Source organism: Onychostoma macrolepis, chromosome 25, assembly GCF_012432095.1.
Source record: "Onychostoma macrolepis isolate SWU-2019 chromosome 25, ASM1243209v1, whole genome shotgun sequence".
Lineage (NCBI taxonomy): Eukaryota > Metazoa > Chordata > Actinopteri > Cypriniformes > Cyprinidae > Onychostoma > Onychostoma macrolepis.
Window position 1 is genome coordinate 13208535 of NC_081179.1, and position 60948 is coordinate 13269482.

The window sequence follows — 60948 nt, forward strand, 5'->3', positions numbered from 1 at the left end:
CTGCATTTAACCCATCCAAGTGCACACACACAGCAGTGAGTAGTGAACAAGTGCACACACACACACCCGGAGCAGTGGGCAGCCTTGCTCCCGGGGAGCAATTAGGGGTTCGGTGCCTTGCTCAAGGGCACCTTAGTCATGGTATTGAAGGTGGAGAGAGTGCTGTTTATTCACAATCCCCACCTTCAATTCCTGCCGGCCCGACTCCCTAACCATTAGGCCACGACTACCCCTGTTACTACCATCCCCAAGTCATTTTATGAGCAGCACCTCCCTGAATACCCCATTAACTCCATCAATGACATCTTGGAAGTAGAAGGAGCCAATGGTCTTTTAGTTCCATATGAGGGGTACATAGAAGTAGACATTACCTTTCCTGAAGAATTCCTGGGTGTGAGTGTTCAGGTGCCTACCATAGCATTAGTAGTCTCTAATGTGAAACCCCACAATCAGTCTATGGTTTTAATAGGTACAAACACTTTGGATGTTCTCTATGAGCAGAGTTTGAAATCAAATTCCCCAACCTACCAACCATCTTCGTTCAGTTACAGAGTGGTTCTGAGCACACTGGAGACAAGGTGGAGACAAAACACAAGTGGTGTTCTTGGCTATGTACGATTGAAAGGCAAAGTACCTGAGGTCATGGCTGCAGGACAGACTGTAGTTGTGGAAGGTTCTGTCGCAGTGCCCCCTGGAGTTGACAAGTGTGTGGTGGTGGAGCATCCATCTAACTCGTCTTTGCCTGGGGTGTTTGTTAAACGATGCCTACTCACTCTTCCAAAAAAAACGCCTTATCATTTACCAGTGGTGCTTACAAACGAAATTGAAAACAATATAGCTATCCCACCAAGGTGTACAGTAGCAGAGCTACATGTGGTGGGGTCTTTGCTCCCTCCACCAAACTCCCCTTCAGACGATGAGCCTTTACCCGTGAAGGGACTTGATTTCACCCTAAATTTTGGTGAGTCCCAATTACCTCAAGAGTGGAAGGACTGTATCACTAAAACACTCAGAGAAATGCCAGAAGTTTTCAGCCAGCACGACTTACACTTTGGTCACACTCAAAAGGTGAAACATCGCATACAGTTTAATGATGAAACTCCTTTTAAGCGCAGAGCACGGCCAATCCACCCACAAGATGATGAGGCCGTCCGCAAGCATCTGCGAGATCTTCTTGCCAGTGGAGTCATTCGAGAGTCCCAGTCACCCTTCTCCTCACCAATAGTGGTGGTGAGAACGAAGAATGGAGATGTACGGCTGTGTATAGATTATAGAAAGTTAAATCTCCAGACGGTGAAGGATGCGTATGCACCAGAGATGGAAACTCGAGTCTGCGACTTGGACACGAGTCGCACTTAAGTCGCATAAATAAAGACTTGGGACTTGACTTGGACTCGTGAACAGCTGACACGAGACTTGACTTGGACTCGTGACTCGTGAGACTCGTAAAAAACGCAAGTCATTTGGTATAGGAGTTTATATGAATGCATCTCTGAGGGAAACTGGCTGTCTTAAAAAAAAGTTTAGATGGTATTTTCTTTTCATCTTGCCTCCGTATAATGCATATTAAAGTAGTGTTCATAAACGCAGCGCTGCTTTGTTTACAGCGGCAACCAAGGATATGATGTTTAATTGCTGTTCAAGCGCCACCTGCTGGCAGAGAGTGAATCTGCATTAATTCAGCCTGTCTGCTGTTTTGTTTCGTACAGATGTTTTATGTAGAATAGTTTCACAAAACTAAAGTCAGACCATTTTGTTTTTGCTTCATATTTCGAAATTATACAATCCAATTTAGATTAAAAACTGCTCATGCTGGATGTATGCAGCCTCTTTGTTTGGATTGCGTTGTGTTTAAAACACAGTAGTTGCCTCTAATTTTAAATTGAAAAAGAGCACAGACAAAGCCTTAGTTTGTTTATATGAGATTTATTTCATTTGTGTAATTCATTTGATTAATTGGGGTTTGTTTTAAAATTTAGTTTTGTTGTTTGACATATTTCAATTTTACAAAGAAATGTGCAGCATTTTATCTGACAATAAATGGACACCTTTTCATATCTAATTTGTCTCAAATTTTATTAAAGTTTTTTGTTGTCGTTGTTGTTGAGAAAATCATATTGTGAAATCAGTATTTCAAAACGGATTTAGCCTCAATTACTAGCTGAAAGAACTGTTGCTAATAAATCGAACAAAGTCTTGAGACGTAACTTGGACTCCACCTCAAAGACTTAAGACTTGACTTGGACTCCGCTTTAAAGACTTGAGACTTGACTTGGACCTCAGAGACTTGTGAACATGTCTGGTATGCACTACCAAATCTTGAGGAGACTTTCTCAGCTCTTACAGGATCCAGATGGTTTTCTGTGCTTGATTTGAAATCTGGATACTACCAGATCGAAGTTGAGGAGTCAGACAAACCCAAAATCGCCTTTGTCTGCCCAATGGGGTTTTGGGAATTCAATCGTATGCCCCAAGGTGTGACCAATGCACCCAGTGCTTTTCAAAGATTGATGGAGAAGTGTATGGGAAACATTAATCTGAAAGAAGTACTGGTCTTTTTGGATGACCTGATAATATTCTTGGACACTCTAGAGGAGCATGAGAGACGTTTGTTGAACATTCTATCTCGCCTCAAAGAGTACGGACTGAAACTGTCTCTGGAGAAATGTAAATTCTGTCAAACCTCCGTTCGCTATCTAGGATATATTGTGTCAGAGCGGGGAGTGGAGACCGACCCCCAAAAAATTCAAGCCTTAAAAACCTGGCTGAGTCCTAAGAACCTAAGAATATTTTTGGGCTTCTCCGGCTACTATCGCCGGTTTATTAAGGATTATTCAAGGGTCGTGAAGCCGCTCAATGACCTTACCTCAGGTTATCCACCATTAAGGAAAGGTGGTAAAAAGACAGACAAAAAGGGTCCATACTACCATCCTAAGGATCCCTTTGGAGACCGTTGGACTCCTCTTTGTGAAGAAGCTTTTCAGTCCATTATCGAAAAGTTAACTACCGCACCAGTCTTGGGCTTTGCTGACCCCAAACTCCCCTACTTCCTCTATACAGATTGCAGCACCAAGGGATTAGGAGCTGCATTGTATCAGAACCAAGATGGACAGATGTGTGCTATTGCATTTGCGAGTAGAGGGCTGTCACACAGTGAGTCTAGGTATCCTGCTCACAAACTTGAGTTTCTTGCCCTTAAATGGGCAGTAACTGAAAAGTTTAGTTATTATCTTTATGGCAGCCAATTTACAGTCGTCACTGATAGCAACCCTCTCACTCATGTTCTTACCACTGCAAGATTGGATGCTACTAGTTATCGTTGGCTTGCAGCCCTTTCCACTTTTTCATTTAAGTTGCAGTACAGGGCAGGCAAGTTGAACACTGATGCTGATAGCCTTTCAAGGCGACCTCAAGAGCCGTTTCCAGAGAACCCCATGTGCCAAAAAGAACGTGGAAGGATTGAACAGTTCATACAGCATCATTAGCAAAAGCAGAGGATTCTGTCATTGCCACCGATGAAGCTGTCCAAGCTATCTGTGAGAAGCACCTCGTTAGGCAATCAGCTGATTTTGGGCCGGGAATTGCTCTTATAAGCTCCCTCTCGCTCTGTTCTGACTCTGTACCTGACTGTTATGAACAAGAAGGTAGTTCTGAAGGGTCATCTGTTCTGTCTCACCTTTCAAAAGACCTTGGTGAAACACAAAGAGCCGATCCGGTTCTTTGAGAGGTGATGTCACACTTGGAGTTGGGAGAAAAACCCCCACCAACAGTAAGGAAGGAACTTCCTGGTCTTCCGTACTTCTTAAAGGAGTGGAACCGCCTTGAGTTAAAGGATGGAGTACTTTACAGGAGACGGAAAGATAAAGATTCCATTACTTACCAGCTAGTGCTCCCGGAAGAACTAAGATCCTCTGTGATGAGCAGTTTACATGATAGTATGGGTCACATGGGGATGGAGAGGACTTTTTCACTAAGTATGCTGTGGCAGTCCCTACACCCAATCAAAAGGCAAGAACAGTAGCAAAGTGTCTTTGGGAGAACTTCATTGTGCATTATGGGTTTCCTGAACGCCTTCATAGTGGCCAGGGCCCTGACTTGGAGTCACACACAATCAAAGAGCTTTGTGAAGTATCAGGCATTCAGAAAATCCGAACAACGCCTTATCATCCAAGGGGGAATCCGGTTGAATGCTTCAACAGGACTCTGCTGGACATGCTTGGCACATTAGAAGAGAAAGACAAAAGTCGGTGGAGAGATTTTGTCAAGCCTGTTCATGCCTATAACTGTAAAAAGCATGAAGTCACAGGATTCACCCCCTATTAATTAATGTTCGGGCGCCAGCCTCGGCTGCCCGTCGACCTTGCCGTTGGGTTGCCATATCAGGACACTCCGCAGGTATCCCATTCCGAATATGTCAAACATCTAAAATCTCATCTGGAAGAAAGCTATTCGCTTGCCTCCCATAGAGCATTAAAGAGTGCCGAGAGGAACAAAATCAGGTTTGACAAGCTTGTGACAAACTCCTCCTTGGAAGTCAATGATCGTGTGTTGGTGAGAAATGTTCGGCTGCGTGGTAAGCACAAGTTAGCAGACAAGTGGGAGTCCAAGGTGTATGTAGTAGTAAAGAGAGCTGGTGACTTGCCTGTTTACACAGTTCGTCCTGAAACAAGGGATGGTCCTCTTCGTACACTTCACAGGGACCTTTTGCTTCCTTGTGGATTCTTACCAGCATCTGAAGTTTCAAGTCCGACCTTGACTAAACCTACTTCTAAACCTAGAACACGGAGGAGTCCTGGTATTGAACCATCTGATGATGACAGCTCTTTCTCTGATCCAGAGGATGAATATCCTGATGGTCAGTATGATGCCCTTCCAGTCATCGAAACAGTACGGTTCTCTACTGTTCATGACATCTGTAGATCAAAGGGAGCTTCGGATGTTTCTTTGAATACAGACTCAACTAATCCAAAACTTCCAGATGAGTACTTATCTGTTGACGCTCCAGTTGACGACTCACCTGTCGAAGCTCCAGATACATACTTACCTGTTGGCACTCCAGCGGACAACTCACCTGTCGATGCTCCAGGAGTCCCTGAAACAAGTAAGATACCCAGCAGAGGTTGTACTTCCTTCGTCAGCTGAAAAGTTCAACCTGCCACAGGAGCTGCTGAAACAGTTTTATTCAGCTGTTATTGAGTCGGTTCTGTGCTCCTCCATAACTGTCTGGTTTGGGTCAGCCAGCAAATCAGATTTAAGAAGACTTCAACGGACTGTTAGGACAGCAGAAAAGATCATTGGTGTGCACCTGCCCAGCCTTCAGGACTTGTACAACTCCAGAGTGAAGAAACGGGCAGGTAACATCATCAAAGACCCCTCTCACCCCGGACACAACTTGTTTGCACTTCTCCCTTCAGGCAGACGCTACAGATCTCTGTGCACTAGAACATCTAGGCATAAAAACAGTTTTTTCCCCCATGCCATCTCCAGCTTAAATAGCTAACACGTGGATCATTACCTGTGTTCTGTAATTCATTCTGGAATTCATTCTCCATCTTTAATTATTGCCTCCTCTCAAGTATAATGTAAATACACATACATATGTTCTATACAGCTGTATATAGAGTAAATAATGCACAAATCTGTACATAAATCTACTGTTCCAGATTCATACTTATTATTATTATGATTATCATCCATTGTTAAGTCTTACTATTTAAATGTTTTTTTTTTCTGTTCTCATGTCAGATGTGTATTTATGTATGTATGTATGTATGTATGTATGTATGTACCAGGAGCACCTTAAAACCACAACAAATTCCTCGTGTGTTTGCGCACACCTGGCGAATAAAGCTAATTCTGATTCTGAATTCTGATTCTGATTCTGATTCTGATTCTGATTCTGAGAAAATCATATTGTGAAATCAGTATTTCAAAACGGATTTAGCCTCAATTACTAGCTGAAAGAACTGTTGCTAATAAATCGAACAAAGTCTTGAGACGTAACTTGGACTCCACCTCAAAGACTTAAGACTTGACTTGGACTCCGCTTTAAAGACTTGAGACTTGACTTGGACCTCAGAGACTTGTGAACATGTCTGGTATGCACTACCAAATCTTGAGGAGACTTTCTCAGCTCTTACAGGATCCAGATGGTTTTCTGTGCTTGATTTGAAATCTGGATACTACCAGATCGAAGTTGAGGAGTCAGACAAACCCAAAATCGCCTTTGTCTGCCCAATGGGGTTTTGGGAATTCAATCGTATGCCCCAAGGTGTGACCAATGCACCCAGTGCTTTTCAAAGATTGATGGAGAAGTGTATGGGAAACATTAATCTGAAAGAAGTACTGGTCTTTTTGGATGACCTGATAATATTCTTGGACACTCTAGAGGAGCATGAGAGACGTTTGTTGAACATTCTATCTCGCCTCAAAGAGTACGGACTGAAACTGTCTCTGGAGAAATGTAAATTCTGTCAAACCTCCGTTCGCTATCTAGGATATATTGTGTCAGAGCGGGAGTGGAGACCGACCCCAAAAATTCAAGCCTTAAAAACCTGGCTGAGTCCTAAGAACCTAAGAATATTTTGGGCTTCTCCGGCTACTATCGCCGGTTTATTAAGGATTATTCAAGGGTCGTGAAGCCGCTCAATGACCTTACCTCAGGTTATCCACCATTAAGGAAAGGTGGTAAAAAGACAGACAAAAAGGGTCCATACTACCATCCTAAGGATCCCTTTGGAGACCGTTGGACTCCTCTTTGTGAAGAAGCTTTTCAGTCCATTATCGAAAAGTTAACTACCGCACCAGTCTTGGGCTTTGCTGACCCCAAACTCCCCTACTTCCTCTATACAGATTGCAGCACCAAGGGATTAGGAGCTGCATTGTATCAGAACCAAGATGGACAGATGTGTGCTATTGCATTTGCGAGTAGAGGGCTGTCACACAGTGAGTCTAGGTATCCTGCTCACAAACTTGAGTTTCTTGCCCTTAAATGGGCAGTAACTGAAAAGTTTAGTTATTATCTTTATGGCAGCCAATTTACAGTCGTCACTGATAGCAACCCTCTCACTCATGTTCTTACCACTGCAAGATTGGATGCTACTAGTTATCGTTGGCTTGCAGCCCTTTCCACTTTTTCATTTAAGTTGCAGTACAGGGCAGGCAAGTTGAACACTGATGCTGATAGCCTTTCAAGGCGACCTCAAGAGCCGTTTCCAGAGAACCCCATGTGCCAAAAAGAACGTGGAAGGATTGAACAGTTCATACAGCATCATTAGCAAAAGCAGAGGATTCTGTCATTGCCACCGATGAAGCTGTCCAAGCTATCTGTGAGAAGCACCTCGTTAGGCAATCAGCTGATTTTGGGCCGGAATTGCTCTTATAAGCTCCCTCTCGCTCTGTTCTGACTCTGTACCTGACTGTTATGAACAAGAAGGTAGTTCTGAAGGGTCATCTGTTCTGTCTCACCTTTCAAAAGACCTTGGTGAAACACAAAGAGCCGATCCGGTTCTTTGAGAGGTGATGTCACACTTGGAGTTGGGAGAAAAACCCCACCAACAGTAAGGAAGGAACTTCCTGGTCTTCCGTACTTCTTAAAGGAGTGGAACCGCCTTGAGTTAAAGGATGGAGTACTTTACAGGAGACGGAAAGATAAAGATTCCATTACTTACCAGCTAGTGCTCCCGGAAGAACTAAGATCCTCTGTGATGAGCAGTTTACATGATAGTATGGGTCACATGGGGATGGAGAGGACTTTTTCACTAAGTATGCTGTGGCAGTCCCTACACCCAATCAAAAGGCAAGAACAGTAGCAAAGTGTCTTTGGGAGAACTTCATTGTGCATTATGGGTTTCCTGAACGCCTTCATAGTGGCCAGGGCCCTGACTTGGAGTCACACACAATCAAAGAGCTTTGTGAAGTATCAGGCATTCAGAAAATCCGAACAACGCCTTATCATCCAAGGGGAATCGGTTGAATGCTTCAACAGGACTCTGCTGGACATGCTTGGCACATTAGAAGAGAAAGACAAAAGTCGGTGGAGAGATTTTGTCAAGCCTGTTCATGCCTATAACTGTAAAAAGCATGAAGTCACAGGATTCACCCCCTATTAATTAATGTTCGGGCGCCAGCCTCGGCTGCCCGTCGACCTTGCCGTTGGGTTGCCATATCAGGACACTCCGCAGGTATCCCATTCGAATATGTCAAACATCTAAAATCTCATCTGGAAGAAAGCTATTCGCTTGCCTCCCATAGAGCATTAAAGAGTGCCGAGAGGAACAAAATCAGGTTTGACAAGCTTGTGACAAACTCCTCCTTGAAGTCAATGATCGTGTGTTGGTGAGAAATGTTCGGCTGCGTGGTAAGCACAAGTTAGCAGACAAGTGGGAGTCCAAGGTGTATGTAGTAGTAAAGAGAGCTGGTGACTTGCCTGTTTACACAGTTCGTCCTGAAACAAGGGATGGTCCTCTTCGTACACTTCACAGGGACCTTTTGCTTCCTTGTGGATTCTTACCAGCATCTGAAGTTTCAAGTCCGACCTTGACTAAACCTACTTCTAAACCTAGAACACGGAGGAGTCCTGGTATTGAACCATCTGATGATGACAGCTCTTTCTCTGATCCAGAGGATGAATATCCTGATGGTCAGTATGATGCCCTTCCAGTCATCGAAACAGTACGGTTCTCTACTGTTCATGACATCTGTAGATCAAAGGGAGCTTCGGATGTTTCTTTGAATACAGACTCAACTAATCCAAAACTTCCAGATGAGTACTTATCTGTTGACGCTCCAGTTGACGACTCACCTGTCGAAGCTCCAGATACATACTTACCTGTTGGCACTCCAGCGGACAACTCACCTGTCGATGCTCCAGGAGTCCCTGAAACAAGTAAGATACCCAACAAAGACCATACTGAATCAGAACAGAACTTAACCGTTCAAAGAGATGAAGTGACAAATGTAGCTGAAATCCGGGATGCTCCTGTCAAAGGGAGAGAGCAACAGCCAAAAATTGAGGAAGAGCAGAATTTGAGTATTCCGCTCAGACGTTCTAGTAGGCAGAGAGGTGAACCTGAAAGACTTGCCTACTTCCAGCGTGGAAACCCCTTGTCTTATGTTGTTCTGTCTTTGTTCCAGGGGTTAAGCGCTGCCTTTGTCAATTCCCTCAGTGGTGTTGAAAATCCAGGTGTCCTTTCCAATTTACCTGATGCCTCACCAAATGTAGTGACTAATCAGCCACGCAGAGCATGCAAAGGGGTTTGCATGATTTCAGGGGGGGAAACTGTAACCCTGGTTAAATAATTGTTCATATTGTTTATAAGATTGCTTGACTAGAATATTATGCCCATCCATATGTCGTAAATTCTTCGTACATCAATAAATATGTATATCTGAAATTTGTTTTAAGAAATGAGTAACAACCAATCAGAGCAATGCATTGTTAGCTCCACCTCTCTTGCTTATGGATAGCGTCGCGCAGTGAGAAGACAGATGCAAGGCGACAGAGAAACATGTTCTTGTGTGAGAGTGTTAAAATGAAAAAATATAACCCATAAACTGTTCAAAATACATATAAATTGAATGAATCAGATATATAACGGACCTGGAGTAAAGGACACGTCTTCTCACTTTATCATTTCTCTTCAGACAAGTAAGAGAGTTCGTTCACAGAGACTGATTCTTTGACTTTATGGGACTGAAACATTTCAGGAACACAACTAAAGGAGTTAAGACTGATCCATTTTCTTATTGAAAAGGATTTTTGAACATGAAAACTGAATTCAGTGTGGGTAACATACAACATTGATTTAACCCCTTAACTGTCACTCACAGTTTTGAACATAGACATTATAGTGCACTATCCAAACTTAAATTTTTATAATTCATGAACGAAAACATTTTGTAAGAGGGTTTTGATGTACCATTTCCATGGTAATGCAATGTCTGATTTTAAAATGGGTTTCAAAGGATGAATTTTGAGATTTTAAGTTTTCAATTGATATATAATTTCTTATGATTTCTAAAGCGTGAAAACTCCTGTTATGATGTAGATTTTTCAGGTGCACTCTTGTCATAAATTAATCTATAAATTTTCCTACATAATTTTTTTACAAAAAAAGTGGTAAAATACCTATTTAGGAGTCTTAGACCTTTCCAACGATATATAGTTTGTCATAATTAGATTAGGATTTAATTGTAAAATAATGAAGTAAACGTAGGTGTCCTGTATACGGGACGGTGACAGTTAAGAGGTTAAATGTTTTTTTTTCCCATTTCTGTTCACTTGATTTCAGTGATTGCGATTGTAATTACTGCTAAATGAAGGAAGATTTAGAGGGTGCACCCAGGGTATGTATGTATGTATATATATATATATAGTTATTGTGTTTTCTTTGGTCATTGTTGTTGTTATGGTTATGTGAAAAAAAAAAACCCCCACTAAAGATTCAAAGTAAAGAAAACATTTATGGTTAACCCACTGCCGCCTCTTTTCGCATACCTTGTAGTCTTCTGATAATATTGTCTGGTACAGTAGTCTCAAAACCTCAAATTCGACCAAAACTGACATTTTTCACTTTTTTTATATAGCTCAAAATTAGACCGTGCGCATTCCGACTCATTTTGCCAGCACAGGTCACAAATAATCATATATATATATATATATATATATATATATATATATTGGTCTAATATATTTTGTATTAGGAACTGTATTTAACGAAAATAAAGGCATTTAGGCAAAGAAAGAAAGAAAAATGTCAAAGAAATAAAAAAAGAAAATGAAACGAAACTAACAGCAGTTATTGAAAACCTTGTCTGAAGTTTAAAATCATTGGTGTACCCGTAAGCCAATCACATAACGTTTGGTTATGAAATATGTTATGCGACGGTGTTACGAGATTTTCGGTTTCCGAGATTTTCTGTTTCAGTGGGCGGAGCATATATTAATATTAACGAGTTTCCCGGACATGCGCGTGGAACTGACCATTTCAGTTTACGCTCCTTGTATCTCAGCAGGTTTAATGGAATATTTTAAAATATTTTCAGCGTTGTGCAAACGTATGCCTATTTGTTCATCATTTTGTATCATTTTGCTGTCCCTGACTGAATGATAGCAAGCATTCTTTGTGTAATGTTAGGATAAAGCACAGCAAACCTCAGCTAGTTGTATTGATTTCAGTTTGTTGTGCTGTAGCTTAGCTTGCAATGCTTTAAAACTGTCTGCTATTGTTATCTTTTGAGTGCAAAAGCTGAAACAAACTTGTATCTGTGGACTAATAATTTTTAATCTACCCTGGTGTGATTCTTCAAACTGTTTGATTTATATTTACAAAATGAACAGGAATCCAAGACCACACACATGGATGAAAGTGTTCCTTTAATACATAAGCAAAATTTTGGATTAAACAAAATTGTATGGACAAAAGTGTATAAAGTAGCCTATATTTGGTACACTGTAAATGAAAAAAACTATTAGGCCTACTTCACGGCATTTTATGGAATAGAATATGCAACTAATTTGATATTAACAAAATATAATTTAATGTATGTCTATTATATCTGTATTATTATTTTTTTCTTTGCACTGGTAGCTCCTGTCACCAAGACAAATTCCTTGTGTATGTAAACACACTTGGCAATAAAGCTCTATCTGATTCTGATTAGCCTACTGTTATAAGGCTTTAAGGTCTGTGATGTCAGATTTAGATTTTCATTTGATCTTTCGGAATTAATTCTAATATGCTGATTTGCTGCTCAAGAAACATTTCTGATTATTATCAGAGTTGAAAATTGTTGTGCTTAATGAAGTGTGGAACCCATTACACAGTAACAGGATTCCTTGATAAACTGAAAGTTCTACAGTATTTATTTGAAATAGAAATCTTTTGTAACATTATAAATGTACTTACTGTCGTTTTTAATTAATTTAATGCATCCCTGTCAAACAAAAGCATACATTTCTAAAAAAAATAAAAAAAAAATAAAAAAATAATAATAATAATAATAAAAACAACAACATAGTAATCCCAAAACCTTTGAATGGTAATGTCAGTAGTCAAATGCCAGAATCAGTCAAATGCCAGAATCAAGTTTAGAAATATGTTGTTGTTGTTGTTTTACCTCTCTTACATATGATCTTAGAATAACTTTATGATGTGTCATATTTTTATACAGCAGATCCAACAAGGATATTTACATCACACTCTTTTCTCCTATGTAGTCTTGTTTTGGTGCATAAATTTTTTTAGTTTGTAACAAGAATTCAATAGTGATTTATACTCAAAATTGAGGAAAACTTATATTAATCACATCCTCCATGACTACATTTTGAGTGTGAATCAATATTGAATTCATATTTTTAAAAACAAAATGTCACTGTCTCACATAATATCAAACTTCCACACCAACACACATTATAACAACATCTAGATATCAAAAGATAGTCAAGGCCACAATCCAATCTTTATTCCACTTTATTTTTTATAGAAAAGTGCCTCTATTTAAAGCCTAATTAATAATATATGTTTATTAAACTTTATGGCTTGTAATGTTGTGCATCAAAATAGATCATGCATTTGTATAAATTATCATCATTGTGTATCGTCCAAGTACAGTGCAACACGTGGTCAAAGAACAGATGACAGAGAATAACATCAGTGTAGGTTGCAAAATTCTTCTTAGGCCACTGATATGGTGGTGAATGTTATTTCATTCATTGCCAGAGGATGACCGTTTTAAAGTATAAAAGGTAACAGAAGAGTATAACAATAAATAATTGAAACGGTTGTTGGCTCACATGTCTATATCTGCACTACTATTGGAAATCAGTGTAGACATAATCATCAGGTGTTCTGGGATTCTTGGTTTCACTGTGCAAGGGAAACCTTACACCTTTACATGATCATCTTAATTTATATTTGTTTGTACAAATGTTTAAATATTATATATGGGAAACGTGAAAAAAAAAAAAAAAAAGACAATTTCAGCAACTTATTTATTTTTTTCAGCAGTTAGTTCAGTTAGTTTATAACCAAACAACACGGAGAATGTTGAACAGAGTAAGTTAAGACATGGATCATCACACCCTATACAAAAATATGTCCACAGATACATTCATATAGCCTAGGTTTATTTCATTTGTGGCAGGCATAATGTATTCAACAAATTATAACAATTAATAAGACACAGTTTTAAAGCTTTGCGAGCAACAAATGAACAGCACAACAAACTGAAATCAATGTATACAACTGGTTTGCGGTGATTTATCCTAACATTACACAAAGAATGTGCAATCATTCAGTCAGGGACGACTGCACAAAACGTGCAAGGTTTGTGTGAACAAAACACTGCAAACTAATCAAAACTGTTATAAAATGATGAACAAATGTAGTTTAGGAATAGGTTTATGCAACGCTGTAAATATATTTACCTTTTTTAAAAATATTCCATTAAACCTTTTTTTTTATTTATTTATTTATTTATTTTTATTGCATTTCAAACCATTACAATATTTGAAACTTAACAAGGGGCATACGGACATCATCACATGTAGATATAAGGGCTACACAAAGCATCATAATAAAACATATAGAAATTGAAAAAACTTTTACAAATACCTTACAACATTTTCAAGAATGTTAAAAGTTTTAGAAGCCTTTGAATTCAAAGGTTTGGACACATTCTTAAAAGAAGTGAAAAAAGATTTTACATCAGAAGAAAACATTCTAAAGTTAGGTTTACAGTGAATAGTTCTGGCTTTATGAAGGTGAAATTTACCCAGAAGACAAAGCAGTAATACAGTATGTTCAAGATTGCTGTTTTAGAATGAAAATCTGACAGGAAAATGATAGATTCTGTCATTTCTAACATTTTGTTACAACAAAGAGAAATTAACACGATAACTTCTGACCAAAAAGACTTGGAGAATGGGCAATGATAAAACAGATGTAGAATAGATTCTTCATCAGTATTACAAAATGAACACAATGAAGATATATTCTCAGAAAACCTGCTTAAGAATAAATTAGAAGGGTAGTATCTGTGAACAATTTTGAAATGTAGTTCTTTAATTTTACATGGAATAAAAAATCTGTGAGGAAGGGACCATAAGTTATTCAAATCAGAGTTCGGATAACAGATCCTCCATTTAGATTGTGCTTTAGAGGGGCATCCTGGAGTTGAAGAAAGGGCATTCCTGATAAAGACGTTATTGCATTTTTTATCTAATACATATTCCATTAAACCTGCTCAGATACAAGGAGCGTGAAATGAAATTGTCAGTTCCACGCGCATGTCCGGGAAACTCATTAATATTCATGTATGCTCCGCCCACTGAAACAGAAAAGGTGTGTTCGACTTCATGCAGCGCCGTGCAGACCGATCGGCGGCTGACTTGAAGCAGTGCATGCCGGTTAGAAAATTTGTCCGACTTGAACCGGCGCCGACGCTACGTCACTGTCACGTGTGGCATTAAAGTACCGCGAGAGCGTTTTGAGAGCAGCCGGCTGACTCAGCTCGCGCAGTTTCTCCAGAGCGACTGCAGGAGCGCTGATGACAACACTGTTTCACGATTGGCCAAATTCACCACATGACAACAATGACGTGTGTTTCTAACATCTTCAATTCCAATACAGCTCACAAATATTATTTTACTGGGAAAATATCACAATCCTGTGAAAAAATGGAAGCTAAGCCAAACTTTGAACATTTTATAAAAAGAGATTAAACAAATGGTACTACTACATTAGATCAAATTATGAAATTATGAATTGTTTCACTTTACATATTCTTATGAATGTTTATTTGTTTTTGTACTTGTTGTGAGTTGTATATGCTTGTATAAACCTTTGTATAATTGTTGCATAATAATAAAAAAATACTGCCCACAAATCTGTTTTTAGAGAAGTAAAAGCTTTTTTTACTGTATAGTCACAATGTTATAATGAGTCACATTTAATAATAAAAAAAACACTGATAAAGGCTTATTGGTATTTAAATAGTACATGTTTATGTTGAACTTTATTCTTGAACAGATCACCCTGTATTAAGCAGTATATAAAAAGTGTTTCTGTTGCTCATGAAAACATTTCTGAAATGTCCGTGCATTTGACAAATATTGCATGTTTTTCACTTCATCTGTGATAAGAGTATCCAAACACCGCGAGAGCATCACTACCGGGAGCAGAAAGAGTCCGACTTCACGCCCCCGACTGCAAGCGGCTATTCTCGCCAATAGGTCTGTGCGGCGCCACATGAAGTCGAACACACCTAAAATCTCCAGTAGCCCCTCACTGCAGAACAAAGATCCAGGGGGCGGGGTTGGATCCACATCCAGGGGGTGGAGATTGGTAGGTTTAGGGGTGGAGATGAGTGGGTTTAGGGATCAGGGGGTGGAGACGGGTAGGTTTAGGTAAATGTAAGGTGGGAGGAGTTGGATCTAGATCCAACCACACCCCCTGGATCTTGTGTTCTGCAGTGAGGACCATCTCGAAAATCTCGGAAACCGAAAATCTCGTAACACCGGCTCAGCCGCCTCGAACTTCCGCTGTAAACACAGGTATGCAGCGAAAACAAAACCATCGAGCGAAATACCGGCGTGAAGATGGCGCTTCTATGCATCCACGGTACAATTAGTACATCTAAACTAATATTTGACAGTAGAGAAAAACAAGAAAATATTTGCAGCCAACTGTCACAGTTAGGATTAGTTCTGTTAAACACAGCTCTTCGTTCATTTCGAGTCTGTCGGAAATGCTGCAACTTAATTGCAAGATTACAGCATGACATGGCAATATTCAAGGACTGGAAAAGAAAGGAGACACTGACCTTTCAAAAGGGTCAGATAAAAGAGACCGAGACCCTCTAACATCCATTCAAAATGTGAACCAAACACTCTTCTTGTTCGGGCTTCAGTTGGCAAATGCCGGGAAAATTCTCCACAAAAGAGCGAATAGCATCCCGTGTCTCCATGTCCGCTGTCGTTTTAGATTTCCCTCACCTAAACTACAATCTTAAATTGGGCGCTTAGCGTCTACTTCATGGCTCTCAGCCCGCCCTCTGTTCGCTGGTTGGCCGGCTGCTGTGGAGCCGGAGATAATCTGGGAGATGGTTTGCTATATCAGACTGAGTACAGAAGTGAACTGAAATTGAGCGGAAGTACGAAGTCTGGCGTAGTCAGGTTAGGCCAGGGCTCCTCAAATCTAGACCTCGAGATCCACTTTCCTGCAGAGTTTAGCTGTAACCCTAATCAAACACTGATCATTAGAAAATCACAGACAGGTGAGTTTGATCAGGGTTGGAGCTAAACTCTGCAGTGGATTGGACCTCCAGGGTAAGATTTGAGGAACCCTGGGCTAGGCTATTGCCATTTCGAAATCTAAAATTTGAGCTTTTATACTGTATAGCTACCAATCGCTTCTAGACCTCAAAATACGTTTTAAATGTTAGAATCAGAAAGAGCTTTAGGTGTGTTTACACACACAAAAACACAAGAAATGCGTCTTGGTGACAGGAGCACCCAGTGGAGAAAGTACAGAGAGAGTGCAGAGGTGCATATAATTTAAGGTAATAGAATGAAATATAAGGCTAATAATAAACAGAATAGTTAAAAAATAATAACTATATGGTAATAAAAATATAGATAAAATAGAATTATGTATGTGCAAATGTTTTAGAGGTTATGTACAAAATATAGAGAAAATAGAAAGAATTATGAATGTGCTATTTTACAGATGAAAAGTTTTGAGAAGTTATGTACAGATGGACAGTCCTGAGATGTTAGGCTATGTATTGTTCAGGTGGAATATAGCCTGAAGGAAAAAGCTGTTCTTATGCCGTTCAGTTATGATTTATCTGTGTCCGAATGCAAAAACAGAAACAATGTTTTCATATTGAAGGCCAAAATAAATCTCAATTAGGCTAATTCATGCGCACATGCTCTTGTTTTCTTCTTTGTAAGATGGCAGAAGTGATGCAACCGGAAACTGTAACGCGTGAACTCCAAAAAGTTTCTCATGCGCACGCGAAAGTTTCTTGTGAGCATGCAAAAGTTTCTTGTGCACACGCGAAAATCTTCATTTTTTATTTTTTGAAAATGTTCCTATAGGGGCTCCGTACAATTCAGAATAATAATAAAAAAAGAAAATTAAACTTTAATTAAAATGGTTTTAAACAAAAATCAAATTGAAAGAAACAATACTGTGCAATCAGTGAGATTTTACAAATGAAATGTACATTTTTATCTTTACAGTCATGAAATGAATGGAGAGGTTCACAGTCATTTAGAGGAGAGTATTCGTCCATACATTGATCTGATTGACACTCTGCGGTCAGCTGGGATTCATAAGGACTTGGCATTACCAACTATTGTAGTGATTGGAGACCAGAGTTCTGGAAAAAGTTCTGTGCTGGAAGCACTGTCTGGAGTTGCATTGCCAAGAGGAAGTGGTGAGCAGAGTTGAGAAAGCTATTCAAGAATTTAGCTAGTTAAGCTACAAACTACCAAGTTAGCCAAGCTAGTTGAATCTTCAGAGGAAAGTGGTACATGGGGAAAAAAACAGCTTACTTTACTGAATGTACTTAATATTTTTCATGTGTAATACAGGTGCATCTCAATAAATTAGAATGTCGTGGAAAAATTCATTTATTTCAGTAATTCAACTCAAATTGCGAAACTCGTGTATCTCAACAAATTAGAATAGTTCATAAGACCAATAAAAAAAAACATTTTTAGTGAATTGTTGGCCTTCTGGAAAGTATGTTCATTTACTGTATATGTACTCAATACAGTAACTGTGGAAACTTAACACTGGACTTCAAGCAACTTGCTCTCATCTGAAAAGAGGACTTTGAACCACTGGGCAACAGTCCAGTTCTTCTTCTCTTTAGCCCAGGTAAGACGCCTCTGACGTTGTCTGTGGTTCAAGGGGTGGCTTAACAAGAGGAATTCGACAACTGTAGCCAAATCCCTTGACACGTCTGTGTGTGGTGGCTCTTGATGCCTTGACCCCAGCCTCAGTCCATTCCTTGTGAAGTTCACCCAAATTCTTGAATCGATTTTGCTTGACAATCCTCATAAAGCTGTGGTTCTCTCGGTTGGTTGTGCATCTTTTTCTTCCACACTTTTTCCTTCCACTCAACTTTCTGTTAACATGCTTGGATACAGCACTCTGTGAACATCCAGCTTCTTTGGCAATGAATGTTTGTGACTTACCCTCCTTGTGAAGGGTGTCAATGATTGTCTTCTGGACAACTGTCAGATCAGCAGTCTTCCCCATGATTGTGTAGCTTAGTGAACCAAACTGAGTGACCATTTTGAAGGCTCAGGAAACCTTTGCAGGTGTTTTGAGTTGATTAGCTGATTGGCATGTCACCATATTCTAATTTGTTGAGATAGTGAATTGGTGGGTTTTTGTTAAATGTGAGCCAAAATCATCACAATTAAAAGAACCAAAGACTTGAACTACTTCAGTCTGTGTGCATTTGAATTTATTTAATACACGAGTTTCACAATTTGAGTTGAATTACTGAAATAAATTAACTTTTCCACGACATTCTAATTTATTGAGATGCACCTGTATATTAAAATTGTAGCTGTTCATATGCATATGCATGTAAGAACATTTCAAAAAGAGGTGTCCAGCTTTCCAGTGTGCACAGTCACAGTAGGTTTACAGCACAGTATTGTTTGAAAGCCCATGGTTTGGAGGAACCGCATAACAGATAAATTTGCATGAATGAGTCATTTACTCTGGAACTGCTCCAACTGATTCAAAATGATAACTTGTGACTTTGATTATTTAAACCCAGTTGAAAGTAAAAGATTCAAAAAAGTAATTTCCTGAAATTGACCCACCTTTTCTTAAAAGAAAAAAGGGTTAAGTTTTAGAGTTTCACAGTCACCTGCTACTTAATAGAATAGCTCAGCTACTGAAAAGCTACATCATTTAGAAAATAATAATGCTACCCATCACTGGAACTGTGGACTGTTTTTACACTTCTATTCAATTCATTCACATAAATTGATAGTTAGAGAATGATTTCTTTTGATAGCTCCTGCACACTATAATTTACATTTATCAGACACTTTTATCCAAAGCGACTTACAGTGCACTCAGGCTATACATTTTTATTTTTTTTAATCAGTATGTGTGTTCCTTGGGAATTGAACCCATGCTGCTAACGCAATGCCCTACCACTGAGCCACAGGAACAATAATGTTCTTGTCACATACTTTTCTGTCATTTGCCTCTGATTGCTATAGGAATTGTCACCAGATGTCCACTAGAGCTGAGGCTGAAGAAAGTACCAGATGTGTACTGGAAGGCTGTTCTGTCTTACCGTGATAAGAGAACTGAATTTGTGGATTCATCATTAGTTCAAAACCGTGTTGAAACAGGTTAGTAAAAATGCTTGAAAACTGTTTTGTTTTTTAAATGTAAGAAGAAAGTGTTCAAAATATGAAAAAATACTGAAGCCTAATATGCATGAACATGTGGTTGAGAGCCATGGCAGACTGAGGAACTATGTCTAAAGTGTAATAATTGACACTATTAAATAAGGGGTACCAGTAATGTAACAAACTCATAGTTAGGCCTAACAAAAGAAACTCTGTCACATACGTTTATAGAGATAAATTAGTATTACCGTATGAGCTGTAAAATAAGTCACACCCAAGGCTAATTCACACTACACTGACAGATGGCGACCAACGGCGACAATCATTAGATTACAGTGCATCACTTCTCAGCAGTGGGGATTTCTTTAAGACTGCAAGGGAAGCTCGGCTTCCCCTATAATGTCAAAAAATTAATGGTCAAATATGTACTATTGTGTTAACATTTTATTGACTAAAAATGCGTTAAAACACGTTCATCTCGAAGACGAGTTCGTTCAGAATCAACTACATATAGCAGGTCGGCTGACTCGATTTCCTTCTCATACATTCCCGTAGCGTCAGTGCATTTCCCTGTTGAAGCCTAGCGTCCATTGACTTCAATGGGGCTGCTTTGAACAGTTTTTTTCAGTGCTTCAAAACTAGACGGTCATTGGATAAATGCTGCGATTATGTCCCGCCCATGGATGCTCAGCGTCTCTGGGGGTGAATGGAGGAGTGGGCTGGCCTGGACTCCGGGCTTCTGTGTGATGATTGGAGGGTCTGTCGAAAGACTGCATCTCCTTTTGATTGACAGCGATTTTGTACTATGAAAAGTCGCTGACGCTGAAGCTATTCGAGCTCAGTCCCATAGCGGCTTTGCACTTGGTTCTTATCAATCATTATATATATTTTTTTATTCATTTTTAATGTTATGTTTTAATATAAATGCTGCTAACTCAGAAATGTCAAGATATGCGAGCAAAAAATGCTCCTGACACTTAGGCAATACGACACAAGCAAGAGTGCTGTTTGTGTTTCGTTTCTGTGTTCGATCCAAATCCGTGTTGTCTTGGGAGAATCACTGATTCACTGAGCCATTCATAACAAACAATCATTTGATTCACTCTTGAAGGATTCAGCCATTTTGAAAGAATCATTTGAATGACTCAGTGATTCAATCACGAACTTCTGCCACCTGCTGGCCTTTTTTAAGTTTCCCGTCTAAAAGGAGGCATATTACATTATTTTCCTACATATTTCTATATTCAGAATTTAGTATTTAAAACATTAATATCATAACATTATTTATGCAATTATATAGTCTAACTAAATGAATAAATGCCACATCTAAATGTCACTTCATGCAGCTTCTGTGCAGTGCTAAGATGAGTTTTGTTTAGATCATTTCATGGATAACAATAGCCAGTCATTCATTCACATTAATTAAGTATTCAGAGAATAGTATTGTCTGTTTTCACTTACATCTATTTATTTATTAAATTTTGATTAATTTTGTAGAATTGAATTATAAATTAAGCTGGTATAGTATCGTAAGACATCTTTATGGTATCGTGACAACCCTATTATAGGCCTACACCACATTCCTTGTTTCAATTTAACCTAATTCCCACATTTCCTCCGTCGAGTTTAATATCTTTTTTTTAGATTGTTCTTTCATTCATTCATTCATACAGTAGGCTAGGCTAGCGTAACTGGAAAAGAAGCCTAGTTGGTACGACAGGATCACAGAGCATTTTCTTGAAAAGGAACGTAGGGCAGAATTTACGTATAAATAAATGGACAATTTTTATGATGTAGGCCGAAAATTAGCTTCCCCTCTTTGAAAGACCAGCAGCCACCACTGCTTCTCAGACATTGTACAACCTGACAAAACAAAATAAGTACTGACCAACACCAAAGGGGGTTAGCACACTGATCCAACAACCCCCCAAAAAATATCACAGATAAGTCGCATCAGTGAATAAGTCATATTTTGTTATTACATACAGAAATAATGTAAAATAGTGGTAGGCCAAAATTAAAATAAATGTTTACAAATATTATTAACACTACACAACGGTACAAAATCTATCACTGGTGCAGTACCCTTTCAAAAGATATATGTACACTTCAGGTACTAACAGTGGGAATTCAAGCTTGAATGGTGCCCTGGGCAAACCAGCCCTATTTATGAAAACCTGAGAAAGGTATATGAGCCATTGTGTGATCCTCTGCAGCCATGTGTCAGGAAATATACACTGAACAGAGAATATACGAACCCAGAAACAGCTTTATTTGGACACAGGGTGAGAACAAACAGGTGAGTATGGCAGGTATAAACAGTGTGAGCAGATGATGAACGATGAGATAACAGGCCAGTATTATCTTACAGATGGAAATGGAGAAGCACACACCTCAGCAATGGCACCAGCAGGTAAGTAGCAATGGAAAATATTTTCATGAATGTTCATAGGAATACTAGTGTCACAAACAGAGACGTGAACCAAAGGTGAGTGAAAGACAAGTATGTTTATTAACTGGAACGGGATATGGATCTCGGTGTGAGTGTCTGAGGTGAGTATCTGGGTGAATGAGAGAGTCCAATGAGTCTTTGAGAAGAGTTGACTTAATCCTCTGTGTACAGGGTGATAGCCGATCGGGAACCAGGAGACTAGGAAGTCCGTCGTGGGGAATCATAGGAGAGACTGGGGAGAAAGTCTGCAAGACAACAGGTAAGTATACGCAGGTTAGTAATTCGGAGAGTCAGGTACTGTTCTGATGGTGAACCGTAGACCGGACGATAAATGTCAGAGAGCGTGGGTATTTATGGGAGTCCTGATGAAGGTGAGCAGGTGCAGGTGATTAGAACTCAGGTGACTGTGATCTGGTGATTGCTGTTGACGACGGTGACTGTGACTCTCTGACACTACCCCCCTCCAGGGGCGGCTCCTGACGCCCTTACACTGCGACGGGGGTGACCTCGGCCTCTGGGTGCGGGACGATCGGGATGGTTGTGATGGAATTCCTGTAGTAACATGGGATCAAGGATGTCATCCCGGGCCACCCAGGATCGTTCCTCCGGACCGTAGCACTCCCAGTCCACGAGGAATTCCAGTCGGCCTCCCCGTCGCCGTGAATCCATGATTTCGTGGACCTGGTAGATGGATGGCTGCTCTAGGATCTCTGGAGGAGGAGGCTCGTCCGGCTCGTGTTGGTCTGGAGTGAGAAAGGAACAGGGTTTAAGTAGGCAAACGTGGAAAGTGGGGTGAATTCGATACCTGGGGGGTAGTTGGTATGTGACTTCATTGACCTGCCTCTGGATCTTGAACGGACCGATGTAGTGGGGACTCAGCTTCTTACAGGGCAGGCGGAGTCGCAGGTCATGGGTGGATAACCACACCCGATCTCCAGGGTGGTATCTGGGGTTTGGAGCGCGTCGGGTGTCTGTGAAAGCCTTGTGTCTCCACACTGCCTGCTGCAGGTGGACGTGCGCTTAGTCCCGCACTCTCTCGCTCACTCGGAACCAGTGGTCAACAGCTGGAGCCTCTGAGGGCTCTCCCGTCCACAGGAAGAGCGGTGGTTGATAGCCGAGTATGCACCGGAATGGTGTGAGGCCGGTGGTGTTCTGACGGAGGGAATTCTGTGCATACTCGGCCCACGGGAGAAAACGGCTTCAGCTGTACTGATCTTCCTGGCAGTATGCCCGGAGGTACCGTCCGAGTTCTTGGATCTTCCGCTCAGTCTGGCCATTTGTCTGGGGATGATATCCGGAAGATAAACTCACTGTGACTCCTAGCAGGCGGAAGAAGGCTTTCCATACGTGGGAGATGAATTGTGGGCCGCGATCCGACACAATATCCTCCGGTATTCCGAAGTTTCGGAATATGTTGTAGAACAGGTGTTCTGCTGTTTCTAGGGTAGTGTGCAACCCGGGGAGAGGAATTCGTTTACATGCCTTGGAAAAGCGGTCTACCACCACAAGGATGCAGGTGCTCCCATCGGATTCTGGGAGGTCACTCACAAAGTCAATTCCAAGGTGAGACCAGGGTCTACGAGGAATGGGGAGAGGTACGAGCTTGCCCACAGGTAGTTGACGAGGAGAGGAAGACATGGCACAGACTGAGCAACTGCAGACGTACCTGGTGACATCACGGGACATACTGGGCCACCAGTACCGAGCTTGGAGGAGCGAGAGGGTCCGTTGGCTGCCTGGATATCCAGAGCCCGGTACAGAGTGAACTGTGCCCAGAAGGGATTGCCATTGGGAAGATGGAACGTAAGTCTTCCCTTCTGGGCCTCCCAGCGGAGCAGGTTCTGTGAGGGTGGCGGCTCTGATGTCTTCATCCAGGTCCCAGACGATGGGGTTGACTATAAGGGCTGGAGGGAGAATAGGTTCCGGATCTGTGGGGGAATCAGGCGAGTGGAGACGGGAGAGGGCATCCGCCTTGCCGTTGCGGTTCCCAGGACGGTAGGTGATGGTGAAATTAAACCTGGTGAAGAACAGGGCCCAGCGGGCCTGTCTGGGATTAAGCCGTTTTTCTTCGCGGAGGTATTGTAGGTTCTTGTGATCGGTAATAACGGTGAAGGGATGGTTGGCTCCCTCCAGCCAATGCCGCCACTTCTCTAGGGCCAGTTTGATGGCTAGTAACTCCCTGTTACCGATGTCGTAATTCTTCTCCGCTGGGGTCAATTTTTTTGAGTAATAAGCGCAAGGCTGGAGGCGTGGAGGCTCACCATACTGCTGAGACAGCACGGCCCCGACCCCTGTGGTTGAGGCGTCCACTTCCACCATGAATGGTACTTGGGGGTCAGGATGACGAAGGATGGGGGCCGTGCTGAATGCGGTTTTGAGGCTCTTGAAGGCTTTGTTTGGCACTGGAGTCAAAGGACAGGGACTTGGGCTTTCCTCTGAGCAGGGTGGTGAGCGGGGCTGTGAGCAGACTGTAGTTCTTGATGAACCGGCGATAGAAATTGGCAAATCCAAGGAATCTTTAGAGTTCCTTAACAGATTGAGGGGTTGGCCATTCTGAGACTGCGGTTACCTTCCCCTGGTCCATCTGGATTCCCTCCTCTCCAATGATGTAGCCGAGGAACTGCACCGTGGGGCGATGGAACTCGCATTTCTCTAGCTTGAGGTATAGATGATGTTGCCTGAGTTTCTGGAGGACCTGCGCAACGTGATGGTGATGGTCGGCCAGGTTGGACAGTGGACAGTGGACAGGATGGACAGTGGATATACTCTACCCTAAGGGAATTTAAATCCAGGTAGCAGATCTATGGCACAGTCCCATGGTCGATGTGGTGGTAACTGCGTGGCAGGACGGCATAACTGTCACGAATCTGGTCTGCACTTCCATTCACCCTCCACCAGAGGTCACTCGCTCACCACATGGACTTCACACCACACATCACAATGACTCCAATTCCCATCATCCAACACTGATCACAGCTGTCACCAATCACTCATTGCACTAATCACTCGCACACACTGATCACACACCTTATATAAACCCTGGACTTTGTTTCCCTCGTGGCCGAGTATTGTATGCGTTTAGCGCTCCCCTAGCCGTAGCAACTTTACAGAGCCCCTGTTAGTTTTCCCCTGCCTGTTTTGGATTGTGTTTTCCCCGTGTTTGTTCTAGCCCGTGTTCCCTGGATTAACCCTTGCCTTGCCGTTTGGACACTGTTTGCACCCCTATTGGATTCTAGCCCGTGTTCCCTGGATTATCTTTCTGCCTTGCCCACTGGATACTGTTCGCCGATCGTCAACCTTCGCTTGCCCTAGGATTACTCTTTGTCTTATCCCTGCCATACCTGTTTGCCATTGCTCGACCCTGCCTGTATTTATGTATTATTGTATTATTAATAAAAGCTTGCACTTGGATCCGCACGTCTCACGTCTCGTCAGCCCCGTTACAGAATACTCAGCCTGGCCTGGTATGTACACTGCAAGACTATTATTAGCCCTCAAGCAGGGTATGCGATCACTCGAGGACTTTATTCTAGAATATCTAGACGTTGCTAATAATTCGGATTTTCCGGATGATGTCTTGATCGATTTTTTTTGTGATAGCATTAATCAGCCACTCAAGACTAAGCTTATTTGTGAGGGTCCACGTTCCTCACTCAGTCAGTTTTTGGATTATGCTCTGTTGTGTGTTGGCTCTTCATTTACTGTGGGTGTTGCGGAGGAAAAAAATAACACAGTGTCTGTGCCTGTAATGGCGGTCACACCGGAGCACGCTCACAAGAGGGCGGCCACAACAACCCCTCATGTCATTGCTGCCATTCATGAGCCAAGTCAAGTCATAGTCACTCTACAGGAGCCAAGTCAATTCACCATTGATCTTAAAGAACCAAGTCAAGTCACAGTCAATCTACATGAATCAGAGCAAGTCACAGTCGATGTTAAAGAGCCAAGCCAAGTCGCAGCTGATATTCATGAGCTAAGCCAAGTCACAGCTGATCTTTTCGAGTCAAGCCAAGTCTCAGCTGTTCGTCCAGAGTCACAGCACGTCTCAGCTGTTCGTCCAGAGTCACAGCACGTCTCAGCTGATCATCCAGAGTCACTTCACGTCTTAGCTGATCGTCCAGAGTCACAGCAGCACGTCACAGCTGCTCGTCCAGAGTCACTTCATGTCTCAGCTGATCTCCTAAAGTCAAGTCACGTCACAGCTGTTCGTCCAGAGTCACAGCAGCACGTCTCAGCTGATCATCCAGAGTCACTTCACGTCTCAGCTGATCTCCTAAAGTCAAGTCACGTCACAGCTGTTCGTCCAGAGTCACAGCAGCACGTCACAGCTGCTCGTCCAGAGTCACAGCAGCACGTCACAGCTGCTCGTCCAGAGTCACAGCAGCACATCTTAGCTGCTCGTCAAGAGTCACTTCACGTCTCAGCTGATCTCCTAAAGTCAAGTCACGTCACAGCTGCTCGTCCAGAGTCACAGCAGCACGTCACAGCTGCTCGTCCAGAGTCACAGCAGCACGTCTCCGCTGACCGTCCAGAGTCGGGTCACGTCTCCACTGACCGTCCAGAGTCGGGTCACGTCTCCGCTGACCGTCCAGAGTCACAGCCCGTCACGGCTGACACACCCAGATCATCAAGGTCAGTCTTCCATTATACCGGTTTGATGTCTAGTTTGAGGGATGTACCACTGGTGTCTGCACGCACAGCTGGTATCCCCAAACCCACTCACTCTAACCCTCCTGTTCTTTTGCATATTCCCCTGTCCGAAGCGCTTCCCCTGATGGGAATCGCTTTATGTTGCGTTTGGGCTGCGTACACCAACGCAGTACTGCCCGAGGTGGCGGCACACACTGTAGAACCTCCAGAAGCGGCGGGGCTCGCCTCAGCCCATTGTATGGTGGTGGCGCCCTGCAATGTTCTCTCGGTCTGTCGAGTTGCGGTCGAGGAGACTGTTACCGCTGTAGAACTTCCAGAGGTGGCGGCAACCGCTGCAGAACCTCCGGAGGTGTCAGTGGTATCCACTCACCAACTCTCGTCTTGCTCTGCCACGGCCACGGAGACCATCCTTGATTCCTCGTCCTGTCCAGTTTCGGCCAAGGAGGCCATCCCTGAACTCTCGTCCTGTCCTGTCATGGCTATGGAGGCCATCTACGAATCCTCGTCCTGTCCTGTCGCAGCCAGAAGGGCTGTTCCTGAACTCTCGTCCTGTCCCGTCACGGCTATGGAGGCCGTCAGTGAACTCTCGTTCTGTCCTGTCACGGCTATGGAGGCCGTCAATGAACTCTCGTTCTGTCCTCTCACGGCTATGGAGGCCGTCAATGAACTCTCGTTCTGTCCTGTCACGGCTAAGGAGGCCATCAATGACCTCTCGTTCTGTCCTGTCACGGCTATGGAGGCCGTCAATGAACTCTCGTTCTGTCCTGTTACAACTATGGAGACTAATTACAAACTTCCCATGTTCCCTGCCTCTATCCTTGGGTCTGTGCATGTTTTGTCTCTTTTTTGTGTCTCAGTTGTCCTTAGGTCCCAGTCCCTGCTGTGGGTTCCTGATCCGTTGTGGTGCTCCCCTGATCTTCCCTGGTGGTCTTCTGCTCTGTCTGATCCACCGTGGAGGTCTCCGGCCCTGTCTAATCCGCACTGGTGGGCTCCTGCCCTGTCTGCACCGCCATGGAGGTCTTCTGCCCCGCCTGCTCCGCCCTGGTGGGCTCGTGTTCCGTTGGCTCCACCCTGGTGGGCTCAAGTCCCATCTGTTTCGCCCTGGTGGGCTCCAGTCCCGTCCACTCTGCCCTGGCTTCCTGCTCTGCCGGCTCTGCCTTGGTCCCCGGTCACTCCGCTTCCACAGGGACCTGGCCCTCCATCCCTCCCCCTGTTCCGCCTCCGCTCCACCTCCCTCCTGGATTATAGACTGTGTGGAGCGTCTGGAAGCCGCTCTTTGGGGGGGGGCTCTGTCACGAATCTGGTCTCCACTTCCATTCACCCTCCACCAGAGGTCACTCGCTCACCACATGGACTCCACACCACACATCACAATGACTCCAATTCCCATCATCCAACACTGTAATGTAATATATTAAAATGTGAATCAAAGTTAATTATGTGTATGTGTTGTACAGCCCAGAATGAGCTGGCAGGAAAAGGTGTAGGAATATGTGATGAGCTCATCACTTTAGAGGTCATGTCACCAGATGTGTGTGACCTCACAATGATCGATCTGCCTGGAATTGCCAGAGTCCCAGTAAAAGAACAACCAGATGATATTGGAAACCAGGTGAGTCATATAATCTGATATTACACTCTACATTCAGTACCATACTCGTCCAGTTTTTAAAACTGTCTTCATGTCTTGTAGATCAAACAGCTGATCATGAAATTTATTGAGAAGCAAGAGACTATAAACATGGTAGTGGTCCCTTGTAACATTGACATTGCAACAACAGAAGCATTAAAAATGGCACAAGAAGTAGATCCTGATGGCAAAAGAACTGTCGGTAATGTACAGCAGCTCACACCATATGCACATGTGTCTGCAAATGCACATTTTACTCTTATTTATTTTACATTTTACATGTCTAACATTTAACTATTTTTCAATATCACAGCCATTTTGACCAAGCCAGACCTCATAGACACGGGAACAGAGAAAAGCATTCTGGATATTGTCCACAACAAAGTGATTACTCTCCGCAAAGGTTACATCATGGTGAAGTGTAGAGGACAACAGCAGATCAATGATGAAATTCCTCTGGAGGAGGCAGCACATATGGAGAGAGATTTCTTCCAAAACCATGACTATTTCAGGTTACAATCTGAGAAGAATATAATTAATATAATTGTTCCTAAAAATGTATGCATCCACATGACTTGATTTGCATGGTTTAGATCAAGTTGATTTGTTTTGAATTTCAACCAGTTTTAAATCACATCAGTATTTCAGAAGAATACATCTTTAACAGGTACTCTTATCAATACCTGGATAACAAGCTATTCTAAAGCACCTTGCAAAAGTTCCCTTCTCTTTTTCTACAGAGGCCTCCTGACTGAGAATAAAGCAACTATTAAATGTCTTGCCATCAAACTGACTCAGAATCTTGTTGATCATATCAAAGTAAGTTTCTAAATGTTTCACTCTAAAGACTTGTTCACAATAAACAAGAATTCAGTTGTACTATACACTGCATTTTATGGCAGTGTAAATTACAAATGGATTGAGAGAATGTAAGTAAATCCGGGGTTTTTAATCTGTTTTTGTCAGAAATCACTGCCACAGCTTGATGAGGAGATAAAAAAGCAGTTGTGGGATGTGAGGAATAAGCTCAAGGAGTTTGAGGGAGGACCACCACAGGACCCTAAGGGAGCCAAACAATTCCTCATTAAAGTAGGACTCCAAGACATCACATCTTCTTGCTGCTGGAACCCTATTGTGTTTGTTTTGATTTTCTCATTCTTACTTATTTTTCTTCCCTAAAAGTATCGTGGTGTCAGAGATGGGCCCAAATCTCATCCATTTTTCAAGCACATGTCCGTTTTTTCTTTGTATTGTTGCTGTATTGTCAATTATTTTCTCATCCAAATGTATTATTTCCTTTTCAGAGGCAAAACTTTTGCTCTAAAATGATAATGCACAATAACATGCTCGTGTAATTATTTTTTTTTAAATCACAGATTTTAATAAGATTCAATGAGAATATCATGTCCTTATCATCAGGGGAGCAAGTTAATAGAGAAAATTTGTTTGCCCAGCTTCGAGAAGAATTCAAGAAGTGGAATGATCATCTTAACGATATAAAGCCATCCTGTCAGTGTATTTTTCAACATTATAAACATACTATACATTTTATATCACTGTTATTTTCCAAGTTCTCAAGCTCATATCAATGCAGTAAATCAGTTAACTTAAGAAGAAATCCATTTTTTCCCTAAACAAGGGCAAGAAAGTTTGAAAGAGTTTGCCCAGAATTACAGAGGGAGGGAACTGCTCGGCTTCAGCAACTACAGAGGATTTGAATCAGTTCTGCAGGGCCATGTGGCCAGACTTAAGCACCCAGCAATTGCCTTACTCGGTATCATAAAAGGTACCATCACACATCTTTCTGGTGTCCATTATAAAATCAAATGACTGGACCACAACTGAATGACAGTTTAATAGCTGTAGAAAATCTGAATTTTGATGCTTGTGATAATTATGTATTTTTGATTTATGTATTTCTCCTTAAGATATCATCCTCAAGCAATTCCAAGATGTGTCCTATATATGTTTCCGGAACTACCTTGTTCTTCAAAATATCACTGAGGTAAATAATGATTAAAAAAAAAAAGTTTAGGTATGGGGAAGGATTAAGGGATCTAAAATATGGTCATGCAGAATAAGGTATTAATATGCTAGTAATATGCATGCTAATAAGCAACTAGTTAACAGTGAGAATTGCTCCCTAAATAGTGTTACCCATGGATCGCAGAACGTACCAAAAGAAGGGGGGGCCAAAGAAGGGGGGGCGGTGGATTAGAAGTGGCATTATCCATGGACAATGGATTAGAAGTGGCATTATAATGCATTATAAATGTACCAAATCCTTGTTATTGTACTAAATAAAGTGTGTAAGATTGTACCTTTTACATCCTACTCTACATTTTAATATTAGAAACAGTTAGTAGCCTATTAGGTGCCAGATTTTAGCCTATTTATTAAGACTCTGGATAACTGATTTTTAGAATAGAGATCACAGTTCTCCCAAGATTCTGAAGCAAAAATTAGACAAATAGCCTACAAAATAATATGTAGGCTAATTCACTTAGGTTTCACAAAATGTTTAATTTAAATGAGTGTAAAATTATATAAATGAGCCTATTAAAATAAAAATATACTTTGTTGACCTTGGTTATTTTGTATTTGATTTGTTACCTGTAAGTATCTGTATGTTTGTTTGCATAATAAAAAAAAAAAAGAAAAAAGAAAAAAAAGAAACACCAAGGGTTCACACAAAACAAGGGGAGTCTGCTTTTAGCCATTATGCCTCCCGCAGTTGGAACCAGCTTCCAGAAGAGATCAGATGTGCTAATACATTAGCCACATTTAAATCTAGACTCAAAACTCATCTGATTAGCTGTGCATTTGTTGAATGAGCACTGTGCTACTCCGAACTGATTATATAAAATGTATAATAAAATCACCAAAATAAGTCTTTGTGTTAAGAATGAATAGTACACAAACATATTTCCAAAACTGTCAAATGTTATTAAAAATAAAGCATTCATGAATTATTGTATGACAAACATTTTACTGTCTTAAGTGCACTCATTTATTTAGCCTATAAATTAAAATAATAATAATAACTATTATTTTATTATTGTTGTTGTTGTTGTTATATATTTAGGTTACATGCATTTAGAAGAAGCTTTTATTCAAAACGACTTACAAAAGAGTAACAAATGACTCCAAAGTCAGTCACAATGCCAGGTTTATTATACAATAATAATCAAGTCTAAGATGATCACAAATTAAACAAGATTTTGACGCACATCTTTCTTATTAAATCGTTGTATTCCAACTCGTTTCCGTTACAATTTGCTGTAGGCCTATTCCACATAATAATAAGCAATAAAACAATATACAGTATGATTCGTTAACACGTAGGCTACCTAGGAGCTTGCTGCATGAATCCGTGAGTACAGTTTACAAACCCGTGGGAACGGATTGCGAAAGCGTGCGCGCGGATTATGAATCTGTGGGCACGGATTCAAAAACCGAGGGTACGGTTTACAAAATCTGAGCGCACGGATTGGAAATTCGTGGGTACGGTTTATTAATCCGTGGGCACGATTTGTTAAACCGAGGGAACAGTTTAAGAATTCGTGAGTACGGTTTATAAACTGAGGGAACGGATTGCAAAACCGTCGGCACGGATTAGTTTTTTTTCTCCTACAGGTGACTTCCCGGGCTCCGTAGTCTTTTGCTATGTCTTTGATTATGCACAGGCGAGCAGCTCCCTTAAATCATCTTAATCTCAGTATTTTTAAGATTTTTAAACTCAAATGTCCTGTGGTATTCCTGGTACTGCAGCAGTAGGCTACTACATAAATTTACCACACAACAAATGAGCAGAGCTAAATATGACAGGATTACCACAGCACTTTCTATGTTGTACAGTATCACAAGAATTTACCATTAGATGCCGGATGTGGTTTTTCTGTTGTTTTTGTGTTGTAATTCCAACACAAGCTAAATATGACAGGATTACCACAGCACTTTCTATACAGCATGAACCTACTACAGAAAATACAATGTGTTGTATTTGAATAGTATATGTATTGTTTTTGTGTGATATTTTCAAAACAATGACATCTAGCTGGCAGAAATAATGCAGGTGAGTGCAGTATGTCAAATAAAGTAATGTGATATTTTTAAGGTTACTATCTGAATTAATATATGATAAAAATGCCAAGCTGTAATCAACTGCTAAAGTACTTTACAATATAAACAATTGTCTGATCTCACTTTATCATAATTGAAAATTTTATTAAACTACAAAAATTAATTCCCTAGATAGTACATTCTCACAAAAATTTTCGTTTTATGATTTAAATTTAATTTATGACAGATGTGTTATATTGTAACTGTAACAGCTATAATGTAATGACAACATCAATATTTCTAAGATATGAAATATAGTCCAGTATGTATTGTGTGTTATATACTGTATATATATATATCAGGGGATTTCTTTAAGACTGCAAGGGAAGCTCGGCTTCCCCTATAATGTCAAAAAATGAATGGTCAGATATGTACTATTATGTTAACATTTTATTGACTAAAAATGCGTTAGAACACGTTCATCTCGAAGACGAGTTCGTTCAGAATCAACTACATACAGCAGGTCGGATTCGATTTCCTTCTCACACACTCCCGTAGCTTCAGTGTATTTCTCCGTTGACGCCGAGCGTTCATTGACGTCAATGGGGCTGCTTTGAACAGTTTTTTTCAGTGCTTCCAAACTAGACGGTCATTGGATAAATGCTGCGATTATGTCCCGCCCACGGACGCTCAGCGTCTCTGGGGGTGAATGGAGGAGTGGGCGTGCCTGGACGCCGGGCTTCTGCGTGATGATTGGACGGTCTGTATCTCCTTTTGATTGACAGCGATTTTGTACTATAAAAAGTCGCTGACGCTGAAGCTATTGGAGCTCAGTCCCATCGCGGCTCTGCACTTGGTTCTTATCAATCATTATATATATTTTTTTATTCATTTATAATGTTATGTTTTAATATACATGCTGCTAACTCGGAAATTTCAAGACATGCGAGCAAAAAATGCTCCTGACACTTTGGCAATACGACACGAGCAAGAGTGCCGTTTTTGTTTCGTGTCTGTGTTCGAATCCAAATCCGCGTTGATTTGGGCGAATCACTGATTCACTGAGCCATTCATAAAAACAATCATTTGATTCGCTCCTGAAGGATTCAGCCGTTTTGAAAGAATCATTTGAATGACTCAGCGATTCAATCACGAACTTCAGCCACCTGCTGGCCGTTTTTAAGTTTCCCGTCTAAAAGTAGGCATATTACATTATTTTCCAACATATTTCTATATTCAGAATTTAGTATTTAAAACATTAATCTCATAACATCATTTATGCAATTATAAATACAGTGTAAATGAATAAATGTCACATCTAAATGTCACTTCATGCAGCTTCTGTGCAGCGCTAAGATGAGTTTGGTTTAGATAATTTCATGGATAACAATAGCTAGTCATTCATTCACATTAAGTATTCAGAGAATAATATTGTCTGTTTTCACTTACATCTATTTATTTATTAAATTTTGATTCATTTTGTAGAACTGAATTATAAATTAAGCTGGTATAGTATCGTAAGACATTTTTATGGTATCATGACAACCCTATTATACACCACATCCCTTGTTTCAGTTTAACCTAATTCCCACATTTCCTCCGTCGAGTTTTTTTTTTTAGATTGTTTGTTCATTCATTCATTCATACATACAGTAGGCTAGGCCAGAGCCATAGAGAGACATGTATGGCTCTGGGCTAGGCTAGCATCACTGGAAAAGACGCCTAGTTGGTATGAAAGGGTCACAGAGCATTTTCTTGAAAAGGAACGTAGGGCAGGATTTACGTATAAATAAATGGACACTTTTTATGATGTAGGCCGAAAATGAGCTTCCCCTCTTTGAAAGACCAGCAGCCGCCATATATATATATATATATATATATATATATATATATATATATATATATATATATATATATATATATGTGTGTGTGTGTGTGTATGTATATAGTACACAAAATAATAAATTATTATAATTATACACATTAACATAATAACATTAATAATTATATTATGCACACAGGCATTTACGCTTGCTTTGCTTGCTGCCCGTTTCCATGGCAATGGTGAAGCTCAGACTTTGGCGCACTTTTGGATTTTGAACCGTGACGTCAAGCCGTTCTCAACCGCCAACCGCGAACCAGACAGTTTGTAAAATGTTGCGTTTCTGATTATTTTATTTTTTCGAAGAAAACGCAGTCGAAACAGGTCTATCGAGTCACACTGAAGACACACACATTCACGACGAAACATTAATTAAGGAAGAATGGTATTTCTCCGAGGAAGTAATCGTCAGCTGGCCCGCTGTGAGAAACCAGGCGTCTCAGTTCATCCGTTTTTGCTGGTGAGTAGATTAAGTGCTTCTGCTGTACTTTTATGTGCATGTTATGCTACCTGTGTTGTATTTGTTAGTTTAATTTACCACGCGATTACATATCACTCTGTTTAGATGAGATAGTAAGTATCAATATAACGAATTTAGACCGACTGGAAATAACTAGGGATGTTCATTTTAACCGTTAACCGACCGATAAGAATTTTGACCGATTAATACAATCAGTTAAACGGTTTAAAGTCACGTATTTATTTTTATTATTTTTTCAGTAATTTATCAAGAATTAGAATTAGCCCAAATCTGTCCATCGAATAGGGTAAGGAATAAATGGACAGATTTGGGCTAATTCAACATTACTTTGAACTAGGTCTAAAGTATGAAGAAATTCTTCATATTATAAGTGTTAAAGACAGGATTATTATCAGCATGAAAACACTTAAGAAAATCTTAAGTAGAAATGGACTATTTCGCAGAAAACATTTTGACAACTTAATTGATGTTATTCAGTTTGTTAGGGAAGAGCTCCAAGGCTCCAAGGTTTGGGATGTTAGATTTTCTATACTTTTAAAAAAAGTCTCTTCTGCTCATCAAGGCTGCATTTATTTGATCAAAAATACAGAAAAAAAGACTAATATTGTAAAATATTATTGCAATTTAAAATAACAGTGTTCGGGAAAAAAAACAAGCAGCATAACTGTTTCCAACAATGAAAATAAATCAGTATCATACTAGAATGATTTCTGAAGGATCATGTGACACTGGTGACTGGAGTATGGAGTACATGATAACTCCTCAGGAACCACTTAATATAAAGTGTAACAGTCTGGACACTAACCACAATTTATATGCAAAGCCTAACTTACTGGCCGCTGCTGTGTAACATCAGCGTAATTACATCGTAAATCCATAGGAATTGTTTACTTAATATAAAGTGTAACACTTTCTTTACCAAAAAGTGCTATTAGTCCTGTTACACATTTATACTTTCATTACCAAAAAGTGTTGTTACCGATGTCCTGTTACACATTTGTACTTACACATACCATTCAGTGGGTTGTTAAATATGTGTATTCACAAATATTAGAGCTGTAGATACTATGTACCAATATGTACTTACACTGTGGTTACATACTATGTACACATCTAGTTACTATGTAAGTACACAGGTGTTAGGGCCATTTAATTTAAAGTGTGACCCAGTTTTCTGTGATGGGTAGGTTTAGGGACATTGTACATTCTCGAAATAAAGGTACAAAAGCTGTCACTGGGGCGGTACCTTTTTAAAAGGTACATGTTTGTACCTAAAGGGTCCATTTTGGTATATTAAAGGTATATATTATACTTAAAGTGTACATATTTGAACCTAATAGGTACAAAAGTGTACCTTTTCAAAAGGTACCGCCCCTGTGACAGCTTTTGTACCTTTATTTCTGAGTGTAGTGAAGGGGCGTGGTATATGGAGTCATTTTTAGACTTATATAAAATATGTTGTCTCGTTGTCAAACTTTCCTCATTTTACTATCTTTGTGCAGACATTTGGTCGCCACAAAGTAGTAAAAACAACACACACACACGGTAGTGTTTTACCACTATTTGTGACTTTTACAGGAAGATCTGGATTCCACCAAAGACACTTGGAACAGCCACCTGATTCGTCCTTCAAGGAACAGCCTTGTACCCCACGGTCGACCAGATGTTATGTACACCCTACCTGAATTATATGACACAGAAGACTACATATGCCATGTACCGGTGGCAGACTGTGCCACCTGGGAAGATCAATGTATCCATCGCTCTGATGTCACTTGTGATGACGTTTTCACCTTGTGTGCACACATCATGGCCCAACATCACCTCAGGCTTCCCAAGGATAGGTACACAAGCGCTTGATCTCTACCTTGCACTAAGACAAGCGCTTACTACACTGTTAAATGTGAAATAAAGACATGCTGAGAAATCATTTAGTACTGAGAAAGTTGTTATGGACTGTTCTTAAATCCTTTAGTTATTAGAGTTACAGTAATTTCAGGGAACACCAGCAACGTAGTCAGGTGATGGCTTTTATCTGTTTTTTGTTGTTGTTATGTTATTCATCTGTTCATCTCTTTAATGTCATTGCTGTAGTAGTGTATACTACATATACATATTTTATTAAAAAAATTACAGATGGTCTTTTGGATCCTTTCTGTTTATTTTTTAAAACACTGTAGAACATCAGTAATTAATAAACCTTCTAATGAATAATCTTTTAACATTATTGCTTTTGTAAAATTAAGAACATTTTTTAGAACAATTGTGTTGTATCAATAAAATAATACAAGATGGAATAACTTGGTTCTGCTGCTGCTGCTGCTGCATATACTGTCTGGCCACCTTGGACAAACACAACATTGAGGATAATATTAGATAAGGATGATTCATAAATATAACTGACATTGGTTATTTTCTGTAACCTTACCTTTATGCAATATCCATCACCCATATGTTTGCATCAAGGACATTTGCAAACTCTTCTGCAAGCTCAAGGTACGAAGTATAATTATTTGGAACTTCCAACACACATCCACAGGTGTGTGACTGGGGACTTCTTGTGAAGCAACTCTTTGGCTGAACGAACCGGACATGAATAAACTTTGCAACAAGGAGATTAGCTCCTATGAAGAGACAATTAATTCAGTAAACAATTTAAAATGTATAAATATAATAACAATACTATATAATATAACACACAAAATCAGGAAATTCAAAACATTTTATACTAATCTATTTACTTATTTATAAACTAAGTGTAATAAATATATAAATAGTTTAATATCAATAGCGTTATATTCTAATGAATATAATGATAACAAAATATCTTAAGTAATCAAATCACCTGTGCAAAAACGCAGAAACTTCCTGAGCCGAACATCACTGGAGTTATTGATAAACCTCTTCAGATAATCCATGATCTGGCTTTCTCTGTTGTTCAGTGTTTCATGTTTTAGTATGGCAACAACTTTCCTAGCTGTTGGAGTAAGGCTGATCATCAGTTCATTCAGTCCTCCTGGTGGCAGTTTCAGTTCTTTCAAAACTGGACTCCAACACTCTGCTATGTAAGCTGGATCTTGCACAATTTCTTTGTGTGCCACATCAAGTAAGATCTGCTTGGCGTTTTTTTTCTGTGATAACAAGTTTCACATCATGAGCTTCCAAGAATTCGACCCATTCTTCTCTTTCAGAGACACATGTAAAGTCTTTCATTGCTTCTTCAACAAGCTGCTTTTCCTCTTGAGGAACTATCTCCAAAAATGCTGTAAAGAGCTCATCCTCGTTAATTTCAAGTCCAAGGCAGTAACACAGAAAAGGCTTGGCCAATACAATGGGAAAGTATTGGACAGTATTGTAACCAAGAACCATCACTTTAGCTACGTTTTCCCATTCATCTTTCATATCATGTCTTGTCATGGGTACCTTTAATGTGCTTCCTGCTGTACATTTCATGAAAAAAGTACCCCAGTACTCACTCAGTGCATCTCTGAGAATTCCACCATTGTCTTCTCCTTTCTCAGTGCTACCATTAGGTAGAACCATCTCAGTTTCTACATGACAGTCATTGACAGATATTAAGCCATTTGTGAAAGCTGCATTAAGATCTTGGAAAATGTTTCCCCTGCGAAGCCTTAACTTGGTAGGCTGTGGCTCATCTTGCACTATTTCAGGAGGGTCCATTGGCAGAGTGTCATCCAGTATTGTACTGTCTTGCAAAACAGTATATCCAAACTGAACTTCTTCATCAATTGAAATTGAACTGTGCATTACATTCATTATACCTGGTTCTATGATCACTACACCATCTTCTGACAAAAATGATGAATCTATGATGGAATTGTTGTCCTCAGTTATGGCAACAGGTTCTTCATCGCATTCACATGGCACGGCAGAGGTAGAAGGACCATCAGTTACATACTCATCTACTTTTTGAATGCTTGTGCTTGCAGTTGTGTCTGTCCTCTTGCAAGACAGATACAGTCTCAGTATCTTTACCTTCCTCATTTCATATTGTTCACATAATGTTGTTTGTGGATCTACTTCTTCTTCTGTGAAGTCTCTTAATTTCAGCTCAAATTCATCTACATACCCTATTTTACTTTTTCCATTTGGAAAGAACAGCTCCTTGCCACACTCCAAAAGTTCTGCCATGGTAGCACTCTTTAAAGCCTTTAAGTGTCTGGTTCCACCACCTCGTTTTTCTTTGATTTGGATGAAGGAGCCACGGACCTCTTCAAACAGTCCCATTTGGTAACTTCGCTCAGTTTTTTGGGCATTTGTGTTTCCACTGAGTTTTTCTGAACGATTATCACAATACTTCCTCTTTCTGTCCCGCTTTCCTTGCAATTTTGCCATGAGGTTTTCTGTGGCTTTAGATACTGTGGTATTTCCATCTAATGCAGCTACTTCTCTTCTGCAGTACTGCCTTATTGCTATCCGGTCTCCAAATCTGGGGACGTATGTCAGTAGTTGCTCATCTGACATACTATTGACTGCATAGCAATCAATCTAAAATAAAAGAGGAAAAAACGTAAAAGACAATCTGCCTGCAAAAGCTTTCTTTATTTCATTAAATGGATAGTTCACTTGAGTAAATTGTGACAGAATTTAATTTTTTGGACTAATTATGAATTATTATTCATTTTATTATCTCTTTCATTAGCCTATTTATTTGTATTTTATGACCAACAGATGCTGCCGTTTCACTTTGATTCCTGCTTTTCAAGCTTCCTATATTTTTTGTCACCAAAACATTTTTATTAATGTATTTACTATATGTGAAGTTGAACTGTCTTATACTGAGATGGAGATGGTCTTTAATCAAATGGCATTAAGAAATATACTGCATACTTTTATGTTTCCTCACTGGAAAAGTGACAACCTAAGTTTGTTTCATGTTGTCAGATTTAGATGCAGGTAAGGCTTCACTGGCTAATGTTATTATGAAATAACTAGGCCTATTATAACATTGCATTCAGCCAGAGAGCAAATAATGACAACATAACCTGTACATTATTTGTTTTGCTTTTTACCTTCTCCTCTCGAAACACTGACAGAGTGGCGTCATCCAACTCTCTATCCTTTATTAGAAAGTTCAGGAAATTCTCCATTTTGTAAAATATAGTTTAAACACAATATGCATCCCGCACCTAAATAGGTGGCCTGGTTGAATCTGCCGGCCCAGACTGGGGGGCGGGGCCACAAATCCGTGGGTACAGTTTACAAACCCGTGGGAACGGATTTGCGAAAGCGTGCGCGCGGATTATGAATCTGTGGGTACGGATTCAAAAACCGAGGGTACGGTTTACAAAATCTGAGCGCACGGATTGGAAATTCGTGGGTACGGTTTATTAATCCGTGGGCACGATTTGTTAAACCGAGGGAACAGTTTAAGAATCCGTGGGTACGGTTTATAAACTGAGGGAACGGATTATGGAGCGAATTTTGTGCCAATATTCATCAGACAAATCCAGCGTTTTGCAAATAAACACAATCTGCTTTGCAAAGAAAAACTCGACTTTCAAACAAACGCAAACTGATTTGCAAATACAAAACTCTATTTGAGATTTGCATCATAGGTTTGACAGAATCTCTAAAAGAGACAGATTTTACATTGTCAATCCACAATCTATTTATGTATTCATTAAAAAAGGTCTGGTTGATAATTTGCTTAATACTTTGTCATATTTGCCATTTGCAGAAAATTCAGTTTTAGGCAACTTAAAATTAATAAATAAATAAAACCTTCCTGCAGCTATACAACACATTACCTCTGCAGTGATCCAGTTAACTGAATGAGGGAAGTACTTGTAGCATTTGACTCCAAAATTTGTCCATCCATTGGGGCACTTTTCATCTAAACAATACATAAACTTTAGGGTTCTTGTAATAAACACAGTATATAATCTTCACACACTGAAGAAACCTCATCAGTCATGACAAAATTCAGTTCAATCATATTGCACATTTCCGTTCACCCCTTTGTAATGAAGCTTCTCAAAGATTTGGCACAAAACACAATAACTTAAAGATTTTAATCTGGAATAAAAAAATTTTGTTAGTTTTTTACAATAGTAAATAAATGTCTTGGTTACCTTCTGCATTCACAACGGAATACATAATGAAAAGAAGCAGAAGACTTCTCAGCACTGTCATGATGAACCTGAAAATGCATAAGCACTGCTCACTGTGGATTGTCAATGTTATCTTTAAAAACTTTTTATATTATATTTTATAAGGTTATTCAGCAGGTCGATGTGTCAAAACTCACCTTGGTTTTCAGGTCGTTGCTTTCAGAACTTCAGTGAAGATTTTGTGAAGCTCTAGAAAGAGCCCTGCTTTTATACTTAATGTCAAATGTGTTTAAGTCACATGGATGATACATATATTATACAGGTACAAACTGGAAACTTGAAAGATAAATAATAATTAAATTTATATTTTGATAAGTATGAGAAGATATCATCTGAAAGCAACTCTCTGTTTGTTCAATACAAAGAAAAAGATACGAGAAAACGAGTTGACAGAAAAACCAGCAAGACCAACAATGCTTTTGTTGATAGTCACATGATAGTCTATGATAATGGAGATAATATTATTTGTTAATGTCAACATTTAAAGTCATTTCAATATTTCAAATATGCAAAATGTATTGGCACGCAATTCATAAACAAGAGTACTTGCATTAAGTGTGTTTTGGCCTTCTGTCAATCCAAAAGCTTTTGACAATTTTGGCAAGCATCATCTGAAGAATTGGTGAAGATTCAGTGAATGCTTTAGGACAAGTGTGAAGAAGAAGGAAAACGTGTTTCTGAGAGAGTAGGGAATTAATATATGATATACTTGTCAAAATGTTCACTGTTTGTTTGTAATTCACTGTAATTGTGAACTCGACTGTATTTGATACGAACTGTTACCAGGAATTGTCCACTAGAGCTGAGGCAGTTCTGTCTTACTGTGATAAGAAAACAGAATTTGTCGATTCATCATTAGTTGAAAATTACATCTAAGAAGGTTAAGAAAAATGCATGCAGTCTGTTTTGTTTTTCAGTTTAATGTGTTTTAAAGTTTTTAATGCTTGTAAAATAATGTAATATATGTAGCTATTCATGTGGCTGAAAGTCGTATATACCAATATATATATAATATAGCTACTGTATATTTTTAGTTATCACTTGCAGTGAGATAGGGGAGATAGCATCTGTTTCTAAATTTATTGCTTAGATGATTTCTAATATTGAAACACAATGTAAGTCACTTGTAGGTTTATGTTTCAGTCATACTGTATATGTAAATGCAAAGGCCAGAATTCACTGTTAGACATTTCAAAGGGTTTTACAGTAACAGTGTTGCCAGTAAGTTACTGTAATTAAGATTTACAGTAGCAAACTGTATTTGATTTACAGTTGCAAACTATACTGTTTTACAGTAAATTATTGTAACAAATAATCCAATTTACCAGTATACTACTGTAATTCATTCATTTTAATATAGATTTCATTAGATTTTATCACTTTTATATAGAATTCATTTTATTTTTACTCTACATAGGTACTACTGGCATTCAATTAAAACAGATACAATAATTACAAAATATCAAATTCTTTGTTTAAAACATTGCATGTATAACACTTAAAAATACAGTCTTCCAATGCTGGAACAGTGCATCGTCACCATTTCTCCTGGCTTAGGACGTTTTGCAGTGCATTATGTTGTATCCTCTGGATTTATCCTCACAAAAACACATAGTCATCTGCAAAACCCAGGTGCTACTCCGAAACGTGGCACCACCTTTGCTCACCATCCACTTTGTTAGTGACAGAAATATCTTCTCTGAAAAACAAGAATTAGAAATTACACACTTTTAAAAGGCAAACCCCATATAAAATACACAAACCTCTCAAAACCATAGTTGTTCTCTTACCATGAATTATCAGTCTCAGGGTGGCTGGCTGGCATGCCCATGTCTTCCTTGATGCTTCATTGCAGTTGCCTTTAAAACACAAATACAAAAAAAATAAATAAATCAGTAAATCTTAAATTCTATTAAAAACTATAACAAACTAATTCTAAAATTAGAAAGGCAGCTAGCCATAAAACTTGTTTAAGCTATAGCTAACATACGATTTTATTTTCTCAATAGGTTATGGCCAACATTAGCCTCTTTTCCACTGTCGGGCCAGTGCAAGCCAGTGCTTTAAACGGGGTCGGGCGGGGCTAATAGCCTCAGACCTGTAGCACCGAGCCCAAAATCACGATGCGTTTCCACCGTTGGGCCAGAAGCTCCGCTGTGCTTCACTAAAACCCGCCCTTCACACGCCTCTATGGAACAACGTCAAGCAACCCCATCATTTCATCAACAAAGAGAAGTTATCAGAAAACTAAATAAGTAAATAAGTCCCTGGAAATATAGCGCAATCACAAAACGAACATGATAAAATCAGCCGTTTGTTTGCATGTTTTGTTAGATTTAAATCCTAAAGCATCGATGTTTTACAATAGCCTATTAAGTGATACATTGATCATAATGAATTAATTTATCAGGATTGGAATTAGTCACACAGAAATAAAGCAATGTGAACCACTATTTTACAAAAGAAAGAGGACAAATAGGCCTACCTACTTATTCAGTAGAGTTTGTTTCTGTTTATTTGTAGTCACAGTATACATCACGTTAAGTAAGAATAATTTCTACATTTATTTTTCCATCACAAATACGACCTGAGTAGCGAGGGAGCTCCCGAACAAAAAACAGTATATATTTCTGACACACACGGAGCTAAAGTCTCGAGACGAGACTTATGACAGATAAAATGTTACTAAATAAATACACGATTGTTATAGAGAATTAGAAGCTGACGTCTGATTTCTTCAAGCGGTCGTATTTACCATGTTTAGTATGGTAACGTTAATGGATAGCGTGCATAGTCTTTTGCATAAATATTTCTGCCTGGTATGGTGATCATAATCAATTAAATTATCTCGAATTAGTCATATTTTTCGTGCTTGTATAGATAAAGTGCACGCCGACCCAAACAAATGCATGCATTAACTACGCAAAATAATGTAAAATAAGATATTTATTTCGTCTCATACATCTATTTAATTGCATATGATCCCGAGCATGGATCGCGGAAGCGGGGGGCCGCCCGGGCCTGGGCCCGGGTAACTTTTGAGGTCTGGTACAAATTATGACACACACAAATAAATAGGCTACAGGCTCACACACTCAATCCTATTGTTATGTCGATGAGACTATGTCTATAAAACAATTAAAATCACAATCGGAATATTTAAACCTGTTTTCGCGCAGCCGCTGAGAGAGAGCAGCGCTCATCAAACTTTATGTTTGAAACAGCTACAAACAGTCTACACAGTAGGCTACATTTCTGTGTTGCAAACATTAAATAATAATGAAAGTATTGGGATAAAAGTTTATAGTTTATAGAGACTCTGATGTTGCGGCAGCCGCGTTCAAAATGAGAAACGGACTTTTGGAACTGATGTTACGCGTCAAATGATTGTAATGGGCGGCACTAGGGAGGGGCTGGTGCTCCAGCACCCCTAAAAAGACCGAAGCACCCCCATAGTTTAAGAAAGATTAAATAATACAAAAACATTTGTCTACGTACTTACACATGCATAACTCGTGCAAAGGAATATGTGAAGTGATTTGCAGTCGCACATTTCGTAATGTCACAGCATTTTATTTTAAAAAATGGATCGGTTCCTTGTGCCAAGTAGGCTAGGCCAGCCCCCGACTATGGATTTTTCTAGTAAACTAGTCGAACGTTTATATCAAATATATTAATATAATAACCTAAACCATATTTTAATAAGCATTTAGGCGTATTATAGCCTACATTCCGCGCTCAAGCGTGCGCATAAAGCTTGCTGCAAAGCACCAGCAAAAGTAGCTAATAATTATGAATGCATCAGGGAAAAAGATGACATTTTAATTATTTATTACTAAACTAGTGCTTTCTCAGTTAGTTGTAATGTTAGGTTATGCCAGAAGGTAGCGAACAGTTACTGTTAAAATGTAATGTAAAATGTCTAATACATTCAATCAAGAGATTCGTTCAAAAATGAAACAAGTTCATATATTTCAAATAATATTTTACATATTTATATTTTAATTGGCTCATTTATAAAATTTTACACTCATTTAAATAAAACATTTTGTGAGAAACCTAAGTGAATTAGCCTACGTATTATTTTGTATTTGTCTAATGTTTTTCTTCTGAATCTTGGGAGAACCGTGATCTCTATTCTAAAAATCAATTATCCAGAGTCTTAATAAATAGGCTAATATCTGGCATCTAATACTAACTGTTTCTAATATTAAAATGTAGACTAGGATGTAAAAGGTACAATCTTACACTCGTTATTTAGTACAATAACAAGGATTTGGTACATTTATAATGCATTACAATGCCACTTCTAATCCATCGTGGCAGTGTGCGAAGTCTCCAACATCGCCGCGGGAAAACTGAGGTACGTAGCCTGATTCATTGTCATTAATATGTGTGGTGGTCAGCCAAATATATATATATATATATATATATATATATATATATCAGGGCCGGATTATCCATAGACGGGATTGGGTGAGTGCCCTGGGGCACCAGCCAATAGGGGGGCACCAAGTGATTACGATAATGACAAGACCTTTAAAATATTTTTTCATGTTTTGTATATATTATTTTGCTGGAAGAGATACAGATGCATAGAAAATGAACAGTTAATGATACAATATACAGAGAGAATATCAAATATATGCACGCATATAAAGAATTGCGATTGGGTCAGGTCCCAGTGTATTTGCCCCCTCCCCCCAGTCAGAGTCGAGCATATTTATTCACAAATGGATAGGCAGCATCGACTTGACGGCTGTGCGAAACGTAAATTTAAAAAAAAAAGAAGAGAAAATATCACGACACATAGCCAGGGCTATACAGGGCGACTGAAAAGTAGCTACTGTGTGCGACTATCAAAACATATTTAGGAGCACCTGTGCGACTAACCCGATCAGCATAGGCTATTTGTGTTTGCGCTGAGAAGAGCTTCAAAGATTTCTACTTGCGTGTTTGTGCAGCGGTGAGTAGGCCTAATGTATCGCAGACATATGTTGATTCCTTGAATGCAATGTTAATCAGAATCCACTCACTGCTCAAAATACTTTTGTTCATTGCTGAGTTATCACTTCAAATGTGCACTACACTGTGTTAATCCGGGCCTGATATATATATATATATATATATATACATATATATATGATTTTATAAAGTAAATTAAACAGATAAAGTCAGGGACGATTCTAGGATTTTCATTTTAGGGGGGCTGAGCCCCCAATGAGGGTATAATAATAAAAAAATATTTACAAAAGAATTGATTGAAAATTTGTGCAAAAAATTGTAGAACCGTTCTACATAAATTCAATTCAAACATTTTTTTTTTTTAAATTAATACAAAACACAAAATGTTTCAATCTCTGTCAATCACTCTGATATGCAATTCAAATGAGTGCACTGACTGAGTGCTGTCGGTCACTGTCTTTAATCATTTCTATGCATAACTTTATGGTAGTTAATGCCACATGCACTGTAATATTATGAAAATAACAATAACGTGATCGTTTTATAAAGCGTTCATATGTGTTAAGGGCTTTCGCTTAAGGAAACAGCTGTGGTGTGATGGGTGGTGAATGCAGCGAAAACTTTACAGTAGATTGGAAACGGATTGCTCTCCCATGACTTTTTGTAAACTGTATTCATGACAAAGAACTGCATAGATGTAGATATTATAACAATCTATCGATAAACACACCTTGTCCTCTCCTCTGCGCCACCGCAGTCTGTGGATTGAAGAACGCGCAGAAAGATGCGGAGGAGCCGAAGTCTGCTGCCGTTTTCATTTGAAATTTAAAGGGAAAGAATCGCAAGATTTTTAGGGGGGCTGAGCAGAAATTTAGGGGTGCTAAAGCCCCCCTAAAAATGGCCTAGCGACGCCCATGGATAAAGTACTACCTTACTTCTGACGAATAGGTTTTTCTGTGGTTTGAATCAAGTCGCGGTAACAGCTGATTTTGTGGTTCATCAACAGTTCTCGGTCACTGCCGCGCCACATCCAGTGTAGACAGCGTCACTGATTATAATGGGTTATTTTGTCGCGGCGCAGCGCAATGCTCGCGTCTATTGTAGACAGGGTTTTTAATGTCGTTGGTGAGGAGAAAATGCCTGTATTTTTTTATAGGTCTAAAGGAGGCGCGACCAAAAAAGCTTGAGAACCACTGGTTTAAAAGATAAAAGACAGGATCTTATAGATATAAATAGATTTTGATTAAATAATTTAACTGTGCTCTGATTTTGGAGTTGCAGTGATATAGCCTTCGTGTCATCTCCCTCAACATTCACGGAGAGTTAAAACACTCTCCACTCTTTACCATCAAACTTATATTTAGGCATTACGGTCACTTACAGTTAGTTATACATTCAAAATCAGATCCGTTATCGCGCTAAGGACCTTTCTCCCATTTTCCACCGCCAAACCTCTTCCTACATGTAAACAGTTGTTTACCGCACTGTTGTCTATATTTGTCAGTCCTCTGTCGTGTATGTCTTGTGTTCCCGCCTCTTGTGTCATTATTTGGTCATGTTCCTGTCCTTGTTAAGTGTGATCATTAGTTACGTCTTGTCCAGCTGTTTAGTTTTTATCAGTATTTGTCATGTGTATTTAGTTCCTGCCTGTTTCGTTAGTTTTCGTCTGGTCTACTCGTTATTCCCCCGTGTTCCTGTCTGTCTCAACCTTGCCTTGTCTTGCCTTGCCTTGTTTGAATTTATTAAAGACTGTATTTTGAGTTATCCCCGTCTCCTCGTTCCTCCCTGCTGTGTGCACCATGACAATATTTCAGTGGTGATTTTTTTTTTTTTTTGGCTGCAACCATTGATTTATTTTAATAATCAAATATGTTTTAGATTAATTGGATAAAATGACACTTTTCTATCAATTTATTTTATAATTCTAAATTATAAAATAAAGTTTGTCCGGAGTTGAAAAGCAGAAGACAGTTTAACCCAATTAATTATAAAAAATAAAATAAAAGTAAAGAAAAACAAAAGGACAAACTGTTATGACTCAGGTAGGCTATGTTCACACTGTCACTGTTTGGGAGTAACAACTGCATTTACTTACAGATGTGAGTCTCAATGTTCTCTACACACCACTGCTTACAATACTGTTTCGGATGCTGTCTGTATGCACAAGTAACTGAAGTCAAGCAGTATTCTATTTGTGATTATTACCTCTATAATTATAGCAACTGTGAGTAAAGTATTATCAAAGGTGACGACAGCCATACTACTAAAAATCGTATCACAATTGTCACAACAAGAGTCCAGTCAAGGCATGACTTCATCTGTTAAATCTGAACCAGCAGCATCTTTAATAACTGGAGTAGATAGGATTATTTGAGTCAAACACAGAGCACAAAACATGAAAGGAGCAGAGAAAGTGTTTCAATAAACAAATATTGTCAGATGCTTCGACAGATGCGTGTGGACTTGAGTCATGTTTCTCCAGTGCATAACTTACATTTGATGGTTGTGTCTTTGTCTAATCTTGGAAATAATTGAAGAGAATAGGACCGCAATAATTCTGACTAAAATTTACATTTTGCTAAAATATTTATTTTAAATGTAGGTTTAATATTCTACATGTTGTATTTATGAGAGCAGTAACTGTAAAGGGGGTATACAAGTAATTACTACAGTTTTTACATGTAAAACAATTGCTTAGCAGCTATGTTAATTTACTATATTCAGAATATACGTGTATACACACATGAATGCATGTTCCCCATACCAGTTAACCAGTCTGTGTTTTGATTTTAGCATCTTAAATATGTTTTGTGTTTTAAAATGGCGGGCAAAGAGTTTTTTGTTTTAGAATGTGATGTTTATATTTTAACCCTACCCTTCTACAAACAATTTCTGCTTGTCTTAGATCAGTTTGGGCACGCATACACAGAGCAGGTTTGGGTTAGTTGCTCTGTGCTGTTTAATGTATGGTAGTTGGAATGTTGTTCAGTTTTATTCATTACTGTCAGCTTTCACAGCAATACTGTTAAATGAGCAATTTTCATCATGTTCACAATTCTAATTTCAGTGGCACAGCTTAGTGTAGTATCTAGTGCAGAGCTTGTTGACAGTATTGTGTGCATGCTGCTGCATTGTACATGGTGTTCACTGCCCAATATTGTATTGTTTACACCTTCAGTAACTTGTACATTGTTTCCTTATAAAATGCTCTAACATCTTTTTCCATTTCTTTTCTCCACCAGACACACTAGGAAATGGTTCATCCTAAGATGCACAAATCTACCTATAGCCCACCATCATTCCCACACCCATCTTGCAACAAAGTTTCATTAAGTGCAGTCTTATAACCAGTGTCTGCCATGCACGGTCTGCACCTTGTTTATTGCAGATGTTATGGATTATTCTATTAGAACTCTTTATATTTATATTTATATATATCTCTGTTTGTAACGGGGCTGACGAAACGTGAGACGTGCGGATCCAAGTGCAAGCTCTTATTTATAGGCATGGTCATAAATACAGGCAGGGTCGAGCAATGGCAAACAGGTATGGCAGGGACAAGACAAAGAGTAATCCTAGGGCAAGCGAAGGTTGACGATCAGTATCCAGTGGGCAAGGCAGAGAGATAATCCAGGGAACACGGGCTAGAATCCAATAGGGGTGCAAACAGTGTCCAAACGGCAAGGCAAGGGTTAATCCAGGGAACACGGGCTAGAACAAACACGGAAAACACAATCCAAAACAGACAGGGAAAACTAACAGGGGCTCTGTAGGGTTGCTACGGCTAGGGAGCGGTAAACACAAACAATACTCGGCCAAGAGGAAACAAAGTTCAGGGTTTAAATAAGGTGTGTGATCAGTGTGTGCGTGGGATCAGGTGTGCGTGTGATTAGTGCAATCAGCCGTGTGTGCAATCAGTGCAATGAATGATGGGAAATGGAGTCCAGCGTTATGTATGGTGTGAGTCAATATGATGAGCGAGTGACCTCTGGTGGTGAATGAACGGAAGTGCAGACCAGATTCATGACACTGTTATTATGTAGAGACTATGTTGTGAATAAAGTCAACTCACCTCGATGCTTTCAGCAGATAATACATTAAAGTGTGTCTTTAATGTTTTATTATTTAAAGATTGTTTTAAAGTTTATTACAGGCTCGGTGAATTTTCTTTCACTTGAAAATAAAGTTTACACTTACACTACACTTTTTCCAACATAGGCAACATACACTTTGTCCCTTGGACAGGAGTAAAACAGCTGGCAGTGGGACGTGTCCGGGGAGGCAAACAGGTCTACCTGGGCGTCCCCGAAGTGTCTCCAAATCAGCTGTACTGTCTCGGGGTGGGGTCGCCATTCTCCCGGAAGGGCGGGCTGACGTGAGAGCTCGTCGGCTGCACGATTGAGCTTGCCTGTGACATGAACGGTGCGAAGAGACCTCAGATGCTTCTGACTCCAAAGGAAGAGATGGCGGGCGAGTTGCGACATGCGACGGGAGCATAGACCGCCTTGGTGGTTGATGTACGCAACGGTCGCAGTGTTGTCCGTACGGACCAGTACGTGCTTGTCATGTAGCAGCAATTTGAAGTGGCGCAGATCAAGCCATACTGCTAGCAACTCGAGGCAGTTGATATGCCACTGCAGTTGGGGCCCTGTCCAGAGCCCCGCAGCTGCACGCCTGTTGCACATGGCTCCCCAGCCCATGGCAGAGGCATCTGTTGATAAAACAACATGCCTGGACACTTGCACTAGGGGAACTCCCACCCGAAGAAAAGCAAGATCCGACCACGGGCTGAAGTTTCTGACGGCAGGACGGGTGACTGAGACCCGGTACATGCCACGCCGCCATGCCCGCCTCGGGACACAGTCGTGAAGCCAACGCTGAAGCGGTCTCATATGATGCAATCCGGCGGTGTGACAGCGTCTGCAGATGCCATATGCCCCAGGAGCCTCTGTAACTGTTTCAGTGGAACCGCCCTCTTGCACTGGAAAGACTCCAGGCAGTTCAGCATCTACTGAGCACATTCTATTGAGAGGCGAAGAGGCCGGCGGGACCGAACAAGCGGGACTAGGGGAACCACCGGCGTACCTGCAGTGGGGCAGCGAAGTGGAAAACAGGGACCCGACCCGGAAGGCAGTGTGTCCCAGAGTGGGGTCTGAGTGCGTGGTGCGACACTTACCTGGCACCACGGCTGGGCAGGGGCGTGAGGAGGCATCGTGTCCTCGAACCGGACCCTGCTGCCCAGTGGCGAAGGAGAGGGGACGGGAGTGTGGAGACTGTGTCTCGTGCACTGCCATCCTCGCCCTCTTGGGACCCGGAGAGAAAGGAAACTGCTCTTTTTTTGAGGAGCCAGTGGCGGAACAAAACAAAAAGGAAAAAAAAGATTCTCCACCCAGCTCTCCTCCGGGGGAAGGAGTGGTGCGGTGACCATGTCCAGAAGAGCAGGATCCAAGGACGGAGATGGGCTGCGCCGCTTTCCTGTGGCCAGCTCCATGCTGCGGCCATTGTGAAGGCTGCTGCTGAGGCCGAGCTGGAGCGGAGGTGGAGGTAGCAGGAGGTAGCAGGAGGGCGCCCTCGGCAACGAGCAGACAGAGGGACTGCAGCCGGCGGTGAGGTGGAGACAGCAACGAACCGCCGGCGCAGGATGTGAAGAAACGCCTTCGTCTGCTTCTGTGTGGCGGAGAACTGTTGGGCAAAGCCCTCCACCGTTTTTTGGGGTTTTTTTTACAATGGTAAAAAAATGTCTTGTTTACCATCTGCGTTCACAAAGGAATGCATAATGAAAAGAAGCAGAAGACTTCTCAGCACTGCCATGATGAACCTGAAAATTAATAAGCACTGCTCACTGTGGATTGTCAATGTTATCATAAAAAAGCACAAAGATATTTTAAGTACAATGTTTTTTTCAGCGCCTCAATGTGCCAAAAACTCAGCTTGCTTTTCAGATCGTTGCCTTCAGAATTTCAATGAAGATTTTGTGAAGTTGTAGAAAGAGCCCTGGGTTTACTTTACTTAACATCAAGTGTATTTAGCATCAAGTGTGTTTAAGTCACGAGGATGATACAGGATGTGATTCTCTTATAATAATGTTTGTTCTATCATTGAAATGTGATCGTTCAAGTAAAATTGTCGACAAACACCTATCGATGCTCTGTTATCTTGGATCTATGGAGGACTGTGTAAATTCAAATTCTGGATCATTGGGTAAGATGAGCTTGTGAACAACAAGTTTTATTAAATATGTATTCTGGAGGCACCCATTTACATACGGTAGCTGTCTGTGACTGAGAGGTACTTAATGCTGAAAATTACACATCTTCTTTCTGCATATAATAGAGTTTACTTGGCATTTAAAATGATGATTATGTTAAAACGCATGTACCCAGATCTATGTGTATAAGGTGTGGTTTTAAATATTCTCGTTCCCTTTACTTTAATGTGATTATCATCAAGAGATTGTTAAATGGAGGATTTTAAAATACTTGGGTGTTTATATTTACATTCCAGCATTGAAATATACAGTATTAAGCTAAATTAAAATGTTATATACAAATATACAGTATGATTCGGAAATAAAATATAGGTTAAAAATGTGTACAAGTATTAACATTATTTCTGTTACTATTGTACTTCTGTTGGCATGTTTATAAGTTAAAGGGATAGTTAACTCCAAAAAAAAAAAAAAAAAAGGTGTGTGATCAGTGTGTGCGTGGGATCAGGTGTGCGTGTGATTAGTGCAATCAGCCGTGTGTGCAATCAGTGCAATGAATGATGGGAAATGGAGTCCAGCGTTATGTATGGTGTGAGTCAATGTGATGAGCGAGTGACCTCTGGTGGTGAATGAACGGAAGTGCAGACCAGATTCATGACACTGTTATTATGTAGAGACTATGTTGTGAATAAAGTCAACTCACCTCGATGCTTTCAGCAGATAATACATTAAAGTGTGTCTTTAATGTTTTATTATTTAAAGATTGTTTTAAAGTTTATTACAGGCTCGGTGAATTTTCTTTCACTTGAAAATAAAGTTTACACTTACACTACACTTTTTCCAACATAGGCAACATACACTTTGTCCCTTGGACAGGGAGTAAAACAGCTGGCAGTGGGACGTGTCCGGGGAGGCAAACAGGTCTACCTGGGCGTCCCCGAAGTGTCTCCAAATCAGCTGTACTGTCTCGGGGTGGGGTCGCCATTCTCCCGGAAGGGCGGGCTGACGTGAGAGCTCGTCGGCTGCACGATTGAGCTTGCCTGTGACATGAACGGTGCGAAGAGACCTCAGATGCTTCTGACTCCAAAGGAAGAGATGGCGGGCGAGTTGCGACATGCGACGGGAGCATAGACCGCCTTGGTGGTTGATGTACGCAACGGTCGCAGTGTTGTCCGTACGGACCAGTACGTGCTTGTCATGTAGCAGCAATTTGAAGTGGCGCAGATCAAGCCATACTGCTAGCAACTCGAGGCAGTTGATATGCCACTGCAGTTGGGGCCCTGTCCAGAGCCCCGCAGCTGCACGCCTGTTGCACATGGCTCCCCAGCCCATGGCAGAGGCATCTGTTGATAAAACAACATGCCTGGACACTTGCACTAGGGGAACTCCCACCCGAAGAAAAGCAAGATCCGACCACGGGCTGAAGTTTCTGACGGCAGGACGGGGTGACTGAGACCCGGTACATGCCACGTCGCCATGCCCGCCTCGGGACACAGTCGTGAAGCCAACGCTGAAGCGGTCTCATATGATGCAATCCGAGCGGTGTGACAGCGTCTGCAGATGCCATATGCCCCAGGAGCCTCTGTAACTGTTTCAGTGGAACCGCCCTCTTGCACTGGAAAGACTCCAGGCAGTTCAGCATCTACTGAGCACATTCTATTGAGAGACGCGAAGAGGCCGAAAAAGCGGGACCGAACAAGCGGGACTAGGGGAACCACCGACGTACCTGCAGTGGGGCAGCGAAGTGGAAAACAGGGACCCGACCCGGAAGGCAGTGTGTCCCAGAGTGGGGTCTGAGTGCGTGGTGCGACACTTACCTGGCACCACGGCTGGGCAGGGGGGCGTGAGGAGGCATCGTGTCCTCGAACCGGACCCTGCTGCCCAGTGGCGAAAGGAGAGGGGGACGGGAGTGTGGAGACTGTGTCTCGTGCACTGCCATCCTCGCCCTCTTGGGACCCGGAGAGAAAGGAAACTGCTCTTTTTTTGAGGAGCCAGTGGCGGAACAAAACAAAAAGGAAAAAAAAGATTCTCCACCCAGCTCTCCTCCGGGGGAAGGAGTGGTGCGGTGACCATGTCCAGAAGAGCAGGATCCAAGGACGGAGATGGGCTGCGCCGCTTTCCTGTGGCCAGCTCCATGCTGCGGCCATTGTGAAGGCTGCTGCTGAGGCCGAGCTGGAGCGGAGGTGGAGGTAGCAGGAGGTAGCAGGAGGGCGCCCTCGGCAACGAGCAGACAGAGGGACTGCAGCCGGCGGTGAGGTGGAGACAGCAACGAACCGCCGGCGCAGGATGTGAAGAAACGCCTTCGTCTGCTTCTGTGTGGCGGAGAACTGTTGGGCAAAGCCCTCCACCGTTTTTTTGGGTTTTTTTTACAATGGTAAAAAAATGTCTTGTTTACCATCTGCGTTCACAAAGGAATGCATAATGAAAAGAAGCAGAAGACTTCTCAGCACTGCCATGATGAACCTGAAAATTAATAAGCACTGCTCACTGTGGATTGTCAATGTTATCATAAAAAAGCACAAAGATATTTTAAGTACAATGTTTTTTCAGCGCCTCAATGTGCCAAAACTCAGCTTGCTTTTCAGATCGTTGCCTTCAGAATTTCAATGAAGATTTTGTGAAGTTGTAGAAAGAGCCCTGGGTTTACTTTACTTAACATCAAGTGTATTTAGCATCAAGTGTGTTTAAGTCACGAGGATGATACAGGATGTGATTCTCTTATAATAATGTTTGTTCTATCATTGAAATGTGATCGTTCAAGTAAAATTGTCGACAAACACCTATCGATGCTCTGTTATCTTGGATCTATGGAGGACTGTGTAAATTCAAATTCTGGATCATTGGGTAAGATGAGCTTGTGAACAACAAGTTTTATTAAATATGTATTCTGGAGGCACCCATTTACATACGGTAGCTGTCTGTGACTGAGAGGTACTTAATGCTGAAAATTACACATCTTCTTTCTGCATATAATAGAGTTTACTTGGCATTTAAAATGATGATTATGTTAAAACGCATGTACCCAGATCTATGTGTATAAGGTGTGGTTTTAAATATTCTCGTTCCTTTACTTTAATGTGATTATCATCAAGAGATTGTTAAATGGAGGATTTTAAAATACTTGGGTGTTTATATTTACATTCCAGCATTGAAATATACAGTATTAAGCTAAATTAAAATGTTATATACAAATATACAGTATGATTCGGAAATAAAATATAGGTTAAAAATGTGTACAAGTATTAACATTATTTCTGTTACTATTGTACTTCTGTTGGCATGTTTATAAGTTAAAGGGATAGTTAACTCCAAAAAAAAAAAAAATCATACAATGTTTGAACAACACCAGAGTGAGTAAATAATGCCTGAGTTTTCATTTTTTTGGGTCAACTATCCCTTTAAGGTTAAGTCAGCTAATTATAATTGTTACATTGGGATTTCAACCCAGATCCCAGAATTATACAAACTACTTGATTAAAAACCTCTGTTATTAAATGTTGCAGTGGAGAAGGGGAACAACATTGATGGTTCGTGCAAAAATAGCAAAGAAAATTTTCAGTTAAGATGTAAAGCTCATACAGTTTCATTGTATTATGGTTGATGTTTCAAAATTGCCAAATTTTGCCTCCTGCAAGTGTAAACAATAATAAATTACATTCCCATATAGTATTCCACAGTAATAAATTAAATTTGCCTATATGTTATAAACATAAACTGGAATTTTGATAGATAGTGTGAGACGATATTACCTGAAAACAACTCTCTGTTTGAAGATGTGGTCTGTTTGTTCAATACAAAGGAACAGATCTGAATTCACGGGAAAAACCAGCAAGACCATCAAAGCTTTTTTTTTATGCTAATAGTCATCCATTTTACTCACTGATAATGGAGATATTATTATTTGTTAATGTCAACATATAAAAACAGCAATTCAGCAGGCAATTCATAACCAAAAATACCCGTATTGTGTCCTTTACAGTGATTTGCTCAATCCAAAAGCTTTTGACAATTTCTTTCAGCATCATCTAAAGATTTGGTGAAGTATCAATGAATGCTTTAGGAGGAGTTGTGCAAAATATGCCATTTGGTTCAAATGCTATGAGCAATTAAAATGTTACGTCAGGATTTCAATTTTATAAACTATTTGATTAAAACTTCCGTTTTAAAGATGGTAGTAAAGGATGTATGGGAATGACATTGGAAGGATGGTTAGAGCAGAGGATATCACAAATTTGGTAAACTGATATGTAAAGCTCATACAGTTTCATTGTATTATGGTTGATGTTTCAAAATTGCCAAATTTTGCCTCCTGCAAGTGTAAACAATAATAAATTACATTCCCATATAGTATTCCACAGTAATAAATTAAATTTGCCTATATGTTATAAACATAAACTGGAATTTTGATAGATAGTGTGAGACGATATTACCTGAAAACAACTCTCTGTTTGAAGATGTGGTCTGTTTGTTCAATACAAAGGAACAGATCTGAATTCACGGGAAAAACCAGCAAGACCATCAAAGCTTTTTTTTTATGCTAATAGTCATCCATTTTACTCACTGATAATGGAGATATTATTATTTGTTAATGTCAACATATAAAAACAGCAATTCAGCAGGCAATTCATAACCAAAAATACCCGTATTGTGTCCTTTACAGTGATTTGCTCAATCCAAAAGCTTTTGACAATTTCTTTCAGCATCATCTAAAGATTTGGTGAAGTATCAATGAATGCTTTAGGAGGAGTTGTGCAAAATATGCCATTTGGTTCAAATGCTATGAGCAATTAAAATGTTACGTCAGGATTTCAATTTTATAAACTATTTGATTAAAACTTCCGTTTTTAAAGATGGTAGTAAAGGATGTATGGGAATGACATTGGAAGGATGGTTAGAGCAGAGGATATCACAAATTTGGTAAACTGATATGTAAAGCTCATATGGTTTAAAAAAACAAACTGTATTTTAAGTTAGTTTAGTCTTATAAAGGATGAAATTTCAAATTTATTTTGCTTTCCATAACTGTAAACAGTAATGTAATTTTCATATAAATATTCCACTGTAAAAAATAAATAAAATAAAATGAATAAAATATAAATATTTTGCGTGTATATATATTATACTCATGAACAAGGAACCTGATACATAACAATCGTGAAATATAATAGGGCAAGTATAAAAAGATATTATCTATGGTCTGTGCTATGTTCAATACAAGCGAACAGATCTTAGAAAATGAGTTGAAATGAAAACCAGAAAGACCAACAAAGGTTTTGTTTTTTTTTTTTTTTTAAATGCTAATAGTCATCCATTTTACTCACTGATAATGGAGATATTATTATTTGTTAATGTCAACATATAAAAACAGCAATTCAGCAGGCAATTCATAACCAAAAATACCCGTATTGTGTCCTTTACAGTGATTTGCTCAATCCAAAAGCTTTTGACAATTTCTTTCAGCATCATCTAAAGATTTGGTGAAGTATCAATGAATGCTTTAGGAGGAGTTGTGCAAAATATGCCATTTGGTTCAAATGCTATGAGCAATTAAAATGTTATATACAAATATACAGTATGATTCGGAAATAAAATATAGGTTAAAAATGTGTACAAGTATTAACATTATTTCTGTTACTATTGTACTTCTGTTGGCATGTTTATAAGTTAAAGGGATAGTTAACTCCAAAAAAAAAAATCATACAATGTTTGAACAACACCAGAGTGAGTAAATAATGCCTGAGTTTTCATTTTTTGGGTCAACTATCCCTTTAAGGTTAAGTCAGCTAATTATAATTGTTACATTGGGATTTCAACCCAGATCCCAGAATTATACAAACTACTTGATTAAAACCTCTGTTATTAAATGTTGCAGTGGAGAAGGGGAACAACATTGATGGTTCGTGCAAAAATAGCAAAGAAAATTTTCAGTTAAGATGTAAAGCTCATATGGTTTAAAAAACAAACTGTATTTTAAGTTAGTTTAGTCTTATAAAGGATGAAATTTCAAATTTATTTTGCTTTCCATAACTGTAAACAGTAATGTAATTTTCATATAAATATTCCACTGTAAAAAATAAATAAAATAAAATGAATAAAATATAAATATTTTGCGTGTATATATATTATACTCATGAACAAGGAACCTGATACATAACAATCGTGAAATATAATAGGGCAAGTATAAAAAGATATTATCTATGGTCTGTGCTATGTTCAATACAAGCGAACAGATCTTAGAAAATGAGTTGAAATGAAAACCAGAAAGACCAACAAAGGTTTTTTGTTTTTTTTTTTTTTTTTTTAAATGCTAATAGTCATCCATGAAAGTCACTGATAAATGGAGATAATATTATTTGGTAATGTCAACATTTAAAGTCAGTTTCAGTGTTTCAAATATGCAAAATATGTTGGCACACAATTCATAACCTACGTCCTACATCATCTACTGGAACGCCACTCTCTCATGAACGCGTGTACGACAGGTCTGTAAAGTTTTAAATGTTTTTTTTTTGTTAAAGAGAATTAACAAATTGCAGATTCTTGATTTTATTGCATTTTACAAAATGTCCCAACTTCTCTGGAATTGGGGTTGCATCTATGCATCAGAATTTCATTAAAATTGTGAAATACTAATTGCTTTTTTGCATCTAGATAGAAAAAAAATATTTAGATGAAAGCACTTGTGTGAGAAACATATTTTTTATTTTTCAGAGTGGGAGAAAAGGCTGCTGAAGTCTTCTTTAGTTATTTGTATATTTGTATATTTTTTAAAACTTTGCAACTGTTCATAAGGTATTTTCATCAGCAAGTCACTGGGGTGCCAGCATATTTGTATAGTAAGCCTGATGACATCATTCAATGCCATTCTAACAAACATATTCTCAATTTTGCTGCACACACTTATATTTTCGTACACTGTTTTAATGAAACTCCACAACACACAAGATATGCTTTATCAATGCTTTTATTGATTAGAGTGTTTAGGGAAGGTATTGAGAAAAGATTCAAGTTTGAATAAGAGATCCAAGTTCAAGTTCAGATTTATGTTTTATAAAAGGATAAGATCAGAAAATGTAAATGTATGTAGTACAATCATGTAACTGTAGAGCAGGATGACTGCATGTGATCTCACAGGTTTTTAGCACAGACAAAGGCAACTTGTTCTGAACATGTCAGATCGTTCCAGCAACGGTTAGCTGCAGAGTGGAAAAATAAACGTAAAAAATAAATGTTATTAATAAATTAAAGTTATTCTTATCATTACGTGTTAGAGTTAAAATAAAATAGTACATTCAACTTAAGGCATGCTGTGACATTCAAATAAGCCATTTTATGTTACTGTATTATATGATATTACAGGATTGATTATATGACTGTGAATAATTATTGAAACTATTAATAAAACTGAATTCTTACAGCTATAGGCCAGCTCCAGGCAGTTCTCTTTATTTCCTGCATTGTTGGGTTCTCCAGAGCACCAGCTGGCGTAGTCAAAGGGACTTCCATCACTCCAAATCCACTGTCCTTCCTAAAGAGTAAAGAGAGTCATTACAAAGTACTCAGACTACAAAAAGAAGGTAATTAGAGTTCAGCTTTTATGAAGTCAAACAATCCTTTGCCTTATGTTTAAAGACTAAAAACCTGTCACACTATATCAGTCTCTTTCGGCCATTCTAAGTCATGGTTTAAAAAAAGGTACGAAAAAAGGTAAGTAAACTTACTTGTTCACCATCCTGAGCACCAGTCCAAAAACGTGTGGAAGAAGGTACCAGGCTCAGCAGAAGATCATTTTCCAGTTTATTATGCACAGATGCAAGATTTGCATCATAGGTTTGACAGAATCTCTAAAAGAGACAGATTTTACATTGTCAATCCACAATCTATTTATGTATTCATTAAAAAAGGTCTGGTTGATAATTTGCTTAATACTTTGTCATATTTGCCATTTGCAGAAAATTAAGTTTTAGGCAACTTAAAATTAATAAATAAATAAAACCTTCCTGCAGCTATACAACACATTACCTCTGCAGTGATCCAGTTAACTGAATGAGGGAAGTACTTGTAGCATTTGACTCCAAAATTTGTCCATCCATTGGGGCACTTTTCATCTAAACAATACATAAACTTTAGGGTTCTTGTAATAAACACAGTATATAATCTTCACACACTGAAGAAACCTCATCAGTCATGACAAAATTCAGTTCAATCATATTGCACATTTCCCGTTCACCCCTTTGTAATGAAGCTTCTCAAAGATTTGGCACAAAACACAATAACTTAAAGATTTTAATCTGGAATAAAAAAAAATTTTGTTAGTTTTTTTTACAATAGTAAATAAATGTCTTGGTTACCTTCTGCATTCACAACGGAATACATAATGAAAAGAAGCAGAAGACTTCTCAGCACTGTCATGATGAACCTGAAAATGCATAAGCACTGCTCACTGTGGATTGTCAATGTTATCTTTAAAAAACTTTTTTATATTATATTTTATAAGGTTATTCAGCAGGTCGATGTGTCAAAAACTCACCTTGGTTTTCAGGTCGTTGCTTTCAGAACTTCAGTGAAGATTTTGTGAAGCTCTAGAAAGAGCCCTGCTTTTATACTTAATGTCAAATGTGTTTAAGTCACATGGATGATACATATATTATACAGGTACAAACTGGAAACTTGAAAGATAAATAATAATTAAATTTATATTTTGATAAGTATGAGAAGATATCATCTGAAAGCAACTCTCTGTTTGTTCAATACAAAGAAAAAGATACGAGAAAACGAGTTGACAGAAAAACCAGCAAGACCAACAATGCTTTTGTTGATAGTCACATGATAGTCTATGATAATGGAGATAATATTATTTGTTAATGTCAACATTTAAAGTCATTTCAATATTTCAAATATGCAAAATGTATTGGCACGCAATTCATAAACAAGAGTACTTGCATTAAGTGTGTTTTTGGCCTTCTGTCAATCCAAAAGCTTTTGACAATTTTTGGCAAGCATCATCTGAAGAATTGGTGAAGATTCAGTGAATGCTTTAGGACAAGTGTGAAGAAGAAGGAAAACGTGTTTCTGAGAGAGTAGGGAA

The 60948-nt window shown here is 39.5% G+C and overlaps 3 protein-coding genes and 1 long non-coding RNA gene across 4 annotated transcripts; 1 reads left to right on the forward strand and 3 right to left on the reverse strand.

Moving 5' to 3' along the window:
• Nucleotides 1-16037: 16037 nt before the first annotated feature.
• LOC131533867 (interferon-induced GTP-binding protein Mx-like) lies at nt 16038-30346 on the forward strand. The gene is made up of 12 exons (XM_058766296.1): nt 16038-16126; nt 17249-17445; nt 19262-19396; nt 27956-28110; nt 28192-28330; nt 28442-28640; nt 28869-28947; nt 29095-29217; nt 29505-29637; nt 29768-29914; nt 30057-30133; nt 30299-30346. Exons 1-12 carry the CDS (start codon nt 16038-16040, stop codon nt 30344-30346), a joined length of 1521 nt encoding a protein of 506 aa, XP_058622279.1.
• A 6418-nt stretch (nt 30347-36764) lies between these two features.
• Nucleotides 36765-39490, reverse strand: LOC131534410 (uncharacterized). The gene is made up of 3 exons (XM_058767263.1): nt 37399-39490; nt 36982-37177; nt 36765-36896 (listed from the first exon to the last, which is right to left on the reverse strand). Exon 1 carries the CDS (start codon nt 39036-39038, stop codon nt 37656-37658), a length of 1383 nt encoding a protein of 460 aa, XP_058623246.1. The 5' UTR covers nt 39039-39490; the 3' UTR covers nt 36765-36896; nt 36982-37177; nt 37399-37655.
• Nucleotides 39491-39997: 507 nt separating this feature from the next.
• LOC131534432 (uncharacterized) lies at nt 39998-40702 on the reverse strand. The gene is made up of 3 exons (XR_009269354.1): nt 40649-40702; nt 40325-40410; nt 39998-40146 (listed from the first exon to the last, which is right to left on the reverse strand). It is a non-coding gene; the product is annotated as an uncharacterized LOC131534432 (long non-coding RNA).
• Nucleotides 40703-58806: 18104 nt separating this feature from the next.
• Nucleotides 58807-60478, reverse strand: LOC131534422 (ladderlectin-like). The gene is made up of 6 exons (XM_058767281.1): nt 60391-60478; nt 60212-60279; nt 59883-59968; nt 59582-59704; nt 59277-59388; nt 58807-59056 (listed from the first exon to the last, which is right to left on the reverse strand). The coding sequence occupies exons 2-6, from the start codon at nt 60270-60272 to the stop codon at nt 58989-58991; spliced, it is 450 nt and encodes a 149-aa protein (XP_058623264.1). The 5' UTR covers nt 60273-60279; nt 60391-60478; the 3' UTR covers nt 58807-58988.
• Nucleotides 60479-60948: the final 470 nt, after the last annotated feature.

Bases quoted from the DNA above. Each gene is read 5' to 3' on its own strand.
- LOC131534422 (XM_058767281.1), bottom strand. From the start codon at position 60,272: ATGACAGTGCTGAGAAGTCTTCTGCTTCTTTTCATTATGTATTCCGTT. The intron at 59,705-59,882 runs GTAATGTGTTGT...TGTCTCTTTTAG, and splicing joins TTAACTGGATCACTGCAGAG to AGATTCTGTCAAACCTATGA. The intron at 59,057-59,276 runs GTAAGAATTCAG...TCCACTCTGCAG, and splicing joins CCTGGAGCTGGCCTATAGCT to CTAACCGTTGCTGGAACGAT.
- LOC131533867 (XM_058766296.1), top strand. From the start codon at position 16,038: ATGGCTCTCAGCCCGCCCTCTGTTCGCTGGTTGGCCGGCTGCTGTGGA. The intron at 28,331-28,441 runs GTAATGTACAGC...TCAATATCACAG, and splicing joins TGATGGCAAAAGAACTGTCG to CCATTTTGACCAAGCCAGAC. The intron at 29,915-30,056 runs GTACCATCACAC...TTTCTCCTTAAG, and splicing joins CTTACTCGGTATCATAAAAG to ATATCATCCTCAAGCAATTC.
- LOC131534410 (XM_058767263.1), bottom strand. From the start codon at position 39,038: ATGTCAGATGAGCAACTACTGACATACGTCCCCAGATTTGGAGACCGG.